This window comes from Pseudoliparis swirei, chromosome 9 (assembly GCF_029220125.1).
Source record: "Pseudoliparis swirei isolate HS2019 ecotype Mariana Trench chromosome 9, NWPU_hadal_v1, whole genome shotgun sequence".
Classification (NCBI taxonomy): domain Eukaryota; kingdom Metazoa; phylum Chordata; class Actinopteri; order Perciformes; family Liparidae; genus Pseudoliparis; species Pseudoliparis swirei.
This window is the reverse complement of record NC_079396.1, coordinates 24724613-24796701: the sequence shown is the minus strand read 5'-3', so window position 1 is coordinate 24796701 and position 72089 is coordinate 24724613. Positions and strand designations below refer to the sequence as shown.

The following is a 72089-nucleotide window of genomic DNA, read 5'->3' as shown; positions in this document are numbered from 1 at the left end:
TTATCATTTTGGTGAATGTGTGACAGACCACATCATTTTTACAAAAAAAACGTTAATAAAAAATTTAGTTTCCCTCATTTATTTAATTCAATTCAGTTTATTTGTAATTACAAATTTGTCTCGGAGTGCTTTACAATCTGTACATATAGACATCCCTGACCTTTGACCTCACATCGGATCAGGAACAACTCCCAAATAACCCTTCAGGGGAAAAGGAAGAAACCTTCAGGAGAGAACAGAGGAGGATCCCTCTCCAGGATGGACAGGTGCAATTACATGTATCTAGCATTGTATTCAGATATTTCACTGCTTTTGTGAACCTATGACCTTTGGTAAACCAATTTCAAACACCAAAACAGTTCGTCCACATGAGTAAAGGTGTGTTTTCAGAAGAGATATGAATAATTTTAAAAAATCGAACTTCAATTGTCAGCTTTAGGGTTATATTTTCTCGAGTAAAGCGCTGTCAGTCTGTTTGTGACGGGTTCATACACATGCTGACCAGATGACGCCGCACATCGCCCTCAATTTAAAGACCCTTTTCTAGTTTCTGCTGCAGGCAGGATATTTAATACAGTCTATCTCTCAGGACAATCCGTCCATTATTTTGATGGGTTTAAAACAATTAGAAATTATTGAGCTTGAGTATGTCGTTGGGTAATAATTTGTTTTGAATGTTGAAAGTGATTCCATTGATCTCTTTCCAGTAAATGTTTTTACTTTAACTTTGCACCTTAAATTGAAATGTATAAAAAACAGACGCAATCTCCAGGTTTAATAAATTACATTGCGTGTCCAAATGCTCCTGGCCTGGCCCCTCTGTCACATTTTAGAACCGATTGTGGCCCGCAGGTCAAAAAGTTTGCCCACCCCTGCACTAGACGGTCAACTCTCCCTGACGGCCAACATCGCTGCGACGACGCGTTCCTGTAGGTACATGCTGCACAACATCAGGAGAACACGTCCTCTTCTTACTCAGAAGGCGGCACAGGTTCTGGTCCAGGCTCTGGTCATTTCACGCCTCGACTACTGCAACTCCCTCCTGGCTGGTCTACCTGCTGAGGCCATCCGACCTCTGCAGCTCATCCAGAATGCAGCTGCTGGTCTTCAGTCTCCCGAAATTCACCCACACCACTCCGCTCCTCCGCTCTCTTCACTGGTTACCGGTGGAGCAGCATCCGCTTCAAAACACTGGTTCTGGCGTACCGTGCTCTGAACGGATCGGGCCCCGTCTACGGCCGGGATATGGTCACACCGTACACCCCGGCACGTTCGCTCCGCTCGGCAACAGCCAACCGACTTGTGACTCCTGCACCTCGAGCTAATCACTCTACATCCAGACTGTTTGCTGTCCAGGCTCCTGATTGGTGGAACGAGCGCCCCACTGACATCAGGACAGCAGAAAGTCTCTACAGCTTCCGCCGGAAACTAAAAACACATCTTTTCCGACTATCTGGATTAAAACACAGATTAGCACTTCAGTGGCACTTAAATAGCTCTTATTGTGGTACTTTTGAAGTTCGACTATGTTGAGGAAATGTTACTTTCTGTATTCTTGTTGTTCTTAGTTTGTACTCTAGGTTGAATGCACTTATTGTAAGTCGCTTTGGATAAAAGCGTCTGCTACATGACATGTAATGTAAAGTGGTCAAACTGACGTATTGATCTGTGTTCTGCAGCCTCTCTTCTCGTTCTTTGATTTAGCTCCAGAAGCTGTGATGAAAGGGTTGAACTGCAGGAGCTCTTCAGGGGGAAGAGGAACCAGTGTTGAGTGCAGCAATGCTGGTCCTTTGGTCTGATTCATGTTTCTGAAGGACCACAAACAACTTTCTTTAATGATGAAAAGATTAGTCTCTTCAAGGTCTGTTAATTCTCTCAATAACAAGCAAGAGCAGGAGAGACGAAACACTCCCGACTTCATTTATCTTCATTTCCGTTCACCACGTGAGGCTGGTCCTTCCTGAGTGTATTTGAGGAGTTATGGCGCCTCCATTTCCCCCAAAACATTGATCCAATGAATCACTTCCAGTGTTCAAGAGAACCCATCATCATATTCTGGGTTATTTAATAATGATGTCACAATCAGAATTTAAAAACATACAAATTATGTATGTAAATTAAACTTAAATATGACAAACGCATTACAATGGTAGAAATCAGTCCTGAACGCAGTATAAATACCACAACTGTATAAATACTCAATGCAGTTTGTTTAACAACAGAGAACTCCACTATGACAGTGATGATAACTATTTACTAGGATTAGTACAGTGATGATTACTATGTATTTACTCGTATTGGTACCCTAACCCTCATGGTATAACCCATGGTATTACTCATCATGGTATAATACCATAAGTAATACCATGATGAGTAATACTGTATTACTCATGGTATTACTCATGGTATTACTCATCATGGTGTTACTTATGTCTTTTTGTCGTTTGGCTTCTTGAAGAAATGTTACTTTCTTGATTCTCTTAGTTCTGACTTTGTCCTCGTGGTTGAATTCACTTATTGTAAGTCGCTCTGGATAAAAGCGTCTGCTAAATGACATGTGATGTAACAGTTATATATTGATAGAGCCCATTCTGCTAGATTTATATTAGTGTTTAGTTACATAGTGAATTATGTAAAAAGGGGGATTGATGATATAAAACTGAATTATTGAATATACGATTGTGTTCAAGCTCCTGCAAATTCAGAATAACATCACATAGCAGATGGAATATGTGTCTGATAATAAATATTATGACCGCCTCTCAAAGCTAGGTACTCGCCTCACACAAACGCAACACACACTTGTTATCACGTTGTTACAATGAGAGAGGGGGACGAGGGCCCCCTCCTGAGAGAAAGGGGTGTGGGGGGGTGCAGCAGATCCTTGGTCAGGATGACTTCACATGTGGGGGCATGGAGGCCCGTATGTGGAAAGGGAGGCCGAGTTGTTTTGGGTTTTCAACTAGTGCCGACCGGAGAGGACTCCGCTGTGATTGCTATCGCATCAAACTTGTATTTGACTCGTGATCAGAATAAATTCTCCCGTTGGAAAGGAGAGAACGAGAGAAGGTCGTACTTTACCACACCTCCAATTTTGATAGACGCTAACACTACACCTCAGAGGTACATGAACGTTTTACTGTACGACACCTCAGAGGTACATATTGTACTTTCAGATGATTTCACTTCCGAGTTTATTTTTTCATGTTCTCCCTCAAAACCCTGACCTCATTCATTAATAAACCTATTGAATATTAGAGTTCAATATGAGATTCTTAAGATGTATAAATGTATTTTATTATTCTCCACAGACGTCCAGTCCAGCAGTTGGTGATGAAACAAGAGGTTCCCCCTGAACAGCAGGACTGGAGCTCCAGTCTGGACCAGGAAGACCCAGAGCCTCCACACATTAAAGAGGACCAGGAGAACCCAGAACCTCCACACATTAAAGAGGACCAGGAGGACCCAGAGCCTCCACACATTAAAGAGGAGCAGGAGAACCCAGAGCCTCCACACATTAAAGAGGACCAGGAGGACCCAGAGCCTCCACACATTAAAGAGGAGCAGGAGGACCCAGAGCCTCCACACATTAAAGAGGAGCAGGAGGACCCAGAGCCTCCACACATTAAAGAGGAGCAGGATGAACTCAGGATCAGTCAGGAGGGAGAGCAGCTTCAAAAGCTGGAGGAGGCTGGAATCAAGTTCTCATTCACCCCTGTAAAGAGTCAATATGATGATGAGGAAGCTCAGCTCTCAAAGTCAATAAAAACTGACAAAAGAGAGGCAGAACATTTGAAAACAGAAGCAGACGGAGAGGAAGTCAGATCCAGATCAGATCCAGATAGTCCTTTTCAACAAACTGCTGATGAGACGTCACAATCCTCTGAATGTGAGACTGATAACAGTGACGATTGGAAGGAGACTCAGTCACGTTTAAACCCTTTGAAAACAATGAAGTCCCTGTAGGTGACATGGACTGTGGTACTGGAAACGCATCAAGTTCTCATTCACCTGCTGGCAAAACAGGAGTCAATATCTTCAGTTTGTGGTAAAACATTCAGACAACTGCAACCTCTGATACAACACTCAGCTGTTCATACAGGTGAGAAACTATTCAGTTGTTCAGTTTGTGGTAAAACATTCAGCCGAGCGGCAAATCTAAAACGACACTCAACTGTTCATACTGGAGAGAAACTATTCAGTTGTTCATTTTGTGTTCAAACATTCAGCCGGGCACGCTATCTGAAACGACACTCAACTGTCCACACAGGGGAGAAACTATTCAGTTGTTCAGTTTGTGGTAAAACATTCAGACAAGCACTTAATCTAAGACGACACTCAACTGTTCATACAGGAAAGAAACTATTCAGTTCAGTTTGTGGTAAAACATTCAGACAACTGCAACCTCTGAAACAACACTCAACTGTTCATACAGAAGAGAAACTATTCAGTTGTTCAGTTTGTGGTAAAACATTCAGCCGAGCACGCAATCTGAAACTACATTCAACTGTTCATACAGAAGAGAAACTATTCAGTTGTTCAGTTTGTGGTCAAACATTCAGCCGGGCAGGCTATCTGAAACTACACTCAACTGTTCATACAGGAGAGAAACTATTCAGTTGTTCAGTTTGTGATCAAACATTCAGCCGGGCAGGCTATCTGAAACTACACTCAACTGTTCATACAGGAGAGAAACTATTCAGTTGTTCAGTTTGTGGTAAAACATTTAGACAAGCAGGCAGTCTAAAACGACACTCAACTGTTCATACAGGAGAGAAACTATTCAGTTGTTCAGTTTGTGGTAAAACATTCAGACAAGCAGGCAGTCTAAAACGACACTCAACTGTTCATACAGGAGAGAAACTATTCAGTTGTTCAGTTTGTGGTAAAACATTCAGACAAGCAGGCCATCTGAAGCAACACTCAATTGTTCATACAAGAGAGACAGGGCTCCAGACTAACTTTTTTAACTCGGAGCACAGTGGCCCCTAACTTAAAATGTTAGCGGCGCAAGCAGAAAATTTAGGGGCGCACACAGGGTTTTTCCTGGGTCAAAATGGGTCTTGTGTGCTCCCAAAAAAGTTTTTGCCGCGCTGTGCGCGCACCATCTGTTCGTGCAGTCGAGCTGTTGAGTGAGTGATCAGCAGCTGGCCGCTCTGCCGTGATGCGCGCACACATCCGCGCACGGTGAGCACACCTCGCCCCCCCCCTTAACAACTCTTCTCGCTCTCAGCCGCGGCAGCCGGCGGGCGCGCGCCAGCCGTGATGTGCGCACACAGGTGAGCACCCCTTAGTGTTAAATTAAGCTTAGGGCACCAACATGACTAGCGGCACTAGTCCCGCCCCCCTGAAGCTCTAAACCTCGGGAAAACACTGAACTCGATGACTATTGATCAAAACAGAACGACGGTTCTTGAAACATACTATTGAGAACATATTCGCTGACATGCACGTGATGAACACAGGTTTTTTTTTTTTTCATCGCGGACTTTTTTTTGCCTTAAGCGCTCGGGAAAACGGCTTAGGCGCAAATTTTCTCTATGCAGGAAAAACCCTGCGCACACTATAAATCGACTTGCAAAGTTTTCCCATCATTTCTACTGTATTACTGATAAATAATTTGACAATATACAATCTTATGCCTGTTTGCCTACATGAACTGCAAAACATTCACAACAGAGAACTCTTCAGAAGTTACTGTATTGAGTTTAAACATATTTTAAGAGAAAACATACCTTGAGCATGTGCATGTTGCACTTCGATGTGGCCAATCAAAACATTTGTTGGTTTCTAGAGATGCACCGATCAGGTTTTTGGTGCCGATCACCGATCACTAAAATCAGTATCTGCCGATCACCGATAATACCGATCACTAAAATCAGTATCTGCCGATCACCGATAATACCGATCACTGAAATCAGTATCTGCCGATCCGATAATACCGATCACGGTATTGATTGAAGCATTCTATTTATTGTGTAGCATTATTGCTATGAGGACTATGAGGAAATACATATATAAAGCAACTCAAACATTAAAGAAATTATCGATTTCTTTAAACATTTAGGACTTTTACTTTGAAAAATGTCCTAATTGATACATTAAAATTGTTTGATTGCTATTGTAGGGGATTTCAGTTATGTATGGAACACATCTGCATCATTCATTTCCTGGAACTCTTGGGGAAATCTATATACAGGACTTTTCTTAACATACAAAAGTCTGACTATTTTTTATAAACTCTTCCTTGGTACAGTAAAAATGTTTTAATGTTAGCATAATTTAAGCTAAATTTCAGAAACGATCTCTAAAGATACAAAATCAGTTCATTGTTTACTTTTATATGTTCGTGTATGATTTGTCGACATCTTATTTTGAAAAACGGATGTTGTTTCACGTGGTTCTTTACGCTAACTTTGCAAACCCGGATGTTGTCACTTAAATCCTTCCGCTAACTTTATCAAAACCGTCGCGCGCTCCCGTTCGAATGTGTTTCCCGTGAGCATCAGTCTATAGGGGCTCAGACATGTGAGAGTCAGCTGAGTCAACCCAGGGATTCAACTCGGGGGACGGGGACGCCGCTCGGTGCCTGAGGATCCCCTCTGACCTCTCACTCTGCGGTCCTCGCCGGTCACATTGTCTCCGTTGCGGTGCGCCTCTTCCCCCCCCCCCCCGCTCTCACACACAGGCCAGCCTTCTTCTTCGGTTTTCGTCTCCTTTCTCCTTCTTCTGGAGTTAATGTCGGTTAGCAAACCAGTCATTCAGGCATTACCGCTAACTATAGTGGGCTGAAGTGTAGAACAAGTTTGTCAGCAACAAAAATATTTCATTAAAAAATAAAAAAAATCTGCTAATTTACTGGTCGCGCATGCGCGAGTTGATGAAAAATTTACTCACTGTGTCTAATTTTAGGCGCAAAATGCGACCATTTGGTCGCAGTCTGGAGCCCTGAGAGAAACTATTCAGTTGTTCAGTTTGTGGTAAAACATTCAGACATGCATGCAGTCTAAAACGACACTCAGCTGTTCATACTGGAAAAACAAATTAGCGTTCAGTTTTCTATAAAAGATTCCCTCTTCTCCGTGATTTAAAAAGAAATCACAATTGCATTGTTGAGGTCATCAGAAATCAATGAGACATTGTTGTTGATGTTGTTAGCAGAGTTGATGTTCATGATAAGGTTGAAGAAGTGTTCTTGCTTGTGTTGCTGCAAGTCTTAAACCTATATGATATATATTTATATGTATATACGTAAATCTATATTGTTTTATATATATTTCTATATATATTTATTTAAATATAAATAGAGATTTATTTAAAAACAAATTCCTTTATATATATATAGTGTATGTATTTTGTTTAGATTATTTCTTTACGTTTCTTGATTTAATTTTTTTGACTTTTATTTCTGTTAATTTTTGCTAGTTATTATTGACAATGTGAAACTGTTTAAAGACAAAATACTTGCAACGTCGATATCGCTGCTTCCACAACTTCCGGCTATGGCTCCGGTCAGCTGACCCTGAACTGGCCAATCAGAAGTGCCTCTCTGTGGTAAATCCCGGGTTGTTTTGATAGGGACGCACAGTGCTGAGCGGTTCACACCAGAGAGACCGCGGGGAGACATGACGGTGGAGACCTCCGTAAGAGGTGGTATTGTAAAAGTATTACTCCTTCATGATTTAACTATAATATTCTGATGTACCTGGCTTAATGTTTTTATTGTTTTGACTCGTCTTTATCTATTGTTATTTGTTTTTGTATTGTGTCTTTTTGTAAAGCCTCAATGTACTTTATTTACATGCTTAAAGTTAAGTTTATGATAAACACATTATTATAAACACAGTATTTTTGCTGAAGTTTTGTGATGGTCTAAAAATAATAATAAAATACTCTGCTTTAAATGGTAATTTGTGTCTCAAATGTTTATCCATGTATTAAAAAAGCCAGAATGTTTAAAAATGCAAATATTTGTTTTTCTTCAAAGACTACAAAACAAAGTGATGTCATCCGGATCACAAGATGTCTCTGAGCTCCCTGAAGTGTTTCCTCGGTGATTTGTGGTTTTCACATCATGCACATGAAGCTCAAACAATCCAAGGGATTGAACCAAAAGCAAAACCCATTTAGATGTAATTGCTCAAAGTTATCCACAATAATTTGTCTGGAAAGAAAGTGCTCACTCTGAGAAGCACAGATTATAACAGGATTACATCTATAATCCTCAATCTGTAAATGCTGCACGGCACTCGGATTATTATCAGACCAGGAAAAGATGAGAAGCTGTATGAGTTTTAATTAATTTACATGTCTCTGTAGTAGTTCAGACTTTGAGGCCATGTCTGAGTTCTAGAATTCAATTCAGTTTATTTGTTCAGCCCATTTTCACAAATTAAAAATGTGCCTCAGAGTGCTTTACAATCTGTACACAGACATCCCTGACCTTTGACCTCACATCGGATCAGGAAATACTATTCAAAAAAAATTCACATGGAAAAAAAGGGAAGAAACCTTCAGGAGAGCAACAGAGGAGGATCCCTCTCCAGGATGGACAGAACAATAGACGTCATGTGACCAGAAGGAATCATAACACACAAATTAAAACACAGTAACAACACAATCAATGAATCTGACAGAGTGTATGAATAGTTGGTAGTCGGCATGGACCACGATCCAGACCTCCACGATCCAAATGACCTGTGTTAACCATTTATTATTAATCTTTTTTTAAACACACACAGGGAGGTATGTCACACTGTAAGTAAGAAAGTAAAGTAATGACTAAATGTGAGGCTACTCGTGGTTCCTAGAGTCTTAAAAAGTAGGATGGGAGCCAGAGCCTTCAGGTATCAAGCTCCTCCTCTTTGATGGAACCAGCTCCACCTTCAGTCCTGGAGGCAGACACAGTCCCCTCATGGAGCCTGAAGTCTTTCCTCTTGATGGTCTTCTAGTTAGTGCTGAGTCAGGTTCACCTGGTCCAGACCTAGAGATGCTGCTAGAGGCTGATCGGCTCCTGGGGGACGTCTAGGATACACTGAGCACCTCTCCTCTTCTCTCTCTCCTTATGGATGAATTTACATCTCTCCATCACACATTACTAACTGCTTCCTCCCCGGAGTCTTTGTGCCTTCTCGCCTCACAGGGTCCATCGGACCTGGCTGTGTCTGGAGCCGGTTCTGGCTCCCGGCCCTTGGCCCGGACCTGGGCCTGGCCTCCTGCCTCATTGTGCATTCTTGACTTGTGTGTGTGGGGGTGTCTAAGTGTAAGTGTGTGTGTGTGTCTAGGTGTGTGTGTGTGTGTGTGTAAGTAAGTGTGTGTAGGTAAGTGTAGAGGTAAGTGTGTGTAGGTAAGTGTACGTGTGTGTATTGTTAAGAGAGACGCGTACGTGAACCGAATTCTGTCGCCTTGGGTGAGAGACGGAAAGAAAAGGCACGCCGCAGTCTGCTCGGGTAGGGGAAACCGGGGGAGGAGAGGAACGGGAACGAGAGGAGAGATGGAGAGGAGGGGGGGGAAAGGTTTGAGGTGCGAGCCGGCTCACACCGGGTACTTTATTGAGGGGAAATAATCGTGCTCTAATGACAGACGGTAGATAACTGTCGTAAAGCCCGTCGGCGGCGCAGGCGCAGCGTCGCCACCACGCTGCTAACCTGTCGCACTGGAGAGGACACGGGTCCACACGGGTCACGATGCCCGCCTCTCTTCTGACGAACGGCCCCGGTCACGGTATCCTCGCCGCACGCTCGAGGGGAGAGGAAACTCAGCGAGGGCGAAGACCGAGTTAAGGGAGAGGAGGCGGAGATCAGTAACTCCTCTATATGATTCTGCGATCGTTCGGGCCTGATGAGCGACGTGCACCTCGAAGTGGTTGCTGTTTGGCTCGTGCGACACCCCTAGATGATGTCAGATCGATCTCCGCGGAGAGAAACGCTGTGTATTCAATTATCTGGTCTCCTCCCAGCCCGCTCTGAGGGTACAAGGCTCGTGAGCGGCTGGCGACACTTATTAATATTCTTATTCTTAGGACAAACTCATGACGAGGACTCGGTGTTACGAGTCCCTCTCTTCTTCCCCGAACCAACCACGGCTCGGCGGAGAGACGGAGGTCTACCGGCTGCAGCGATATCTCTCTTTAGTACAAAATGTCAGTTACCAGTGTGTGAGGAATCAGTATGTGCCCTGAGTGACGGAGATCAGTGGGTGTAGCCGTGTAGATGTCGCTCAGACTCACCTCGGGGGCGGCGGGGGGGGGGGTCCGCTCTCGGGTCTCTGCCTTTGGTCTTCTCGGGTGGGTCGACAGGTGAAGAAATAGGACTCACAAAAAAGTAGGTCCATGAACCGAATGTAAAGTTTAAGACTGCAAGGCAGCCAAGTATTTTATTCAAAAAAAGAAGAAAGAAATAAACAAAGTACAATTATAAGTGATTTCCCTGTCGGGAGCCTGACGCAAAAGTCACAAGAACTCAAAAAACTCTTTTTCTTCAGCCCCCTCTTTCTTCTGTTCGTCACCTTTATACCCTGGGCTCCTCCCACTTTTACCGGATATCCGTCCCCTCTTTGGGGTGCTGATGGGGGGTTCATCCCCCTCTCTTCCTGAGAGGTTCTGGAGACTCTCTGTCCCACTTCAAAGAGGGACCGTTGTCTTCTCTTATCTCTCAGGCACTTAGGGTACCCTCTTTATGATCCTTTCAGACCTGGTGAGACTTCCCGATGCCAGTGACATCAAACACACTCTAACCGGGGGTCAGGATACGGAACATATTGGGAGACATATATCACATTATCATATCAATGACCATTGATCTACAGGCAGGTTAACACACATGAATCCAGGCTTGTGTTTATTCACTTAGTAACATCCTCTCTGGCCCATTTGGTCAGGATTTGGGCTCCTGAACACACAATCAACCAGGTCTTCATTTGAATATCACAAGAGGTGCCATGGTCCTGTCGTGTCGAGCCGGTTGTAAACGCCTCCGCTGACCCCTCAGGACCCGTGTTCTGTCACACCTGGCCCTCTGCTTCTCGTCCCAGCGATGGCCTCGATGCTTTCATCTGATTTTACAGCCACTCTCCCTGTCGGCCGGCATGATGGATTCCTTGTTGCTTTCCTATTGTTGTAGTCTAATGGAACTGGGGTCCCCTTTGATCTGTTTTATTACTCACATTCCGCATTCACTTTTCCCGGCCTGGTCTATTCTCGCTAATCCCAGAAAAATTCGCATTTATTTGTCCCACTTCTAACAGTATGTGTGTGTAGAGATAAGTGTACGTGTGTGTATGTGTGTGAAGATGTAAGTGTGTGTAAGTGAGTGTTGAGGTATGTGTGTGTATGTGTGTGTAGATCTAAGTGTGTGTATGTGTGTGAAGATTTAAGTGTATGTAAGTGTGTGTATGTGTGTGAAGATGTAAGTGTATGTAAGTGTGTGTAGATGTAAATGTGTATGTGTGTGTAGATATAAGTGTGCATAGGTAAGTAGAGGTAAGTGTGTGTAGAGGTAAGTGTAAGTGTGTGTATGTGTGTGAAGATGTTAGTGTGTATGTGTGTGTAGATGTGAGTGTGTGTGTGGGGGGGTGTCTAGGTGTGTGTGTGTGAGTGTGTATGTGAGAGAGAGAGAGAGAGAGAGCTCTTCCTCAACCCAGTGGGGGGGTTCTGGCGCCCCCTCCTGGATGATACTGGACAATAGATTTGAAAGTGATAACCAGAAATAAGGTGCTTTCAGCAGAGCGTCTGCTGCAGTGGCGTTAGGCCTATTTTAGGGTGGCTTCAGACAGCCAGCATTACAGCCAATGAGGTGAGTCATATAATATATCAGTCGTTGTTAACAGGTTTTACCTGCTTACATTTAGGTTTACTCGAAGCAAATCAAAGGGAAACTTAGAAACTGTCTCCATTGAGCGAGAGAGTTAATGAGCGAATTAGAAATACAATAAAAAACTATCGACATCTCTCTATTCTTTGCATCAATATATATTATTATTATATTTTTTCCATTGACTGGTACATTTGACACTGAACTAGTTTATCTTTATCTCACTGATAGAGTCCAAATGAGCATAAAATATCACCATGATCCTGAAATGCTGTCTCCTGTGTTATCATCCACTGAATGAAGCAAAGCGACAGAGCAACATCACGTTCTGATTAGCGCCCATTCTGAGTGAGCGCTGGGCAGCCACGCCCCCTTTCTGAGTGAGCACTGGGCAGCCACGCCCCCTTTCTGAGTGAGCGCTGGGCAGCCACGCCCCTTTTCTGCGTTAATTCTAAAGTTAACACAAAGGAAAAACACAGAGCTGCTGACGACATCCATACATCAGCTCCTAAACATACCAAAACAGAATGTATACTAATTACCACTAGTTATACTATGAGGGCAAACCATACGACAGGACGGCCGGAAGTGTCAAAACCCAATGGCGCCAAAGAAGCAATGAAACAAAAGATACCTGTTGCGTGTTTCTAAGATCGCCAAAAGATATATTTGAATCATCTCTTGACGATCTCAAAAACACACAACAGGCAGACACCGCGATCGCAACACAAACGGCCACACTTGCAAAAAACATAACAAAACAGTGAAAGACGAGGGAAAGACGGGGCGGGACGTTACGAGGAGGAACGGACCAGACCAGAGCAGTCGATCGCAGGAGTAGCTGGCGTGGAAGCGTGACAAACGACAGAAAGTTTGGAGGATTAGTTTCAGCGGAGTGTACATACACTGACCTGTGACTGGACTAAGGATGGGAGGCGATAGTGATGGAGAGGGTGGGAGTGAGGATATGGATCATAATAGCTGGACTGAAGTGGGGAATAAGAAACGAGCCAGGAGTCGTAGCAGTAGATCTGGTAGTAGTGGGGACGATAGAGAGAAAAGCAGGAGGATGAGGGAGAGGATTGCAGAGAAGGAGGGGTTCAAAATAATTGTGAGATTCAAGGACGGAAAGGACATTCGGAAAATAAGCCCGGTGGCGCTGACTCGCGGGTTGAAGGAGAAAGTTGGCGAGATTGTGATGGCGAAGGTGCTGGCTGATGGCGGATTGTTGATCCAGTGCAAGGACGAGGGGCAGAGAGGGAAAGCAATGAAGCTGAAAAAAGTGTGCAATATAGTGGTTGAGAGCGTGAAGAAGCTGAATGATGGGCCCTTTGTTAGAGGCGTGATATACGGTATCCCAGTGGAAGAGAACGTGGAGGAACTGAGAGCAAGTATTAAAGGGGGTAAAGTTATAGGGATTAAACGTCTGCAGGCAAGACGAGGTGGAGAAAGGGTGGACAGTTTGTCAGTGCTGCTAGATTTTGAAGAAAGGGTGTTGCCTGACTCAGTTACGGTGGGGTATCTAAGGTATAGAGTAAGAGCATACGTCCCACCACCTTTGAGGTGTTTCAAATGCCAAAAGTATGGCCATATATGCAGCGTGTAAAGGGAAGCAAAGATGTGGAAAATGTGGAGGGGAACATGACTATGGGAAATGTGAGGCTGGGACAGAGCTCAAATGTGCAAATTGTGGAGGTGCACACAGTGTGGCCTATGGTGGGTGTGAAGTGAGAAAGAAGGCAGTGGTAGTGCAGCAGCTGAAAGTGAAAATGAATATATCGTATGCAGAAGCAGCAAAGAGGGCTCAGAGGGAAAGTGGGGGGAGAGGGGGGGGGAGATGTAATAAGGAAGGAACCGGCTCAACAGCCAAGTGAGCAACTATCGACTAAGAGTCAAAGGGGAGATGAGAATATAATGGCAGTAAATAAGGAGAACTTTGTGTTTTTCATGGCAGAAGTGGTTAACTGCACATTCCAGGCAAAAGGGAGATCTGAGAAAATTGAAATAATAGTAAAAAGTGCAGCAAGATACTTAAATATTCACGGAATAACTGGGATGGCGGTACAGGAAGAGCTTAGGAAACAGGGGCAGTTAACCAAAGAATCATGCTCACAGGATTAATCATCATGTTAATTCTACAATGGAATGCTCGGAGTTTGTTGGCAAATGGACAAGAATTCAAAAAATATGTTGGGGATATGCCTCGTAAGCCAGATGTCATATGCATACAGGAAACATGGTTAAAACCAAATGTGGACTTCAGACTAGCTGGATATGCGTGTGTTAGGTGTGATAGGGAGGGTGGTCAGGGAGGAGGATGTGCCACATTTATTAGTGAAGATGTCACATTTAGAGAGGTGAAGATAGGGACCGAGCTCGAATATGTAACTGTGGAGATCTGGGCAAGGGAAGGAGAGGTCATAGTTGTACATTTTTATAATCCCTGTAAAAATTAGAGGTGAATAGATTGGCACAAATTGAAAGGATAGGTGGCAACAAGTTGGTGGTATGTGGAGATTTTAATGCACATAGTACATTATGGGGTGGAGCAAGAACAGATCTCAATGGGGAGGTAATGGAAGAATTACTAGAGGAACACAATTTGGTTTGTTTAAACGATGGCAGAGGGACTAGATGTGGACACAGGGAACATGTCGGCGCTAGACTTAACCATTGTATCGAGGAGTTTAGCAGGGATATGCGAGTGGGAGGTAGAAGAGGAAACGTCAGTGGGCAGTGATCATTTTCCAATAAAGTGTAAAATAGCATTACAAAGGAGTAAGGAACAGGGAGAGTTGATAGGTAAGTGGGTGTTTAATAGGGCAAAATGGGAACTTTTCAAATATATATGCGAGCAAGAAATGGATAAAATAGACTTAAATGAAGATGTTGACGAGGTTGATATAAAAATGACATTTACAATACTGGAAGCAGCAAAACAAGCAATAGCTAAAAGTAAAGGAAGGATGAAAAGAAAGGGGGTCCCCTGGTGGACAGAGGAATGTGGGAGAGTAGTGAAAGAAAGAAACAAAGCTCTTAAGATGTTAAAAAGAACACATAACTTCCAGAATCTGATCCAGTACAAACAAGCGCAGGCAAGAGTACGGGGAACCATTCGGAAAGCAAAAAGGGAAAGCTGGAGGAATTACTGTAGAATTGGGAGATCAACACCTGTGGGAGAGATTTGGGGGATGATCAGAAGCATGAGAGGAATCAGAAAAGTATGGCAGTATCCAGTACTGAAGAAAGGGGAGGAAACGGCAGCGACAGATGGGGAGAGGGCAGAGATGATGGCAAAAGCGTTAACAGAAATCCACAGCTCTGGCAACCTTACAGGAGAGGGTAAATTAGGGAGGGAAAGGACACGGTCGGCTCATCCTGGTGCTCTGGAAAGAAGAGACAATACTAATAGTTCAATGAATGCCCCATTTACTTTGGAAGAGGTAAAAGGGGGATAGAAAGAGCCGGATTGACATCACCAGGGAAGGATGAAATATGTTATATAATGCTGAAGCATTTAGGTAGGTTAGCAATGATGAAATTGGAATCATTTTATAATTAAATTTGGGAAATGGGGAGACTTCCTAGATCATGGAAAGAAGCTGTGATTATTCCAATCAGGAAACCGGGCAAAGATTCATCAAATCCAACAAATTATAGACCCATAGCACTAACCTCTCATGTCGGTAAAATTATGGAGAGAATGATAACCGAGAGATTAAGCTATTATATGGAGACCAGGGGAATGATAACACCTCATCAAAGTGGATTTCGGAAAGGTAGAGGAACTATGGACCCAATTATTTGTTTAGAGACAGAAATCAAAAAGCCCAGGTAAATAAGAAGTCAGTGATGGCGGTGTTTTTTGATGTGGAAAAGGCATATGACATGGTTTGGAAGGAAGGGTTGATGATTAAGTTGAATATTATGGGAATAGGGGGCAGAGTATACAATTGGATTAAAGACTTTTTACTTGACAGAGTTATCCAAGTCAGAATTGGGACAGCACTATCGAGAAGATACCCGGTGGAGAATGGTACACCTCAGGGTAGTGTAATCAGTCCAATACTGTTCTCCATCATGATAAATGAGGTGTTCCTTCGAGTTCAGAGTGATATTGGACGATCCCTATTCGCAGATGATGGAGCGTTGTGGAAGAGGGGGAAGAACATAAACCATATTAAAGGGAAGGTACAAGAGGCCGTGAATGAAGTAGAAAGATGGTCTTATGCATGGGGATTCAAGTTTTCTGTGGGGAAAACTAAAACAATCTGCTTTACTAGGAAGAGAGGAGTGGTGACTCAGCTAAAGCTATATGGGCAAATTATTGAACAAGTGAAGGTTTTGAGTTTTCTAGGGGTGTGGTTCGATGATAAGCTAACATGGAATGAGCAGATTCAGATGATAGTTAGGAAATGTAAAACTATTTTAAATGTGATGAGGTGTCTAACCGGGTCGGAATGGGGAGCCAGCAGGCCTGCAATGAAGAATATTTATATTGCGCTGATGAGATCAGTTTTTGATTATGGGTGTATCGCGTTTGGAACTGCGGCAAAAACGTCACTAAAAAAGTTGGATGTGGTGCAATCTCAGGCTCTGAGACTTTGTTGTGGGGCTTTGAGAACAAGTCCTGTGTCTGCTCTCCAGGTGGAGGTGGGTGAGATGCCGCTGCATTTGAGACGTAAACAATTAATGTTGAGCTATTGGGCCAATCTGAAGGGCATTCCGTGGACAAGCAGCCAACCACAAAGGGGCTCATGCCGTGTTGGGAAAGCTAAAGGGACAAACGGGGCTGCTTTGCATGGAGTAGTGGACAATTTGCAAGGGAGATGGGGTTGAATCAGATCAAATCCACTGCTACCGTGTCGCTATCGGTAACACCTCCTTGGTTATTTTCCTCAGTATTAGTTGATCAATTTTTCTCACTCTGAACAAAACCCAAGCACTTAAAAACATTGACAATATTGCAGGAATGGTGGAGGATAGGCTAAAGACGACATATAAATCATTTACTCCGGCATTCACGGATGGATCGAAAGATCCTCGTCCAGGTAGAACCGGTTTTGCGGTCACCATCCCATCTTTTCGTTATGAAGTAAAACGGAGATCGTCAGACCATCTGTCGGTGTATACAGTCGAGACATTGGCCATTCTAGCAGCACTACAGTGGGTGGAGGAGGTTCAGATAAGTAAGGTCATCATTTGTTCGGATTCCAGTTCAACATTAATGTCATTACAATCACTCACATCTAACAGCAGGCAGGACTTAATCAATGAAATACATGAAGCACTTTTCCGTCTTAAGCATATGGGTATTTTGGTAGCATTCATGTGGGTGCCGGCACATAGAGGGGTAAAGGGAAATGAAGCAGCAGACAAACGAGCAAAGCAAGCATTGGAATGTCAGAACAAGAAGGACATTTTATTTAGCAAATCAGAAGCTAAATCAATAATAAAGGTAAACATTATGAAGGAATGGCAACACAGTTGGGAGGCAGGAGGCACAGGAAGACATCTGTATACTATTCAGAAGGATGTTAACAAGGGGAGGACAACAATATTTAGCACTAGAGAAGAAAACATATTGAGTAGACTCAGGATTGGACATACAAAGCTAAACAAAACAATGCAATTAATTAATAAACACCCAACCGGACTGTGCGAGTCCTGCAAGACAGCAGAAACGGTGGATCATATCATGTGGCATTGCCAGAAATTTGGAAACGAGCGAGGCAGGTTGAAGAGGAGGCTGGCAGTAGGAGGGGTGCAATTGAGGGATGCATTATCCTTGGGGGCAGGAAGGGTGCTGCAGTATCTGAAGGAGACAGGGTTGAAGAGAAGAATTTAGGGCACTGAAGTTGACAGGGCTCCCTTCTTAGTTTAGTTTATTTTAATTTAACTTTTATTTTTTTTATTTTATTTTCTTTTTGAGGGGATAAAGGGCTTGCTATTTCTAGTTCACAAAGAAAGGCAGTAGGTGGCGGTAATGCACCAGTTTGGATGCCAGCCGCCTAAAACCAAGAAGAAGAAGAAGAAGAAGAAGAAGAGGTTTCTCAGCATGCAACGGGGCTTATCGTTGATAGCAGCGCGAGCTGGAAGTAGACGGACCCGAGTGGAGTCAACGGTTTTCCGTGAGTTCGTGAACATGTGAAACGTCGAAGTCCGAGGAGGAACGTTGTAGTTTAATAGAGGAGCGCGAGCGCCAACGGAAACTACTGGACGCCATTTTCAACCCAGAAGTTACAGCGAGCAGGTTGGTTCTCTTTGTTTCTTTATCACTTTAACCTGATGGAACCAGTTCTGGAGGAAGTATTCACATCATGTACTGATAGGCCGTAAGGTGAACACTGTTTTCGTTTCAACCCGCTCCACAGTCGCGCATCTACACAATCGTTAGCTCATAAAAAAGAACGAGTTGTGCTAACCTACCAAAAAAAAGTCCGTCGCTGAATTTGCCTTCGATTCTCGATGCGACTATGTTTTATGCCGAACTAGTTTCTCCAGAGCGTCATCGGATCTTGGTCGCCAGTGGTGGCACGGTTCGACACGTGATCGGTCTACACCAATGAGGTAGCTGCTTTTTGTCAACAGAATGGCAAGATGGCGGCTCCCGTGGTTGGATTCAACGTTGGCGATAAAGAGGAAAACACATGCTGAGGCCGTTGGTGAAGCAGCACGTGGACGAGGTCGTCGACGAGGCGTTTGGGCTGTTGGACACGTTGACAGCAGCGTATGAGGACATCGTTTCTCGTTTAGGAGAACATGAGCTACACACATCAGGTTGGTGCCGCTTCACGATTGTTCCCGGTGTTACGGTTCAACCTGAGACCCTGTTAACTGGCGACCTTCGATCGAATGCGTCTGTTGTTGTCGTAGTTACGGCAGATGTTGATAATAGCAAGAGAACACGCAGCTGTCCTCGCGAATGCCGCAATGTTTAATTCTACAATTCAATGAGAAACCTTCTCGTGTCGTGTCTGGTCTGAACATACCGGAGGAGACGATGTAGAAGAGAAAGCGTCCAGCGACTTGAAGCGTCGCGTGTTGTTTATGGGTTGAAACAGGAAGTTAGCAAACTGCCCTTCCTTTGAAATACATTTGGTCAAATAAATAAACACTTCATCAACATACAATTGGCAGTCTGTTTTGTGCAAACATGTATCACGTAGCATAACTCTGTAGTACAAAAACCACATCAAAAAATATATATCATGATGTTACGGGATTCGAACTCATGTCTTTGGGAGGAAAAAAGTTTAACTGACGGGGATCTTACCACTCGGCCAAGATCAACACGATATACTCTGTTCGCACAATTAAATAACCTGCACTGCGGTCACTGGTCACCACGAAAAGCAGAGAACCACCAGATCAACTTGTGACCAACACACTGCCGACCACCATGGAGCATGTTGACGTGAACGAAGGAGCTCTCTACAATAGTGATGGCTTCTCAAACTAATATTCAGCTGTTTCAATTCAAAACGTCTTTAAAGGGCTGCACATTAATGAGGAAAATGTTTGTGTTGTCATGAGGTAAACATACACAATCTGGACAATAAGGCCAGAAATGGTCATACATGTATGAATATACAAACATTACACCCATATGTGATTGTTTACCATCTGTCATATTTAAAGTAAACTAAAGAAGTGACCTGAACTGTTTGACCTCTCTGTGTTCTTGGCTGGTTGAATTCTTAATTGTGTGGCCAGCCAAGAACACAGAAGTCAAACAGTACAGGTCACTTATTTACTTTATTTAAGTGTCATAAATCACAGACACAATCAGGCAAAGTAAATATGACAAACTTAATGTGGTCAATGCCCATGGTCTATGGACAGATGGTAATCACATATGGGTGTAATGTTTGTATATTCATACATGTATGACCATTTCTGGCCTTATTGTCCAGATTGTGTATGTTTACCTCATGACAACACAAACATTTTCCTCATTAATGTGCAGCCCTTTAAAGACGTTTTGAATTGAAACAGCTGAATATTAGTTTGAGAAGCCATCACTATTTCAAAGAGCACGCAACATGGCCCATGGTTGGTGGTGTGTGTGTTTGGGTGGGTGTCTCTCTGGTGGTTCTCTCCTCTGTGTAGTGTGACCAGGTTATAATTGTTTGTGCGAACAGAGTATCGTATTTTGTATGGCTTGGGTGTAAGATCCAGTAGAGTTAAACTTTTCCTCCCAAATGAGTTTGAATCCCGAACAAACACATATACATACATATTTGTTGTTGTTTTTGTACTACAGAGTTATTGCTATGGATACATGTTTGCAAAAAACACTGCCAATTGTATGTTTGATTGAGTGTTATTTTATTTGACAAATGTATTTCAAAGGAAGGGCAGTTTGCTAACTTCCTGTTTCAACCATAAACAACAGGCGTGCTCAAGTCGCTGGACGCTTTCTCCTACATCGTCTCCTCCGGTATGTTCAGACCAGACACACACGAGAAGGTTTCTCATTGAATTGTAGAACTAAACAATGCGACATTCGAGGACAGCTGCGTGTTCTCTTCTATTATCAACATCTGCTGTAACTACGACAACAACATGCATTCAAGGTCGCCAGTTAACAGGGTCTCAGGTTGAACCGTAACACCGCTTCCTGCTAGCTTTCTGTTCCCATCTCTTATGTTAACGGGTCGGTTTTGACCCGTGTCTTAAATCAGCTGTAAAATACACTAACAACAATTATCTATCATCCAATTTGTTTCTCATCTCTTGGTTACCTTGTTAGGCTTCCTTATCCATGAACATATTGGTTTTAATATTTTTGGTGTCGGCCTCTGGGCCTTTTCTTTGTCAGTATACCGTATTTCAATTTTAAAAATGGTAAAATTAACCTCAAGAGAATCATAGGAAATAAATAAAGGGTTGTTATGTTACCTGACTATTACTGAGGGCTATTAGAACACATCTCTGAAATACATTTGTTTTATTTATTTTTTAATTTAAATATTATTAACTATAGGAACATCTTTGGTGTTAGGGTCAATTTCGACCCATATATACTTTCTTTAAGAAAAAGGCTAAAGTATTAATTTTTTTAGCAATAGAACTTTAATACAAACACAAAATGAAAAGCAGAATAAGTCATAACACAAAATATAGATTTGCAAGGTCAAACAAACAACCAATCAAGCAAATCAAACCAATAGAAATCAATTACAAGTTCCAAAACTAATGCAAAACAAAATCAGAGTAAAAGTCTCTGTGCAAGAACTTATGTGTGTGTTTAGATGCATGTGTGGCAAAAAGTGACACTTATGGTGCGTTCACACCGGACTCGTCGAAAAAATTCTCGACGCGTCTGACGCAGCAGTCTCGACGCGCATCGAAAAAAGTGTGTAGTAAAGTAAAGTACAACAAATAGCTAGAATAAAAGCAAATGCATACATTCAAAACTTACCAGGTCGTCCCACGGCTTCTCCGACCTTGTTCCACGCTTTATCTTTATAGCTCCGGTTTCGGTAAGCATAAAGAGTTGTATCGTAAAGTTCGGGGTGCCCACAGACGGCGACAATAATCTTTTCCTCCACTTTTTTTCAACCGGCAGGGCGATGACGAGCGAAGCTGCTCAACGCTGATTGGCTGACGCAACTATGACTCACGCGTTTTTGCTGCCCGAGTTGGGAAATTTCAACTCGCGCGTCGACGAGCTGCGTCTGTTCGCTCAGTTCGCCCCGCGACAAAACCTCTGTTCGTGCTGCTTCAAACGCGTCTGACGCGCTGCTCGCTGGAAAATACGCAGCTTCGACGCAGCTTTGCATTGATTTAACATGTAATCTCGACACGCGGCGAAATTTTGACGCGTCCGGTGTGAACACACCATTAGTGTGTTCTTTGCAGAGATATTTCTTGCAGTTGAAGCAATCACACGTGTGTCTTTCTGTCCTTACTGCTTGGGCAGACCTCACACCTTTCTTTGAGAATCAGGTGGCCTGAGTCATGGCTGGTAAAGAAATTGTCACAAGTGATATTGTGACCCTGCAGTCCAGTAGTCATATCGAGGACCACACGTTTTTCTCGGGGATGCCACTCGCAGCTTTGCCTGTGTAAATCTGTAGATTCTGTAGATAACAATGCAAAATGAGAATCCCCTAAAGCGCACATGATTGGGAGAGGAGCTGGCTGTCACTGTGTTGGCTGACAGTGCACTTATGATTTCAGTTTTGGTTCTAATTATTGATTTATAATCTTATTTTTATAACCGGGTCAAAATCGACCCTAACAACACAAAGGTCATAATTTCAACCAGAGCATTTTATAATTTAGTGAAACAAAATGTTTTTATTTTGTTGAAATAGAGGTTCCTGACAAAGTCAAAAAGCCTTGATGCAAATAAACAAATTTATGTGGTTCTTTTATGCATTTAAAATCTAAAACGGCAGGGCTCCAGACTGCGACCAAATGGTCGCATTTTGCGCCTAAAATTAGACACAGTGCGAGTAAATTTTTCATCAACTCATATGCGACCAGTAAAATAGCAGATTTCTTTTTTTTGTTATTAAATATTTTTGTTGCTTACAAACTTGTTCTACACTTCAGCCCACTATAGTTAGCGGTAATGCCTGAATGACTGGTTTGCTAACCGACATTAACTCCAGAAGAAGAAGAAAGGAGACGAAAACCGAAGAAGAAGGCTGGCCTGTGTGTGAGCGCGGGGGGGGGTTGGGGGGGGGGGGCTAATGTGTCAAAAGAGGCGCACCGCAACGGAGACGCAACGAGGGCGAGGGCTGCAGAGTGAGAGGTCCACGAGGGGATCCTCACCACCGCGGCGTCCCGGTCCCCCGAGTTGAATCACTGGGTCAACTCAGCCGACTCACATGTCTGAGCCCCTAGAGACTGATGCTCACGGTAAACGCATTCGATCGGGAGCGCGCGAGGGTTTTGATAAAGTTAGCGGAAGGATTTAAGTGACAACATCCGGTTTTGCAAAGTTAGCGGAAAGAACCACGTGAAACAACATCCGTTTTTCAAAATAAGATGACAAATCATACACGAACATATAAAAGTAAACAATTAACTGATTTTGGATCTTTAGAGATCGTTTCGGAGATTTAGCTTAAATTATGCTAACATTAAAACATTTTTACTGGACCAAGGAAGAGTTTATAAAAATTAGTAAGTCTTTTGTATGTTAAGAAAAGTCCTGTATATAGATTTCCCCAAGAGTTCCAGGAAATGAATGATGCAGATGTGTTCCATACATATCTGAAATCCCCTACAATAGCAATCAAACAATTTTAATGTATCAATTAGGACATTTTTCAAAGTAAAAGTCCTAAATGTTTAAAGAAATCGGTAATTTCTTTAATGTTTGAGTTGCTTTATATATGTATTTCCTCATAGTCCTAGGCAATAATGCTACACAATAAATAGAATGCTTCAATCAACACCGTGATCGGTATTATCGGATCGGCAGATACTGATTTCAGTGATCAGTGATCGGTATTATCGGTGATCGGCAGATACTGATTTCAGTGATCAGTGATCGGCACCAAAAACCTGATCGGTGCATCTCTAGAAACCAACAAATGTTTTGATTGGCCACATCGAAGTGCAACATGCACATGCTCAAGGTATGTTTTCTCTTAAAATATGTTGAAACTCAATACAGTAACTTCTGAAGAGTTCTCTGTTGTGAATGTTTTGCAGTTCATGAAGGCAAACAGGCATAAGATTGTATATTGTCAAATTATTTATCAGTAATACAGTAAAAATGATGGGAAAACTTTGCAAGTCGTTTTATAGTGTCAGGGTTTTTCCTGCAGAGAAAATGTGGGCGCGCGCCTAAGCTGTTTTCAGCGCCTATGACAAATCCCGAGCGCCTAAGGCAAAAAAGTCTGCGATGAAAAAATAAAACTGTGTTCATCAGGTGCACGCCAGCGAATATGTTCTCAATAGTATGTTTCAAGTCGGCTACAGCGAACCGTTCTGTTTTGATCAATAGTAATCGAGTAGAGTGTTTCCCCGAGGTTTACAGCTTCAGGGGGGCGGGACTAGTGCCGCTAGCCATGTTGGTGCCCTGAGCTTAATTTAACACTGAGGTGTGACGAAATTACAGAGTGGCGGGTGGAGATTTCACCCTGTTATAATGGTAGGGGAAACACTGGAGTTGATAAGCGTGTCTTCTTGTCTGATCAATACACAACTGTGAGGTGCGTGAATGGACAGAGCGGCCAGCTGCAGATCACTCACTCAACAGCTCGACCTGTATGAATAGACGGTGCGCACTGCGCGCGCAAACATTTTTTTTGGGGAGCACCGAAGACCCATTTTGACCCAGGAAAAACCCTGTGTGCGCCCCTAAATTTTCTGCTTGCGCCCCTAAAATTTTAAGTTAGGGGCCACTGCTCCTAGTAAAAAAAGTTAGTCTGGAGCCCTGAACGGGTCGGTGCCGACCCTTACACAAGAGGAAGGTTAAACTGATGGAACCAGTTCTGGAGGAAGTATTCACATCATGTACTGAGGTAGAGTTCCAGGTACTGCAGTACGTAAACACGTCCATACCTTTTTCCTCTGATACATCACAAAGGTACTCGTTACCTCAGAGGTACATATTGTACTTGTTACTGTCCTACTGCGAATATAAAACTGACTTATTGAAGGGACTGTTGTGTAGGGATGAGAATTGATAAGATTTTAACGATTCCGATGCCTTATCGATTCGATTCTTTTATCGATTCTTATTAGGCAAGGGGTGAAAAAAAGAGCACAAACGGGTTTATTTACATTAATTTTATTTTATATAATTTTCTATAATGCTGCACACACCATATACAGTATGTATACATACACATTTAAATTTTTTAAATAACCAAAAACATTTATACATATTCCTCTTGAACTTAAAATAAAACTTTCATAACTTAATTAAAATGTATTGTTTAATTTAAAGATGTTCCTTGAAATTACTATCCAAACGTGAAGTGATCAATAATGGGAGACCAATGCCGGAGCTCAAATGTCTGCTTCAAACGAAGGGACAGAAGATAACTTGATCGACTACACACAATAAAGGCAAATTGCTTCACACAGTGAGTGGTTGTGATCACTTTTGAGGAGTTTACCTTGGACCAGTGGTCCCCAAACTCCGGCCCGCCTCCACATTTGGACCGGCCCCCTGAACAATACCAGAGACGCGATCCGATTTATTATTTTTTTCACCTGGCCCACTGCCGTTGAGATTGCAGTGAGACGCGGAGAAAATGTGAAGTGGTGCTCTTCGCAATAAAACATCTTTGATGGGACGTGTCGCGTCTCGGCCAATCAGCGTTCAGATGTCGACAGCGTTTGGGAAATTAGGTTAGCTTGAATGTTAGCCTGCTACATCTGCTGCTGTCACGCTGCACGGTGTAGCGATACTAACAAAGTACCCGTACGTTAAACACGATGTGATTTAGCATATTTTTAGTATCGATACTTCAATAAAAGAGCGATCAGGGCGCACGCGCTGCTCCGCTCCGTTAAATGCTGTCTGCACGCACAGCGCAGCGCTCAGCCGTAATGCGCGCACACAGGTGAGCACTCTCACCTCACACTAGCACTTTTTATCGTGTGAAATAGAGCCAAACTTTAGAACGCCTCTGCCCAGTTGTCATGTTTGCTGCAGTCTGAAGAAGAAACTAAAAAAGTTTGCGCATGCGCAACGCCACAGAGGACCGTTAGCAGAACCGTTAAAGAATTTGGCTGACGATCCCAAACAATCGGTTCACTGGGAACCGGTTCTAAAACAGAACCGGTTCTCGATTCCCATCCCTACTGTTGTGTTCAAGCTCCTGCAAATTCACATTTATTTAACCTGATATTAATTGCTTAGACTTGTTAAATATTACCACTCTGTACTGATATTACTGTTACACGACACTTATTTAGCTTCATATTTATTGCTTATACTGTTAATGTTTCCACTCTGTTTCTGATATAAGACATTTTCCTAGCTTCTTATTCATTTCTGAGACTGTTAAATAAGTGACACACAGTTGTCTCCAGGAGAAATGCTGAGGCCGTTGGTGAAGCAGCACGTGGACGAGGTCGTCGACGAGGCGTTTGGGCTGTTGGACACGTTGACAGCAGCGTATGAGGACATCGTTTCGCTTTGGAGAACATGAGCTACACACATCAGGTTGGTGCCGCTCACGATTGTTCCCGGTCTTCGTGCTCGCTTTCACGGCTTCAAGTCACATTTGGTCCGTTTCCAGCTCGTCAGCTGCAGTGAGCGAGACTTTTGGTGGATCTGATTGGTTTCCAGCTCTCCTCTGATCTCATTCATCAGGGAGGAACTTTAAACACCTCACGGTCCTCGAGTCAAACTGGTGACGGGATCTGCACCTGGAGATCTCTTGGGACGGTCTTCAGAACGGCCAGAACAACTTCTGGAGGAGCAAACCGGCCGTAAAGTGTTCCAACTGCCGTAAAACGAAATTACTGCCATAAAGTGATCAAACTGCCATAAAACGAAATAACTACCGTAAAGTGTTCCAACTGCCGTAAAATGAAATAACTGCCGTAAAGTGATCCAACTGCCATAATGTGATCAAACTGCCGTAAAGTGTTCCAACTGCTGTAAAGTTATCAAACTGCCGTAAAGTAACTGCCGTAAAGTGATCAAACTGCCGTAAAGTGGTCAAACTGCTGTAAAGTGATCAAACTCCCATAAAGGGAATGGCGCAAATCGAATCAAGCGGAAGACATGCTCTTCTATCAATCTCTTCTCTCTTCTTTCTCTGCCTCTATCTCTGCAGCCAAAAGCTCTTTCTACCTGACCAAAATTCAGTCTTCCTTCTCTCACCCCAAAAAACTCTTCTCTATCTTTTCCAACCTCCTTGATCCCCCCTGTCCCCCTCCTCCTTCCACCCTTTTGCCGAGCCACTTTGTCTACTACTTTACAAACAAGATAGACGACATACGCTCCTCCTTTACTAATCCATCTTCTGTCACTTCACCAACACCAACTTCTTCATCCCCCTCTCTTTCCTCTTTCACCCCCTTGTCTCCCAATCAAGTTCTTAGCTTGGTGACCTCCGGTCGACCACCACGCGCCTTGACCCCGTCCGTCCTCCCATTCTCCAGGCTATTGCCCTGACCTTCTGACCTTTCTCACCCATCTTATTAACGGCTCCCTCTCAACTGGCTGTTTCAACTCTCTGAAGGAGGCGAGTCAACCCTCTCCTGAAGAAACCCACGCTCACGCCTGAAGTCAGCAACTACAGACCGGTCTCTCTTCCTTTTCTCTCCAAAACTCTGGAGCGAGCTATCTTTAACCAAGTGTCCTCCTATCTCCACAGTAACAACCTTCTTGACCCTCACCAGTCTGGATTCAAGGCCGGCCACTCGACAGAGACTGCCCTCCTTGCTGTCTCTGAGCAGCTTCACACTGCTAGAGCAGCCTCTCTCCTCTGTCCTTCTAGACCTTTCTGCAGCATTTGACACCGTGAACCACCAGATCCTTATCTCTTCTCTTCAGGACCTGGGGATCTCAGGCACTGCACTCGCTCTTTTCTCTTCCTACCTTAACGACCGCACTTACCGGGTCACTTGGAGAGGATCTGTGTCTGATCCTTGTCCTCTCACTACTGGGGTTCCTCAAGGCTCCGTCCTGGGTCCCCTCCTCTTCAATCTGTACACAAATTCTCTCGGCTCTGTCATTCGTTCGCACGGCTTCTCCTACCATAGCTATGCCGATGACACCCAACTGATCTTCCAGTTTCCACCGTCCGAAACACAGGTGGCGGCACGAATCTCTGCCTGTCTGACCGACATCTCTCAGTGGATGTCTGCTCACCACCTGAAAATCAACCCTGACAAGACCGAGCTACTATTCCTTCCAGGGAAAGGCTCCCCCACCCATGACCTGACTACCACCTTCAACAGCTCTGTGTTGGCCCCTACCCTGACTGCCAGGAACCTCGGGGTGACACTAGACAGTCAACTCTCCTGACGTCCAACATCGCTGCGACGCGTTCCTGTAGGTACATGCTGCACAACATCAGGAGAACACGTCCTCTTCTTACTCAGAAGGCGGCACAGGTTCTGGTCCAGGCTCTGGTCATTTCACGCCTCGACTACTGCAACTCCCTCCTGGCAGCTCTACCTGCTGAGGCCATCCGACCTCTGCAGCTCATCCAGAATGCAGCTGCTGGTCTTCAGTCTCCCGAAATTCACCCACACCACTCCGCTCCTCCGCTCTCTTCACTGGTTACCGGTGGAGCAGCATCCGCTTCAAAACATTGGTTCTGGCGTACCGTGCTCTGAACGGATCGGGCCCCGTCTACATCCGGGATATGGTCACACCGTACACCCCGGCACGTTGGCTCCGCTCGGCAACAGCCAACCGACTTGTGACTCCTGCACCTCGAGCTAATCACTCTACATCCAGACTGTTTGCTGTCCTGGCTCCTGATTGGTGGAACGAGCTCCCCACTGACATCAGGACAGCAGAAAGTCTCTACAGCTTCCGCCGGAAACTAAAAACACATCTTTTCCGACTATCTGGATTAAAACACAGATTAGCACTTCAGTGGCACTTAAATAGCTCTTATTGTGGTACTTTTGAAGTTCGACTATGTTGAGGAAATGTTACTTTCTGTATTCTTGTTGTTCTTAGTTTGTACTCTAGGTTGAATGCACTTATTGTAAGTCGCTTTGGATAAAAGCGTCTGCTACATGTAATGTAAAGTGGTCAAACTGACGTATTGATCTGTGTTCTGCAGCCTCTCTTCTCGTTCTTTGATTTAGCTCCAGAAGCTGTGATGAAAGGGTTGAACTGGAGGAGCTCTTCAGGGGGAAGAGGAACCAGCGTTGAGTGCAGCAATGCTGGTCCTTTGGTCTGATTCATGTTTCTGAAGGACCACAAACAACTTTCTTTAATGATGAAAAGATTAGTCTCTTCAAGGTCTGTTAATTCTCTCAATAACAAGCAAAAGCAGGAGAGACAAAACACTCCCGACTTCATTTATCTTCATTTCCGTTCACCACGTGAGGCTGGTCCTTCTTGAGTGTATTTGAGGAGTTATGGCGCCTCAATTTCCCCCAAAACATTGATCCTATGAATCACTTCGTGTTCAAGAGAACCCATCATCATATTCTGGGTTATTTAATAATGACGTCACAATCACAATTTCAAAACATACAAATTATGTATGTAAATTAAACTTAAATATGACGAACGCATTCCAATGGTAGAAAGATTACTCATGGTATTTTTGTAGTTTGGCTTCTTGAAGAAATGTTACTTTTTTGATTCTCTTAGTTCTGAGTTTGTACTCGTGGTTGGATTCACTTATTGTAAGTCTCTCTGGATAAAAGGGTCTGCTAAATGACATGTGATGTAACAGTTATGTATTGATAGAGCCCATTCTGCTAGATTTATATTAGTTTAGTTACATAATGAATTATGTAAAAGGGGGGATTGATGATATAAAACTGAATTTTTGAAGGGACGATTGTGTTCAAGCTCCTGCAAATTCAGAATAACATCACATAGCAGGTGGAATATGTGTCTGGTAATAAATATTATGACCGCCTCTCAAAGCTAGGTACTCGCCTGACACAAACGCAACACACACTTGTTATCACGGTGTTACAATGAGAGAGGGGGACGAGGCCCCCCTCCTGTGAGAAAGGGGTGTGGGGGGGTGCAGCAGATCCGAGGTCAGGATGACTTCACATGTGGGGGCATGGAGGCCCGTACGTGGAAAGGGAGGCCGAGTTGTTTTGGGTTTTCAACGAGTGCCGACCGGAGAGGACTCCGCTGTGATTGCTATCGCATCGAACTTGTATTTGACGCGTGATCAGAGAATAAATTCTCCCGTTGGAAAGGAGAGAACGAGAGAAGGTCGTACTTTACCACATCTCCAATTTTGATAGACGCTAACACTACACCTCAGAGGTACATGAACGTTTTACTGTACGACACCTCAGAGGTACATATTGTACTTTCAGATGATTTCACTTCCGAGTTTATTTTTTCATGTTCTCCCTCAAAACCCTGACCTCATTCATTCATAAACCTATTGAATATTAGAGTTCAATATGAGATTCTTAAGATGTATAAATGTATTTTATTATTCTCCACAGACGTCCAGCGGCTGTTGGTGATGAAACAAGAGGTTCCCCCTGAACAGCAGGACTGGAGCTCCAGTCTGGACCAGGAGAACCCAGAACCCCCAAACATTAAAGAGGAGCAGGAGGACCAGGAGAACCCAGAGCCCCCAAACATTAAAGAGGAGCAGGAGGACCAGGAGAACCCAGAGCCCCCAAACATTAAAGAGGAGCAGGAGGACCAGGAGAACCCAGAGCCTCCACACATTAAAGAGGAGCAGGAGGACCCAGAGCCTCCACACATTAAAGAGGAGCAGGAGGACCAGGAGAACCCAGAGCCTCCACACATTAAAGAGGAGCAGGAGAACCCAGAGCCTCCACACATTAAAGAGGAGCAGGAGAACCCAGAGCCTCCACACATTAAAGAGGAGCAGGAGGACCCAGAGCCTCCACACATTAAAGAGGAGCAGGATGAACTCAGGATCAGTCAGGAGGGAGAGCAGCTTCAAAAGCTGGAGGAGGCTGGAATCAAGTTCTCATTCACCCCTGTAAAGAGTCAATATGATGATGAGGAAGCTCAGCTCTCAAAGTCCATAAAAACTGACAAAAGAGAGGCAGAACATTTGAAAACAGAAGCAGACGGAGAGGAAGTCAGATCCACATCAGATCCAGATAGTCCTTTACAACCAACTGCTGATGAGATGTCACAATCCTCTGAATGTGAGACTGATAACAGTGACGATTGGAAGGAGACTCCGGAACCTCAGTCACGTTTAAACCCTTTGGAAAACAATGAAGTCCCTGTAGGTGACATGGACTGTGGGACTGGAAACGCATCAATTAGCTCTTCTCAATATGCTGGAAGCTTTGGCCAAAAGAGACATCCGAAGAGACACTCTGGAGCCACAACAGGAGTGACCAGTTCTTCAGTTTGTGGTAAAACATTCAGACAAGTGCAACCACTGAAACAACACTCAACTGTTCACACAGGGGAGAAACTATTCAGTTGTTCAGTTTGTGGTAAAATATTCAGCCGAGCAGGCAATCTGAAACAACACTCAACTGTTCATACAGGAGGAGAGAAAATATTCAGTTGTTCAGTTTGTGGTAAGACATTCAGCCGAGCAGGCTATCTGAAACGACACTCAACTGTTCATACAGGAGAGAAACTATTCAGTTGTTCAGTTTGTGGTAAAACATTCAGACAAGCAGGCTGTCTAAAACGACACTCAGCTGTTCATACAGGTGAGAAACTATTCAGTTGTTCAGTTTGTGGTAAAACATTCAGCCGAGCAGGCAATCTGAAACTTCACTCAACTGTTCATACAGGTGAGAAACTATTCAGTTGTTCAGTTTGTGGTCAAACATTCAGCCAAGCAGGCAATCTGAAACAACACTCAACTGTTCATACAGGTGAGAAACTATTCAGTTGTTCAGTTTGTGGTAAAACATTCAGACAAGCAAGCTATCTAAAACGACACTCAGCTGTTCATACAGGTGAGAAACTATTCAGTTGTTCAGTTTGTGGTAGAACATTCAGACAAGCAGGCAATCTGAAACGACACTCAGCTGTTCATACAGGAAAAACAAATTAGCGTTCAGTTTTCTATAAAAGATTCCCTCTTCTCTGATTTTAAAAGAAATCACAATTGCATTGTTGAGATCATCAGAAATAAATGAGACATTGTTGTTGATGTTATTAGCAGAGTTGATGTTCATGATAAGGTTGAAGAAGTGTTCTTGCTTGTGTTGCTGCAAGTCTTGAACCGATATGATTTATATGTATATACGTAAATCTATATTTTTATATATATATATAAATATAAATGGAGAGATTTATTTAAAAACAAATTCCTTTATATATACAGGACTCTCAGAAAATTAGAATATTGTGATAATGTTCTTTATTTTCTGTAATGCAATTAAAAAAACAAAAATGTCATGCATTCTGGATTCATTACAAATCAACTGAAATATTGCAAGCCTTTTATTCTTTTAATATTGCTGATTATGGCTTACAGCTTAAGAAAACTCTAAAATCCTATCTCATAAAATTTGAATATTTCCTCAGACCAAGTAAAAAAAAAGATTTATAACAGCAAAACAAAATCAAACATTTGAAAATGTCCATTCATGCACTCAGGACTTGGTTGGGAATCCTTTTGCACGGATTACTGCATCAATGCGGCGTGGCATGGAGGCAATCAGCCTGTGGCATTGCTGAGGGTTTATGGATGCCCAGGATGCTTCAATAGCGGCCTTTAGCTCATTTGCATTGTTGGGTCTGGTGTCTTTCAGCTTCTTCTTCATAATACCCCACAAATTCTCTATGGGGTTCAGGTCAGGGGAATTGGCAGGCCAATCGAGGACAGTAATGCCATGGTCAGTACACCAGTTACTGGTGGTTTTGGCACTGTGGGCAGGTGCCAGATCATGCTGGAAAATGAAATCCTCATCTCCATAGAGCTTTTCAGCAGACGGAAGCATGTAGTGCTCTAAAATCTCTTGGTACACAGCTGCATTTACTCTGGACTTGATGAAACACAGTGGACCAACACCAGCAGCTGACATGGCTCCCAAACCATCACTGACTGTGGGAACTTCACACTGGATTTCAAGCCACTTGGATTTTGCGCCTCCAGCCTTTCTCCAGACTCTGGCGCCTTGACTTCCAAATGAAATACAACACTTGCTTTCGTCTGAAAAGAGGACTTTGGACCACTCTGCAACTGTCCAGTGCTTCTTTCCATAGCCCAAGTCAGACGCTTCTTCCGTTGTCTTGAGTTCAGAAGTGGCTTGACCATGGGAATACGGCTATTGTAGCCCATTTGCGGACACGTCTGTGAACAGTGGCTTTTGATACCTGGACTCCAGCTTCAGTCCACTGTCTTTGAAGCTCCCCCAAATTCTGGAAGCGACTCTTCTTCACAATGCTGTTAAGGCTGCGGTCATCTCTCTTGGTTGTGCAGCGTTTCCTGCCACATTTCCTTCCAACAGACTTTTGTGGATGTGCTTTGAAACTGCACTCTGTGAACAGCTTGCTCTTTCTGAAACTTCTTTTTGTGTCTTACCCTCCTGATGGAGGGTGTCAATGATGGTCCTCTGGACAGCAGTCAGATCAGCAGTCTTCCCCATACTTGTGATTTAGTTTACTGAACCAAGCTGAGTGTTTGTCAAGGCTCAGGAAACCCTTGCAGGTGTTTCGAGTTAATTAGACGATTCAAGTGATTTGTTTAATACCCTACTAGTATACTTTTTCATGATATTCTAATATTTAGAGATAGGATATTTGAGTTTTCTTAAGCTGTAAGCCATAATCAGCAATATTAAAAGAATAAAAGGCTTGCAATATTTCAGTTGATTTGCAATGAATCCAGAATGCATGACATTTTTGTTTTTTTAATTGCATTACAGAAAATAAAGAACTTTATCACAATATTCTAATTTTCTGAGACAGTCCTGTATATGCGAGCAAGAAATGGATAAAATAGACTTAAATGAAGATGTTGACGAGGTTGCTATAAAAATGACATTTACAATACTGGAAGCAGCAAAACAAGCAATAGCTAAAAGTAAAGGAAGGATGAAAAGAAAGGGTCCCCTGGTGGACAGAGGAATGTGGGAGAGTAGTGAAAGAAAGAAACAAAGCTCTTAAGCTGTTAAAAAGAACACATAACTTCCAGAATCTGATCCAGTACAAGCAAGCGCAGGCAAGAGTACGGGGAACCATTCGGAAAGCAAAAAGGGAAAGCTGGAGGAATTACTGGAGTAGAATTGGGAGATCAACACCTGTGGGAGAGATTTGGGGGATGATCAGAAGCATGAGAGGAATCAGAAAAGTATGGCAGTATCCAGTACTGAAGAAAGGGGAGGAAACGGCAGCGACAGATGGGGAGAGGGCAGAGATGATGGCAAAAGCGTTAACAGAAATCCACAGCTCTGGCAACCTTACAGGAGAGGGTAAATTAGGGAGGGAAAGGACACGGTCGGCTCATCCTGGTGCTCTGGAAAGAAGAGACAATACTAATAGTTCAATGGATGCCCCATTTACTTTGGAAGAGGTTAAAAGGGTGATAGAAAGAGCCGGATTGACATCACCAGGGAAGGATGAAATATGTTATATAATGCTGAAGCATTTAGGTAGGTTAGCAATGATGAAATTGGAATCATTTTATAATAAAATTTGGGAAATGGGGAGACTTGCTAGATCATGGAAAGAAGCTGTGATTATTCCAATCAGGAAACCGGGCAAAGATTCATCAAATCCAACAAATTATAGACCCATAGCACTAACCTCTCATGTCGGTAAAATTATGGAGAGAATGATAACCGAGAGATTAAGCTATTATATGGAGACCAGGGGAATGATAACACCTCATCAAAGTGGATTTCGGAAAGGTAGAGGAACTATGGACCCAATTATTTGTTTAGAGACAGAAATCTAAAAGCCCAGGTAAATAAGGAGTCAGTGATGGCGGTGTTTTTTGATGTGGAAAAGGCATATGACATGGTTTGGAAGGAAGGGTTGATGATTGTTGAATATTATGGGAATAGGGGCAGAGTATACAATTGGATTAAAGAATTTTTACTTGACAGAGTTATCCAAGTCAGAATTGGGACAGCACTATCGAGAAGATACCCGGTGGAGAATGGTACACCTCAGGGTAATGTAATCAGTCCAATACTGTTCTCCATCATGATAAATGATGTGTTCCTTCGAGTTCAGAGTGATATTGGACGATCCCTATTCGCAGATGATGGAGCGTTGTGGAAGAGGGGGAAGAACATAAACCACATTAAAGGGAAGGTACAAGAGGCCGTGAATGAAGTAGAAAGATGGTCTTATGCATGGGGATTCAAGTTTTCTGTGGGGAAAACTAAAACAATTTGCTTTACTAGGAAGAGAGGAGTGGTTACTCAGCTAAAGCTATATGGGCAAATTATTGAACAAGTGAAGGTTTTTAGGTTTCTAGGGGTGTGGTTCGATGGTAAGCTAACATGGAATGAGCAGATTCAGATGATAGTTAGGAAATGTAAAAATATTTTAAATGTGATGAGGTGTCTAACCGGGTCGGAATGGGGAGCCAGCAGGCCTGCAATGAAGAATATTTATATTGCGCTGATGAGATCAGTTTTTGATTATGGGTGTATCGCGTTTGGAACTGCGGCAAAAACGTCACTAAAAAAGTTGGATGTGGTGCAATCTCAGGCTCTGAGACTTTGTTGTGGGGCTTTGAGAACAAGTCCTGTGTCTGCTCTCCAGGTGGAGGTGGGTGAGATGCCGCTGCATTTGAGACGTAAACAATTAATGTTGAGCTATTGGGCCAATCTGAAGGGCATTCCGTGGACAAGCAGCCAACCACAAAGGGGCTCATGCCGTGTTGGGAAAGCCAAAGGGACAAACGGGGCTGCTTTGCGTGGAGTAGTGGACAATTTGCAAGGGAGATGGGGTTGAATCAGATCAAATTCACTGCTACCGTGTCGCTATCGGTAACACCTCCGTGGTTATTTTCCTCAGTATTAGTTGATCAATTTGTTCTCACTCTGAACAAAACCCAAGCACTTAAAAACATTGACAATATTGCAGGAATGGTGGAGGATAGGCTAAAGACGACATATAAATCATTTACTCCGGCATTCACGGATGGATCGAAAGATCCTCGTACAGGTAGAACCGGTTTTGCGGTCACCATCCCATCTTTTGGTTATGAAGTAAAACGGAGATCGTCAGACCATCTGTCGGTGTATACAGTCGAGACATTGGCCATTCTAGCAGCACTACAGTGGGTGGAGGAGGTTCAGATAAGTAATGTCATCATTTGTTCGGATTCCAGTTCAACATTAATGTCATTACAATCACTCACATCTAACAGCAGGCAGGACTTAATCAATGAAATACACGAAGCACTTTTCCGTCTTAAGCATCTGGGTATTTTGGTAGCATTCATGTGGGTGCCGGCACATAGAGGGGTAAAGGGAAATGAAGCAGCAGACAAACTAGCAAAGCAAGCATTGGAATGTCAGAACAAGAAGGATATTTTATTTAGCAAATCAGAAGCTAAATCAATAATAAAGGTAAACATTATTAAGGAATGGCAGCACAGTTGGGAGGCAGGAGGCACAGGAAGACATCTGTATACTATTCAGAAGGATGTTAACAAGGGGAGGACAACAATATTTAGCACTAGAGAAGAAAACATATTGAGTAGACTCAGGATTGGACATACAAAGCTAAACAAAACAATGCAATTAATTAATAAACACCCAACCGGACTGTGCGAGTCCTGCAAGACAGCAGAAACGGTGGATCATATCATGTGGCATTGCCAGAAATTTGGAAACGAGCGAGGCAGGTTGAAGAGGAGGCTGGCAGTAGGAGGGGTGCAATTGAGGGATGCATTATCCTTGGGGGCAGGAAGGGTGCTGCAGTATCTGAAGGAGACAGGGTTGAAGAGAAGAATTTAGGGCACTGAAGTTGACAGGGCTCCCTTCTTAGTTTAGTTTTTTTTTTTTTGAGGGGATAAAGGGCTTGCTATTTCTAGTTCGCAAAGAAAGGCAGTAGGTGGCGGTAATGCACCAGTTTGGATGCCAGCCGCCTAAAAACAAAAAGAAGAAGAAGAAGAAAGACCGGGCTACGGAAGCTCGAGAGGAACAGAAGAGGTGAAACAGCAGCGCGAGCTGGAAGTGGACGGACCCGAGTGGAGTCAACGGTTTTCTGTGAGTTCGTGAAAATGTGAAACGTCGAAGTCCGAGGAGGAACGTTGCAGTTTAATAGAGGAGCGCGAGCGCCAACGGAAACTACTGGACACCATTTTCAACCCAGAAGTTACAGCGAGCAGGTTGGTTCTCTTTGTTTCTTTATCACTTTAACCTGATGGAACCAGTTCTGGAGGAAGTATTCACATCATGTACTGATAGGCCGTAAGGTGTATGGAGGACTCAAAATGACTTAAGTATAAATAAATAAATAAATAAATGCATGAATAAATACAAGAATAAATGAATAAATGCTTAAATAAATGTATAAATAAATAAATACAAGAATAAATGTATAAATACAGAAATAAATACAGCAATTAATATATATAAGTTATAACTCAACAGGACATAATTAAATAAATGTATTTCTACATTTCTGTATTTCTTCATTTATTTATATCTCTATGTGTCCACACGTATTTCTTCATTTATTTATGTGTGACATTTACGTGTCCGTATATTCAAATGAGCTGGGCGGTCCGAACCTCATTGTGAAACAGGATTGGTCAAGTCAGGGAGCAAGACAGAAGCAATCGATCCCTAGCACTTGGATCTGTAGACGAACAGCGTTTATTATGCATTCTTGTCTGAACATTCTAAATACTACTGTTGAGTCACGGAATGTAATTTAAGGATGTTTTCAGCCGAGAAGTTAGTTGTTTAAGCATCAAATCTGTGGTCGGTTTATCGAGATTCAGTCTAATAAGGTTATGCGACGGAGATTTGAGGTCCTGTCATGGGACCACTGAGCTCCGGCGCCGGCGCCAGCGCTGTGTGGCCGCCGAGAGAAGCCTGATCTCGGCAGGACTTTTGAAATGCTCCGCTGGCTCTGACGCCTCCGTAGCGGCTAAACATGAGATATAATTAGGTTTTTGAGGATCTAAAGAGCACAACGAGTTTATTATTTACTAAAAGATAACGTTACGTCAATTTGACTGAGGGTTAAGATTCATAACTTCATATTGTAGCGACCCTGGGTCAGGAAAGCTACGAGACGTTGTATATTTATTATCGCTTATTCGTAGCTCACGCCAAACAACAGTGAACACCGCAACACATTCTACTCCACTGTAAATTATTTTACAGTGAATAATTTGAGTAAATTCATGCGCAAGAACAGTTGATGTGGTGACGACACAAGACCAGAAAGACCGTCCATGCCCTCGAGTCTGGACTCCCAAAACCAGACTCCAAAGACCAGACTCAAAAGAACACGAGTCTGTACTCAGTGTTCTTGGAATTGATAAACGGCTGAAGTCAAAAAGCTGTCGAGGCTAACTTCTGCTAACGGTGAGCTGAGCGAGTCAACTTCAGCGCCATGTGCCAGGCAGAAATAGTAGAGCACAACACACCAGGTGCATCACACTCCTGTGACCAATCATGCTTTAGACAGAGGTTCGGACCGCCCAGCTCATTTGAATATACGGACACGTAAATGTCACACATAAATAAATGAAGAAATACGTGGACACATAAATAGAGATATAAATAAATGAAGAAATACAGAAATGCAGAAATATATTTATTTAATGATGTCTTGTTGATTTATAACTTATATTTATTCATTCCTGTATTTATTTATTTATTTATACATTTATTTATTTATACATTTATTTATTTATTTATACATTTATTTAAGCATTTATTTATTCATTTATACATTTATTTAAGCATTTATTTATTTATTCTTGTATTTATTCATGCATTCATTTATTTATTTATTTATACTTAAGTCATTTTAAGTCCTCCATAAAGGTGAACACTGTTTTCGTTTCAACCCGCTCCACAGTCGCGCATCTACACAATCATTAGCTCATAAAAAAGAACGAGTTGTGCTAACCTACCAAAAAAAATCCGTCGCTGAATTTGCCTTCGATTCTCGATGCGACTATGTTTTATGCCGAACTAGTTTCTCCAGAGCGTCATCGGATCTTGGTCGCCAGTGGTGGCACGGTTCGACACGTGATCGGTCTTCACCAATGAGGTAGCTGCTTTTTGTCAACAGAATGGCAAGATGGCGGCTCCCGTGATTGGATTCAACGTTGGCGATAAAGAGGAAAACACATGCTGAGGCCGTTGGTGAAGCAGCACGTGGACGAGGTCGTCGACGAGGCGTTTGGGCTGTTGGACACGTTGACAGCAGCGTATGAGGACATCGTTTCTCGTTTAGGAGAACATGAGCTACACACATCAGGTTGGTGCCGCTTCACGATTGTTCCCGGTGTTACGGTTCAACCTGAGACCCTGTTAACTGGCGACCTTCGATCGAATGCGTCTGTTGTTGTCGTAGTTACGGCAGATGTTGATAATAGCAAGAGAACACGCAGCTGTCCTCGCGAATGCCGCAATGTTTAATTCTACAATTCAATGAGAAACCTTCTCGTGTCGTGTCTGGTCTGAACATACCGGAGGAGACGATGTAGAAGAGAAAGCGTCCAGCGACTTGAAGCGTCGCGTGTTGTTTATGGGTTGAAACAGGAAGTTAGCAAACTGCCCTTCCTTTGAAATACATTTGGTCAAATAAATAAACACTTCATCAACATACAATTGGCAGTCTGTTTTGTGCAAACATGTAGCATAACTGTAGTACAAAAACCACATCAAAAAATATATATCATGATGTTACGGGATTCGAACTCATGTCTTTGGGAGGAAAAAAGTTTAACTGACGGGGATCTTACCACTCGGCCAAGATCAACATCTGGCTCTCGACGAAGGCGGTCGCACTTTTCTCCCCCTCTCCTCCCCATGACCTTCCCCTCCCTGCTTGGCTTCTCTCGTCATGTCTTGTCTGTCTCTATACTTGAGAGACTCTCTCCGCATCGCTCTTCAAACTAAAAACCATGGACGTAATCAACTGGTCCTTAAACGCAATTGACACCATCTTCTCGACGAGAAGCTCGGGTTCGGGGGAACCTGCCTGTCCTGCTGGGACGAATGTTGCTGGATACACGATGGACGCGTGGGGGAAGTGGCGGGTCTTGTGCCTAGCACCACTCTCCGTGGAGGACGAGAAGACATCTACCTATTCGGAACTTTGATTACAGGATTTCTGCTGTTTGGATTTGGCGCTGCCCTGGCTTATCGGAAAATTAAGGAAACGGAGACAGCCGTTAAAAGCCCCCTAAGGCTGCCCGACATGATTGACGTTGGGCAGAGTTGTTGGCACTCAGACTTTGGCATTAAACCGTCAGAATGACAACATCGTGGAGAAGCTGACGGCTCTGCAAATGAAATTGGATCGATTTGAAATCCTATTGGCAAACGGGAGGAAATTGGAGGAATAGTGGTGCAAAATTGAATTGCAGCTACTGGAAGACCAAACAATCCCAATCTTATCTGCTGGCTCCCTCTACCAGGACGGGCCCAAGGCCGTGACTGGAACAACAACTCCCAAGATCACTGAAGCGAGACTCTCATTCCTTCCCCTATCCACAGACACCTGTGGTTGTCTTTCTCCCAGGACCTTTCAAGGCTATCTCCATGGCAACGACCATCTTGCGGACTGAGAACTTTGTCTGTTGTGGCCTGGGAGGACATACCAGAACACGCACACGAACTTTCAATAATACTGATTGCATTCACTACCCTCCCCATCCCACGCCGCCTGCTTTTAACCCCCAGTGTGACCGGACGGGCTGTGCGGCGCTGCTGAGTTGGCGCCGGACCGGCTGGCTGCTTGTCGGTGCTGGTTACCTTCTGCCCCCAATGGATGGGCTTAGATCACCCAGTTGTTGGATTACCTCCTCCCCTTCCTACTGCAAGTTATGTCTAAATGTATGTGCTTATGTGCTAAGGTGTTTTTTTCCTGCTCCCACACTGTACCCCTCTCTCGGGGCATAGTCGGGGGGTTGGTGTTTTTTCTCGCCTTCTTCCCTCATGTTATGCTGTAATCTTTCATCCACCCTTTCTTGTAATTTCGATGCTTTTGTACCTGTACTCTGGCAAACGACAAATAAATATATCAATCAATCAATCAATCAATCAAACACGATATACTCTGTTCGCACAATTAAATAACCTGCACTGCGGTCACTGGTCACCACGAAAAGCAGAGAACCACCAGATCAACTTGTGACCAACACACTGCCGACCACCATGGAGCATGTTGACGTGAACGAAGGAGCTCTCTACAATAGTGATGGCTTCTCAAACTAATATTCAGCTGTTTCAATTCAAAACGTCTTTAAAGGGCTGCACATTAATGAGGAAAATGTTTGTGTTGTTGTCATGAGGTAAACATACACAATCTGGACAATAAGGCCAGAAATGGTCATACATGTATGAATATACAAACATTACACCCATATGTGATTGTTTACCATCTGTCATATTTAAAGTAAACTAAAGAAGTGACCTGGGGCCTCATTCATAACGGCGTGCGTAGGATTTGCGTAGGAAGGTTGCTTACGTAGTAGAAAGCAAAAAAATAGGTACAAAAAATTTACGCCATTTTCCCATTCATAAAACTCATGTAATGCGAGGGAAGTGCGCATCGCACATCCTACGCGGTTTCCTTTATAAATCACAATCAACTTGAAATGCGGAGCAGCTTTTGGTCTTCCGTCACACCCATATTTGCCCATAAATAGTCATTGATACGCCCATAATGAATATTCATCAAACTACACACAAACTACATCGAACATGGCAAACAAGGAAAAAGAGGCAAAAAGAAACTTTAACAACTGTGAAGTAGAAACCTTGTCGGAGAAATCGAGACGAGGCAACACATTTTGTTTGGTGGCCATAGCATTGGCGTAACAAATGCCAAAAGGCAAGAGAGTGGCAGCATGTGACAGATGCTGTCAACGCTGCATCAGCACAGGGTCGCACTGTTGCGGAAATCAAAAAGAAGTGGTCCGACATTAAGGTGGACGCCAAAAAACGCCTGGCATCACACAGGCAGAGTGTGTGTGCCACGGGAGGGGGAACAGGAGCACCGGAGCTCACCCCTATGGATGAAAGGCTGGCCGGTATAATCGGCGAGTCCCTGCTGAGTGGAGTGGTGACGGAGGCAGATGGGGACACTGATGTTAAGGTTGCACCGACTGAACTAGGTAACCACATTTATATACCCGTGTTTGAAATGAGAGTAAACCAAATGTATTCAAGTTGTGTGATATCTGCTGGTATGTAAATAAAACAATACGTGTATTTCGAAAAACAAATCATAACTTTATTAAGAAAAAAGAATTAACAAGATGCTGGTTCCACCAGGGTAGGAGGACCTCGCGAGGAACCTCGTGCCTCGAGCCCGCTGCCTCCACGGGCACGGCACCTCCTGCCTCCACGGGCACGGCACCTCGTGCCTCGAGCCCCGCTGCCTCCACGGGCACGGCACCTCCTGCCTCCACGGGCACGGCACTCGTGCCTCGAGCCCCGGCCCGGCGTCCACAGCACCTCCCGCAGCCCTCCAGCAGCGGCCGTGTCCTCACAGATGCAGTCCTGCAGAATCAGAGGACACACTTGCTGCAGTACACGAGGTTGCAAGAGAGCTGGGACAAATTCGTCATGTGTTGGGAGAAATATGCACTTGTTTAAAAGATATAGCCAATAAATAAGTTGTTTCAATACCTTGTTGTGTGTGTAAGTTACGCATCACATCCAGACGCTGTTGAACTCCACCTGGGTGTGGGTGTGGATGTGCATGGGGAAGGGGGTCTGGCTCGTGGCCGGTACATGCAGCCTCAGGGGGTAACGGCACATTTTTAAGGAGTGCCAAATTGTGCAGCACAGCACACGGCCTCACAATTTGGCACATCTTCAAATCAAATCAAATTTTATTTATATAGCACATTTAAAATAGATTTTCGGTCGAACCAAAGTGCTGCACATGCCTTGTCCGGTTTATAGCAAAGCTTTCCTCCTGTGGCATCGAGGCAGCGCCACCTGCCCTTTAGCAGGCCTATTGAGCGCTCTACCACAGCTCGTGCCTGGCTGTGGCGAGTGTTGTAATTTCGCTCCTCTGCGCTCTGCGGGTTGTTGAACGGGGTGAGCAGCCACCGCTTGAGGGGATATCCACTGTCACCTGTAGTGTTGATACATAGGTTATATAACGCAGCATATATACATTATTAATTATTTAGGAGTTTTAAAATCTCACCCAAAAGATACCCATCACGCACAGCTCCAGCCTCAAGTCGGCGGCCAACACTGCTGTTTCGCCAAATGAAGGAGTCGCGTGCTGACCCAGGCCACCGAGCAACCACATTGGTGAACAGCATGTTAGCATCACATATAATTTGGACATCGAATGAAAGTGCTTTCGATTAACGAATGCACTTTCATTGATACTGGGTGCCCTTACAGCAATGTGAGTGCAGTCAATGGCACCGATTACATTTGTGAAACCGGACATTGCTGCAAATTGCATTTTTTTATTTGCCTGCTCATCCACCGTGTAAGGAAACTTTATGTATGAAGGCGACAACGCAATTATACCTCCCAACACATCTGGCATAATACGGCTGAGGGTGGGCTGGGATATCCCCGACCTATCAGCCATTTCCTCTGAAACGTGCGGTTGCCAGAAATCCAAGTGTTGTCAATACTTGGATTGGAACCGCACGCTCGGTTCCTTCGGTGCTCCGCCTAACTCCGGACCCAACACAGCACACAGCTCTAGTAAAACGGCTCTTGAAGTCGGAACCGGCTCATGAGCCACTCATCATCATTGGCCAGCAAATCTTGCCGGTCTCTGAAATTACGCACCTCCGCACTCTTCCATTTGCCAAGTCCTCTAATAGTGCCAATCAGCCATTGTGCGTCATTACGCATTGTGGCACGCCTTTTATACACACCGCCACCTGATTGTATATGATAAGGTACAGGTGGTGAAATGACCCTGCTTTTATTGACTGGTCCATTTGCTAGCCATAATAAGACGGAGATTCGTCCTAATCATAAGGAATATTAATAGTTATATGGCTTCCTTTTCACTCTATATGTAAGGCACCTAAAGCTGAATCTGTGTTAACCCTTGTTTTAGCCTGCTACTGTTAGAAGTTATTATCGATAATTGATTTTAGACCATGAAGCTTTTTTAATCACAGGAACGTATATAGTTGCACACCGAGGTGTGCCCGTCACCAGACGCACATGATATATCAGTATAGACGTAATTCTGTCCTCCTGCTTACCGCATCATTTATGAGAATACATTTCATAACATTAACACAACATATTCGAGGTGGTTTTAAATAACATATCCGTATTTATTTATTTCTCCAAGTTATGTGTCTGTGTGCACTGAGGAGTCGCAACAGAAGTTTGTTTAATCATTTTAAGATTGGCTTTAATCAATGTTTGAAAAGTAGTCCTTCATATGATAAATGAGTAACATATTGATGGTATTATTTCCACATATTTCTCTCCATTCTTCCTTCTGCCAACGGTGTCGCAGTTTCTCGTCTCTCCTGTTGTTGTGCTTAGTGCGTACGCATGGGTTCGAGTTTGCGTGGAGGACCGCACCTTTTCCAGTCAAGTTAGTATTTTATAAATCGCAAACCTTGCGTAGAAACGGCGTACGCCATTTTTTCTTGCGTAAATCCCTTTATAAATGAGGCCCCAGAACTGTTTGACCTCTCTGTGTTCTTGGCTGGTTGAATTCCTAATTGTGTGGCCAGCCAAGAACACAGAAGTCAAACAGTACAGGTCACTTATTTACTTTATTTAAGTGGCATAAATCACAGACACAATCAGGCAAAGTAAATATGACAAACTTAATGTGGTCAATGCCCATGGTCTATGGACAGATGGTAATCACATATGGGTGTAATGTTTGTATATTCATACATGTATGACCATTTCTGGCCTTATTGTCCAGATTGTGTATGTTTACCTCATGACAACACAAACATTTTCCTCATTAATGTGCAGCCCTTTAAAGACGTTTTGAATTGAAACAGCTGAATATTAGTTTGAGAAGCCATCACTATTGTAGAGAGCTCCTTCGTTCACGTCAACATGCTCCATGGTGGTCGGCAGTGTGTTGGTCACAAGTTGATCTGGTGGTTCTCTGCCTCTCGTGGTGACCAGTGACCGCAGTGAAGGTTATTTAATTGTGCGAACAGAGTATATCGTGTTGATCTTGGCCGAGTGGTAAGATCCCCGTCAGTTAAACTTTTTTCCTCCCAAAGACATGAGTTCGAATCCCGTAACATCTTTATACATATTTTTGTTGTTGTTTTTGTACTACAGAGTTATGCTGCGTGATACATGTTTGCACAAAACAGATTCCCAATTGTATGTTGATTAAGTGTTTATTTATTTGACCAAATGTATTTCAAATAGGGCTGTGAAACGATTAAAAATTTTAATCGGGTTAATCACGGGTTTTTGTGGATTAATCATGATTAATCACATATTCTCGGTATATTTTGTGAGAACATAGAGATTGATGACAAAAGACAGATATATACATTTATACATTCTTCTATACAATGGTGCTGCAACTCAGCAGTTATTTAGCAGTTTTCTTCCAGATGGAACATTAATACATCTTCATCCTAAACAGAATGTTTAACCCTCCTGTTACCTTTCGGGACAATTTGACCCCATTCAATGTTTAATGTCGGTGTTCTTTGGGGTCAATTTGACCCCAGGCTGTTTTTCACTGTCAAACATATAAGAAATATCAACTTTTTTATTCATTTAAAGGGCTATTTAGGTAGTCAACAAACAAAAATAAAGTACCTCACACTTAAACTTGGGAAGCAATATTAATTCTAATAATTTTCTGGAGGTTTTAATTGCTGGGGTCAAATTGACCCCGAGGGTAAAATATGTTAGTAAATGTAAAGGTAACAGGAGGGTTAAACAGAACATTTTTCTCTTGTTTGTCAACCATTAACTCCACCATGACACAATCTAAAGGCCTCTAGTCTTCCTCTAGCAGCTGCTGAGGCAAACTGACTGTGTGGGTTTTCTTCATGAACTGGGCCGTGATGAAAGGGACGGTGGGGACACCGCTGCAAAGCTGAAACCTCAGGTGACTTTTTTTTTGCTTGGTCCCGATGCGTGCGCACGGAGCTCTGGCGGAGATCGATAAGTGTTAACGCAACGCGAAGAGACAGAGATGACATGCTGCTGTGGAGATACGATCAACAACAGACATTTAGTTTAATAAAAGAACAAAGACGTGCTCTAGAGAACATGTCAGGGGTCGGGCCAATCTTTTTAATGTCATGCGATCTACCGACACTACGCCGCGATCGACTGGCAGGTCGCGATCGACGTGTTGAGACCCTGATCTACAGGAAGTAAAAGTCGTAACAAGGTTTCCGTAGGTGAACCTGTGGAAGGATCATTACCGATGAACAGACCGTCTGCATGAGAGCGGACAGAGTTCAGATTGAAGTGGTGGATTGGAAGCTCATTTTGCAAGTGACTTTTTTTTCGTCCCGACGACCAACAACAGACGGATTGGAAGCTCATTCTGCGCATGCGTTAAATGCGTTTTTAAAAAAAACTAGTTAAACCTGAAATTGAATTAACTGAGTTAACGCGTTATTTTTCAGAGCACTAATTTCAAAGGAAGGGCAGTTTGCTAACTTCCTGTTTCAACCATAAACAACACGCGACGCTTCAAGTCGCTGGACGCTTTCTCTTCTACATCGTCTCCTCCGGTATGTTCAGACCAGACACGACACGAGAAGGTTTCTCATTGAATTGTAGAACTAAACAATGCGACATTCGCGAGGACAGCTGCGTGTTCTCTTACTATTATCAACATCTGCCGTAACTACGACAACAACAGATGCATTCGACCGAAGGTCGCCAGTTAACAGGGTCTCAGGTTGAACCGTAACACCGTCCTCCTGTGCTAGCTTTCTGTTCCCATCTCTTATGTTAACGGGTCGGTTTTGACCCGTGTCTTAAATCAGCTGTAAAATACACTAACAACAATTATCTATCATCCAATTTGTTTCTCATCTCTTGGTTACCTTGTTAGGCTTCCTTATCCATGAACATATTGGTTTTAATTAGTGCTGTGAAAAATAACGCGTTAACTCAGTTAATTAAATTACAGGTTTAACTTCGTGTTTTTTTTTAACGCATTTAACGCATGCGCAGAATGAGCTTCCAATCCGTCTGTTGTTGGTCGTCTCTCCAGCAGCATGTCATTCTGTCTCTACGTGTCACGTTAACACGACTCCGATCCCCGTCTCGCGTGCCGCAGAGCTCGGATGCCGGCGTGTGTGCGCACATCGACGAAAAAGTCACTTGCACCAATGTTTTAATGCAGGGGTGCTCAATATGTCGATCGGTTGCCGCAGAGTTCAGATGCCGGTCTTCGCGCATGAAAAGTCACTAGCACCCCTAACTGTTACTCATAAATGTAGTCAAACAAAACGGAGCAAATCACTGTGTTCATGGCCGGGCAAAGACAGCGGTCTCCTGGCTTCTACACGTTACTGTCAGGGAAGACACAGCGCACCAAAAAAAAGTTTTTTGTAAAACTTTTTACCTTTTCTGATTCCGCTAGCTCTTTGCTAACTTCCGCTAGTACTTCCGCTAATACATCTACTTAGAAAGTGTATTCTGTACGTTTTCTCCGTCGAAATGTTGCAAGACCCGACTTGCTGCATTGATCGCGACTTTAGACATTGTGTGTTAGGGCTCCTCTTGTGAAAAATTATTACGAAATAAAAGAAAATGTATATGTTCTTTGCAAAGATGAGGATATGTTGAATGCTGGGATACCAAACATGCCCATGTTTGTTGATGTGGTCTGCGTGAGCAAGCCGTTTAAAGGGAAGGGGAGGGTCTTAAGGACGCCGGCGTCCTCAGTGGAGTGGAAGAGGTATACCCTCCTGTTACCTTTACATTTACTAACATATTTTGCCCTCGGGGTCAATTTGACCCCAGCAATTAAAACCTCCAGAAAATTATTAGAATTAATATTGCTTCCCAAGTTTAAGTGTGAGGTACTTTATGTTTGTTTGTTGACTACCTAAATAGCCTTTTAAATAAATAAAAAAGTTGATATTTCTGATATGTTTGACACAGTGAAAAACAGCCTGGGGTCAAATTGACCCCAAAGAACACCGACATTAAACATTGAATGGGGTCAAATTGACCCGAAAGGTAACAGGAGGGTTAAACATTCTGTTTAGGATGAAGATGTATTAATGTTCCATATGGAAGAAAACTGCTAAATAACTGCTGAGTTGCAGCACCATTGTATAGAAGAATGTATAAATGTATAGATCCGTCTTTTGTCATAAATCTCTATGTTCTCACAAAATATACCGAGAATATCGGTAATATGTGATTAATCATGATTAATCCACAAAAACCTGTGATTAACCCGATTAAAAATTTTAATCGTTTCACAGCCCTAGTTTTAATATTTTTGGTGTCGGCCTCTGGGCCTTTTCTTTGTCAGTATACCGTATTTCAATTTAAAAAATGGTAAAATTAACCTCAAGAGAATCATAGGAAATAAATAAAGGGTTGTTATGTTACCTGACTATTACTGAGGGCTATTAGAACACATCTCTGAAATACATTTGTTTTATTTATTTTTTAATTTAAATATTATTAACTATAGGAACATCTTTGGTGTTAGGGTCAATTTCGACCCATATATACTTTCTTTAAGAAAAAGGCTAAAAAGTATTTATTTTTTTAGCAATAGAACTTTAATACAAACACAAAATGAAAAGCAGAATAAGTCATAACACAAAATATAGATTTGCAAGGTCAAACAAACAACCAATCAAGCAAATCAAACCAATAGAAATCAATTACTAGTTCCAAAACTAATGCAAAACAAAATCAGAGTAAAAGTCTCTGTGTGCAAGAACTTATGTGTGTTTAGATGCATGTGTGGCAAAAAGTGACACTTATGGTGCGTTCACACCGGACGCGTCGAAAAAATTCTCGACGCGTCTGACGCAGCAGTCTCGACGCGCATCGAAAAAAGTGTGTAGTAAAGTAAAGTACAACAAATAGCTAGAATAAAAGCAAATGCATACATTCAAAACTTACCAGGTCGTCCCACGGCTTCTCCGACCTTGTTCCACGCTTTATCTTTATAGCTCCGGTTTCGGTAAGCATAAAGAGTTGTATCGTAAAGTTCGGGGTGCCCACAGACGGCGACAATAATCTTTTCCTCCATTTTTTTCAACCGGCAGGGCGATGACGAGCGGAGCTGCTCAACGCTGATTGGCTGACGCAACTATGACTCACGCGTTTTTGCTGCCCGAGTTGGGAAATTTCAACTCGCGCGTCGACGAGCTGCGTCTGTTCGCTCAGTTCGCCCCGCGACAAACCCTCTGTTCGTGCTGCTTCAAACGCGTCTGACGCGCTGCTCGCTGGAAAATACGCAGCTACGCAGCTTCGACGCAGCTTTGCATTGATTTAACATGTAATCTCGACACGCGGCGAAATTTTGACGCGTCCGGTGTGAACACACCATTAGTGTGTTCTTTGCAGAGATATTTCTTGCAGTTGAAGCACAATACGTGTGTCTTTCTGTCCTTACTGCTTGGGCAGACCTCACACCTTTCTTTGAGAATCAGGTGGCCTGAGTCATGGCTGGTAAAGAAATTGTCACAAGTGATATTGTGACCCTGCAGTCCAGTAGTCATATCGAGGACCACACGTTTTCCTTGGTTTTTCTCGGGGATGCCACTCGCAGCTTTGCCTGTGTAAATCTGTAGATTCTGTAGATAACAATGCAAAATGAGAATCCCCTAAAGCTCACATGATTGGGAGAGGAGCTGGCTGTCACTGTGTTGGCTGACAGTGCACTTATGATTTCAGTTTTGGCTCTAATTATTGATTTATAATCTTATTTTTATAACCGGGTCGAAACCGACCCTAACAACACAAAGGTCATAATTTCAACCAGAGCATTTTATAATTTAGTGAAACAAAATGTTTTTATTTTGTTGAAATAGAGGTTCCTGACAAAGTCAAAAAGCCTTGATGCAAATAAACAAATTTATGTGGTTCTTTTATGCATTTAAAACCTAAAACGGGTCGGTGCCGACCCTTACACAAGAGGAAGGTTAAACTGATGGAACCAGTTCTGGAGGAAGTATTCACATCATGTACTGAGGTAGAGTTCCAGGTACTGCAGTACGTAAACACGTCCATACCTTTTTACTATGATACATCACAAAGGTACTCGTTACCTCAGGGGTACATATTGTACTTGTTACTGTACGACACCTCAGAGGTACATATTGTACTTGTTACTGTACGACACCTCAGAGGTACATATTGTACTTGTTACTGTACTACTGCTAATATAAAACTGAATTATTGAAGGGACTGTTGTGTAGGGATGAGAATTGATAAGATTTTAACGATTCCGATGCCTTATCGATTCGATTCTTTTATCGATTCTTATTAGGCAAGGGGTGAAAAAAAGAGCACAAACGGGTTTATTTACATTAATTTTATTTTATATAATTTTCTATAATGCTGCACACACCATATACAGTATGTATACATACACATTTAAAAAAATTTAAATAACCAAAAACATTTATACATATTCCTCTTGAACTTAAAATAAAACTTGCATAACTTAAATAAAATGTATTGTTTAATTTAAAGATGTTCCTAGAAATTACTATCCAAACGTGAAGTGATCAATAATGGGAGACCAATGCCGGAGCTCAAATGTCTGCTTCAAACGAAGGGACAGAAGATAACTTGATCGACGACACACAATAAAGGCAAATTGCTTCACACAGTGAGTGGTTGTGATCACTTTTGAGGAGTTTACCTTGGACCAGTGGTCCCCAAACTACGGCCCGCCTCCACATTTGGACCGGCCCCCTGAACAATACCAGAGACGCGATCCGATTTATTATTTTTTTCGCCTGGCCCGCTGCCGTTGAGATTGCAGTGAGACGCGGAGAAAATGTGAAGTGGTGCTCTTCGCAATAAAACATCTTTGATGGGACGTGTCGCGTCTCGGCCAATCAGCGTTCAGATGTCGACAGCGTTTGGGAAATTAGGTTAGCTTGAATGTTAGCCTGCTACATCTGCTGCTGTCACGCTGCACGGTGTAGCGATACTAACAAAGTACCCGTACGTTAAACACGATGTGATTTAGCATATTTTTAGTATCGATACTTCAATAAAAGAGCGATCAGAGCGCACGCAATGCTCCGCTCCGTTAAATGCTGTCTGCACGCGCAGCGCAGCGCTCAGCCGTAATGCGCGCACACAGGTGAGCACTCTCACCTCACACTAGCACTTTTTGTCGTGTGAAATAGAGCCAAACTTTAGAACGCCTCTGCCCAGTTGTCATGTTTGCTGCAGTCTGAAGAAGAAACTAAAAAAGTTTGCGCATGCGCAACGCCACAGAGGACCGTTAGCAGAACCGTTAAAGAATTTGGCTGACGATCCCAAACAATCGGTTCACTGGGAACCGGTTCTAAAACAGAACCGGTTCTCGATTCCCATCCCTACTGTTGTGTTCAAGCTCCTGCAAATTCACATTTATTTAGCCTGATATTAATTGCTTAGACTTGTTAAATATTCCCACTCTGTACTGATATTACTGTTACACTACACTTATTTAGCTTCATATTTATTGCTTATATTGTTAATGTTTCCACTCTGTTTCTGATATAAGAAATTTTTCTAGCTTCTTATTCATTTCTGAGACTGTTAAATAAGTGACACAGTTGTCTCCAGGAGAAATGCTGAGGCCGTTGGTGAAGCAGCACGTGGACGAGGTCGTCGACGAGGCGTTTGGGCTGTTGGACACGTTGACAGCAGCGTATGAGGACATCGTTTCTCGTTTAGGAGAACATGAGCTACACACATCAGGTTGGTGCCGCTGGTATTAGTCATGGTATTACTCATGGTATTACTCATGGTATTACTCATGGTATTACTCATGGTATTACTCATGGTATTATTTATCATGGTATTAGTCATGGTATTACTTATGGTATTACTCATGGTATTACTCATGGTATTACTCATGGTATTACTCATGGTATTACTCATCATGGTGTTATTTATGGTATTTTTGTAGTTTGGCTTCTTGAAGAAATGTTACTTTCTTGATTCTCTTAGTTCTGACTTTGTCCTCGTGGTTGAATTCACTTATTGTAAGTCGCTCTGGATAAAAGCGTCTGCTAAATGACATGTGATGTAACAGTTATGTATTGATAGAGCCCATTCTGCTAGATTTATATTAGTGTTTAGTTACATAACGAATTATGTAAAAAGGGGGATTGATGATATAAAACTGAATTATTGAAGGGACGATTGTGTTCAAGCTCCTGCAAATTCAGAATAACATCACATAGCAGATGGAATATGTGTCTGATAATAAATATTATGACTGCCTCTCAAAGCTAGGTACTCGCCTCACACAAACGCAACACACACTTGTTATCACGTTGTTACAATGAGAGAGGGGGACGAGGGCCCCCTCCTGTGAGAAAGGGGTGTGGGGGGGTGCAGCAGATCCGAGGTCAGGATGACTTCACATGTGGGGGCATGGAGGCCCGTACGTGGAAAGGGAGGCCGAGTTGTTTTGGGTTTTCAACGAGTGCCGACCGGAGAGGACTCCGCTGTGATTGCTATCGCATCGAACTTGTATTTGACTCGTGATCAGAGAATAAATTCTCCCGTTGGAAAGGAGAGAACGAGAGAAGGTCGTACTTTACCACACCTCCAATTTTGATAGACGCTAACACTACACCTCAGAGGTACATGAACGTTTTACTGTACGACACCTCAGAGGTACATATTGTACTTTCAGATGATTTCACTTCTGATTTGTTCATGTTCTCCCTCAAAACCCTGACCTCATTCATTAATAAACCTCTTGAATATTAGAGTTCAATATGAGATTCTTAAGATGTATAAATGTATTTTTTTATTCTCCACAGACGTCCAGCAGCAGTTGGTGATGAAACAAGAGGTTCCCCCTGAACAGCAGGACTGGAGCTCCAGTCTGGACCAGGAAGACCCAGAGCCTCCACACATTAAAGAGGAACAGGAGGACCAGGAGAACCCAGAACCTCCACACATTAAAGAGGAACAGGAGGACCAGGAGAACCCAGAACCTCCACATATTAAAGAGGAACAGGAGGACCCAGAGCCTCCACACATTAAAGAGGAACAGGAGGACCAGGAGAACCCAGAACCTCCACACATTAAAGAGGAACAGGAGGACCAGGAGAACCCAGAACCTCCACACATTAAAGAGGAGCAGGAGGACCCAGAGCCTCCACACATTAAAGAGGAGCAGGATGAACTCAGGATCAGTCAGGAGGGAGAGCAGCTTCAAAAGCTGGAGGAGGCTGGAATCAAGTTCTCATTCACCCCTGTAAAGAGTCAATATGATGATGAGGAAGCTCAGCTCTCAAAGTCCATAAAAACGGACAAAAGAGAGGCAGAACATTTGAAAACAGAAGCAGACGGAGAGGAAGTCAGATCCACATCAGATGCAGATAGTCCTTTACAACCAACTGCTGATGAGACGTCACAATCCTCTGAATGTGAGACTGATAACAGTGACGATTGGAAGGAGACTCAGGAACCTCAGTCACGTTTAAACCCTTTGGAAAACAATGAAGTCCCTGTAGGTGACATGGACTGTGGTACTGGAAACGCATCAATTAGCTCTTCTCAATATGCTGGAAGCTTTGGCCAAAAGAGACATCCGAAGAGACACTCTGGAGCCAAAACAGGAGTGACCAGTTCTTCAGTTTGTGGTAAAACATTCAGACAAGTGCAACCTCTGAAACAACACTCAACTGTTCACACAGGGGAGAAACTATTCAGTTGTTCAGTTTGTGGTAAAACATTCAGCCAAGCAGGCAATCTAAAACTACACTCAACTGTTCATACAGGTGAGAAACTATTCAGTTGTTCAGTTTGTGGTAAAACATTCAGCCGAGCACGCTATCTGAAACTACACTCAACTGTCCACACAGGTGAGAAACTATTCAGTTGTTCAGTTTGTGGTAAAACATTCAGCCGAGCAGGCGATCTAAAACTACACTCAACTGTTCATACAGGTGAGAAACTATTCAGTTGTTCAGTTTGTGGTAAAACATTCAGCCAAGCAGGCAATCTAAAACTACACTCAACTGTTCATACAGGTGAGAAACTATTCAGTTGTTCAGTTTGTGGTAAAACATTCAGCCGAGCAGGCTATCTAAAACGACACTCAACTGTTCATACAGGAGAGAAACTATTCAGTTGTTCAGTTTGTGGTAAAACATTCAGCCAAGCAGGCAATCTAAAACAACACTCAACTGTTCATACAGGTGAGAAACTATTCAGTTGTTCAGTTTGTGGTAAAACATTCAGCCGAGCAGGCTATCTAAAACGACACTCAACTGTTCATACAGGAGAGAAACTATTCAGTTGTTCAGTTTGTGGTAAAACATTCAGCCGAGCACGCAATCTGAAAATACACTCAGCTGTTCATTCTGGAAAAACAAATTAGCGTTCAGTTTTCTATAAAAGATTCCCTCTTCTCTGATTTAAAAAGAAATCACAATTGCATTGTTGAGGTCATCAGAAATAAATGAGACATTGTTGTTGTTGATGTTGTGAGCAGAGTTGATGTTCATGATAAGGTTGAAGTGTTCTTGCTTGTGTTGCTGCAAGTCTTAAACCTATATGATATATATTTATATGTTTATACGTCAATCTATATTTTTTTATATATAAATATATATTTCTATATATATATATAATTAAATATAAATAGAGATTTATTTAAAAACAAATTCCTTTATATATATATATATATATATAGTGTATGTATTTTGTTTAGATTATTTCTTTACGTTTCTTTATTTAATTTTTTTGGCTTTTATTTCTGTTAATTTTTGCTAGTTATTATTGACAATGTGAAACTGTTTAAAGACAAAATACTTGCAACGTCGATATCGCTGCTTTCACAATTTCCGGCTATGGCTCCGGTCAGCTGACCCTGAACTGGCCAATCAGAAGTGCCTCTGTGGTAAATCCCGGGTTGTTTTGATAGGGACGCACAGTGCTGAGCGGTTCACACCAGAGAGACCGCGGGGAGACATGACGGTGGAGACCTCCGTAAGAGGTGGTATTGTAAAAGTATTACTCCTTCATGATTTAACTATAATATTCTGATGTACCTGGCTTAATGTTTTTATTGTTTTGACTCGTCTTTATCTATTATTATCTATTTTTTTATTGTGTCTTTATGTAAAGCCTCAATGTACTTTATTTACATGCTTAAAGTTAAGTTTATGTTAATAAACACATTATTATAAACACAGTATTTTTGACACAGCTGAAGCTGAAGTTTTGTGATGGTCTAAAAATAATAATAAAATACTCTGCTTTAAATGGTAATTTGTGTCTCAAATGTTTATCCATGAATTAAAAAAGCCAGAATGTTTAAAAATGCAAATATTAATTTTTCTTCAAAGACTACAAAACAAAGTGATGTCATCCGGATCACAAGATGTCTCTGAGCTCCCTGAAGTGTTTCCTCTGTGATTTGTGGTTTTCACATCATGCACATGAAGCTCAAACAATCCAAGTGATTGAACCAAAAGCAAAACCCATTTAGAAATGGAGGGAGGCTTTAATATAATCCAGATGTTTCACTCCTAGCTGTGTATAAAAATGTTTTTAAAAATCTACAAGATTTTTGTGCATTTTTATTCCATAAATGTTCTTGCTCAAAGTTATCCACAATAATTTGTCTGGAAAGAAAGTGCTCACTCTAAGAAACACAGATTATAACAGGATTACATCTATAATCCTCAATCTGTAAATGCTGCACGGCACTCGGATTATTATCGGACCAGGAAAAGATGAGAAGCTGTATGAGTTTTAATTAATTTACACGTCTCTGTGGTAGTTTATGGAGGACTTAAAATGACAAGTATAAATAAATAAATGCATGAATAAATACAAAAATAAATGAATAAATGCTTAAATAAATAAATACAGGAATAAATAAATAAATGCTTAAATAAATGTATAAATAAATAAATGCTTAAATAAATGTATAAATAAATAAATACAGGAATGAATAAATATAAGTTATAACTCAACAGGACATCATTAAATAAATAGATTTCTACATTTCTGTATTACTTCATTTATTTATATCTCTATGTGTCCACACTGACCACACGTATTTCTTTATTTTTTTATGTGTGACATTTATGTGTCCTTGTATGCAAATGAGCTGGGGCGGTCCGAACCTCATTGTTAAACAGGATTGGTCAAGTCGGGTAGCAAGACAGAAGCAATCGATCCCTAGCACTTGGACCTGTAGATATACAGCATTTATTATGCGTTCTTGTCTGTACATTCTAAATACTACTGTTGTTGAGTCACGGAATGTAATTTAAGGAGGTTTTCAAACGAGACGTTAGTAGTTTAAGCATCAAATCTGTGGTCGGTTTATCGAGATTCAGCCTAAAAAGGATATGCGACGGAGATTTGAGGTTCTGCTCGTTCAGTGAGCTCCGCAGCGCCGGGCAGTCAGCGCGCTGTGTGGCCGCCGAGAGCAGCCTGATCTCGTCAGGACTTTTTTAAATGCTCCGCTGAGATATAATTAGGTTTTGGAGGATCTAACGAGCACAAAGAGTTTATTATTAATTAAAATATAACGTTACGTCAATTTGAATGAGGGTTAAGATTCATAACTTCATATTGTAGCGACCCTGGGTCAGAAAAGCTACGAGACGTATCGTTATTACCGTTTATTCGTAGCCTACGCCAAACAACAGTGAACACCGCAACACATTCTACTCCACTGTAAAGTATTTTACAGTGAATAATTGGAGTAAATTCATGAGCAAGAACAGTTGATGTGGTGACGTCACAAGACCAGAAAGACCGTCCTGCGTCCTCGAGAGTCTGGACTCCCAAGACCAGACTCCAAAAGAACACAAGTCTGTACTCAGTGTACTTGGAATTAAACGGCTGAAGTCAAAAAGCTGTCTCGGCTAATTTCTGCTAACGGTTAGCTGAGCGAGCCAACTTCAGCATCATGTGCCAGGCAGAAGTAGTAGAGCATAACACACCAGGTGCATTTCCCTCCTGTGACCAATCATGCTTTAGACAGAGGTTCGGACCGCCCCAGCTCATTTGCATATAAGGACACGTAAATGTCACGCATAAATAAATGAAGAAATACGTTGTGGACACATAAATAAATGAAGAAATACAGAAATGTAGAAATATATTTATTTAATGATGTCTTGTTGAGGTATAATTTATATTGATTTATTCCTGTATTTATTTATACATTTATTTAAGCATCTATTTATTTATTATTGTATTTATTTATACATTTATTTTAGCATTTATTTATTTATTCCTGTATTTATTTATACATTTATTTAAGCATTTATTTATTCCTGTATTTATTTATAAAAAAATTAAGCATTTATTTATTTATTCCTATAATTATTCATGCATTTATTTATTTATTTATACTTAAGTAATTTTAAATCCTCCATAGTAGTTCAGACTTTGAGGCCATGTCTGAGTTCTAGAATTCAATTCAATTCAGTTTATTTGTTTAGCCCATTTTCACAAATTAAAAATTTGCCTCAGAGTGCTTTACAATCTGTACACAGACATCCCTGACCTTTGACCTCACATCGGATCAGGAAATACTATTCAAAAAAAATTCACATGGAAAAAAAGGGAAGAAACCTTCAGGAGAGCAACAGAGGAGGATCCCTCTCCAGGATGGACAGAACAATAGACGTCATGTGACCAGAAGGAATCATAACACACAAATTAAAACACAGTAACAACACAACCAATGAATATGACAGAGTGTATGACTAGTTGGTAGTAGGCATGGACCACGATCCAGACCTCCATGATCCAAATGACCTGTGTTAACTATTCATTTATTATTAATCTTTTTTTAAACACACAAGGAGATATGTCACACTGTAAGTAAGAAAGTAAAGTTATGACTGAATGCGAGGCTACTCGTGGTTCCTAGTCTTAAAAAGTAGGATGGGAACCAGAGCCTTCAGGTATCAAGCTCCTCAAAACTATAGCTGTACTGAAGAGAAAAGACCTGCAGCCGGGGCTTCAAGGAGAACAATGGAGAGAAGGAAAACAATGCACGTGAGAGATTTTTGAATCTTCTTCTTTTAAATTAAGGAAACACGTGTGGTGCACCTGGATCACCACAAGGGGCGTCAAGTCAGAGCTGCTCCAACTAAAAAAAGTGCACCCATTGCCAAACATGTTTTGTGACAGAGTTGAAGCATAAGCAGCAATCCACTAGTGAGACTGTCCTCGACCTGCGTTTCCTCTGGGCAGGATTACACAGCTAGGGTAACGGACTTGTACTGGCCAAGGAAGAAGTCGAGTCCGCAGGTTTATTTTCCAGATTTTATTCCTGCTGACCACATCCATATATCAGCTCCCTCATAAATACAAAACTCTTATCTCTAACAGGACTACGTTATATATAGATTGGCAAAAAGGGCAAAACAGCGCCCCCAGTGGACACAATAAATAACTGCGTGAGTTAGTGACTCGTGGAAATTCTAAAGTTAACACAAAAGAAAAACACAGAGCTGCTGACGACATCCATACATCAGCTCCTAAACATACCAAAACAGAATTTATACCAATTACCACTAGTTATACTATACGGGCAAAACATACGACAGGACGGCCGGAAGTGTCAAACCCCAATAGCGCCAAAGAAGCAATGAAACAAAAGATACCTGTTGCGTGTTTCTAAGATCGCCAAAAGATATATTTGAATCATCTCTTGACGATCTCAAAAACACACAACAGGCAGACACCGCGATCGCAGCACAAACGGCGACACTTGCAAAAAACATAACAAAACAGTGAAAGACGAGGGAAAGAGGGGCTACGGAAGCTCGAGAGGAACAGAAGAGGCGAAACTCAGACCTCGGCAGAAAACATATTTTTTAAATAATGCTACTATATAAAATTTAATTCAAATAAAATTCACACACTCAACCGTTGAAAAACAAACAAAACGGAACACAATATATTAAAAACAAGAAATAATAAAGTGCACTTTGAACTCTGTTACACTTGCTTACATTTTCTTTATGAATAAAGATGAATTATTATATGGCAACAAAGGTACAAGCGTTCTGATTGGCTAATGGGCCACTTCGTTGCATGACATGAGACCAACAGCCAACTATCCAGCGTCAGTATTACAGCCAAACAAACGGTAAATAACAATGTTCGAAAACACGTGGTGCTTGTTGTCAAATCTAAGAGCCAATCAGCTCTCTGATGTGGCCACGGCCAGCCGTTGGTTTCCCAGCATGCAACAGGGCGCTGACAGCAGCGCGAGCTGTAAGTAGACAGACCCGAGTGGAGTCAACGGTTTTCTGCGAGTTCGTGAAACGTCGAAGTCCGAGGAGGAACGTTGTAGTTTAATAGAGGAGCGCGAGCGCCAACGGAAACGACTGGACGCCATTTTCAACCCAGAAGTTACAACGAGCAGGTTGGTTCTCTTTGTTTCTTTATCACTTTAACCTGATGGAACCAGTTCTGGAGGAAGTATTCACATCATGTACTGAGGTAGAGTTCCAGGTACTGCAGTACGTAAACACGTCCATACCTTTTCACTATGATACATCACAAAGGTACTCGTTACCTCAGAGGTACATATTGTACTTGTTACTGTACTACTGCTAATATAAAACTGACTTATTGAAGGGACTGTTGTGTTCAAGCTCCTGCAAATTCACATTTATTTAGCCTGATATTAATTGCTTAGACTTGTTAAATATTTCCACTCTGAACTGGTATTACTGTTACACTACACTTATTTAGCTTCATATTTATTGCTTACACTGTTAATGTTTCCACTCTGTTTCTGATATAAGACATTTTCCTAGCTTCTTATTCATTTCTGAGACTGTTAAATAAGTTACACAGTTGTCTCCAGGAGAAATGCTGAGGCCGTTGGTGAAGCAGCACGTGGACGAGGTCGCCGACGAGGCGTTTGGGCTGTTGGACACGCTGACAGCAGCGTATGAGGACATCGTTCTCGTTAGGAGAACATGAGCTACACACATCAGGTTGGTGCCGCTCACGATTGTTCCCGGTCTTGCTCGCTTCATGGCTTCAAGTCACATTTGGTCCGTTCCAGCTCGTCAGCTGCAGTGAGCGAGACTTTGGTGGATCTGATTGGTTTCAGCCTCTGATCTCATTCATCAGGGAGGAACTTTAAACACCTCACGGTCCTCGAGTCAAACTGGTGACGGGATCTGCACCTGGAGATCTCTTGGGACGGTCTTCAGAACGGCCAGAACAACTTCTGGAGGAGCAAACCGGCCGTAAAGTGTTCCAACTGCCGTAAAGTGATCAAACTGCTGTAAAACGAAATAACTGCCGTAAAGTGATCCAACTCCCCATAAAGTGATCAAACTGACGTAAAGTGATCAAACTGCCGTAAAACGAAAAAACTGCCGTAAAGTGATCAAACTGCCGTAACGTGATCAAACTGCCGTAAAACGAAATAACTGCCGTAAAGTGATCGAACTGCTGTAAAGTGATCAAACTGCCGTAAAGTAATCAAACTGACGTAAAGTGATCAAACTGCCGTAAAACGAAATAACTGCCGTAAAGTGATCAAACTGCTGTAAAGTGATCAAACTGCCGTAAAGTGATCAAACTGCCGTAAAGTGATCAAACTGCCGTAAAGTGATCAAACTGCTGTAAAGTGATCAAACTGCTGTAAAGTGATCAAACTGCTGTAAAGTTAAATAACTGCCGTAAAGTGATCAAATTGCTGTAAAGTGATCAAACTGCCGTAAAGTGATCAAACTACTGTAAAGTGAAATAACTGCCGTAAAGTGATCAAAATGCTGTAAAGTGATCAAACTCCCATAAAGTGATCAAAGTCCCGTAAAGTTAAATATCTGCCGTAAAGTGATCAAACTGCTGTAAAGTGATCAAACTGCCGTAAAGTGAAATAACTGCCGTAAAGTGATCAAACTGACCTAAAGTGATCAAACTGACGTATTGATCTGTGTTCTGCAGCCTCTCTTCCCGTTCTTTGAAGCTGTGATCGAAGGGTTGAACTGGAGGAGCTCTTCAGGGGGAAGAGGAACCAGCGTTGAGTGCAGCAATGCTGGTCCTTTGGTCTGATTCATGTTTCTGAAGGACCACAAACAACTTTCTTTAATGATGAAAAGATTAGTCTTACTCATGGTATTACTCATGGTGTTACTCATGGTATTACTCATGGTGTTCTTTATCGTATTTTTGTAGTTTGGCTTTTTGAAGAAATGTTACTTTCTTGATTCTTAGTTCTGACTTTGTCCTCGTGGTTGAATTCACTTATTGTAAGTCTCTCTAGATAAAAGCGTCTGCTAAATGACATGTGATGTAACAGTTATGTATTGATAGAGCCCATTCTGCTAGATTTATATTAGTGTTTAGTTACATAGTGAATTATGTAAAAAGGGGGATTGATGATATAAAACTGAATTATTGAAGGGACGATTGTGTTCAAGCTCCTGCAAATTCAGAATAACATCACATAGCAGGTGGAATATGTGTCTGATGATAAATATGATGACTCTCAAAGCTAGGTACTCGCCTCACACAAACGCAACACACACTTGTTATCACGGTGTTACAATGAGAGAGGGGGACGAGGGCCCCCTCCTGTGAGAAAGGGGTGTGGGGGGGTGCAGCAGATCCTCGGTCAGGATGACTTCACATGTGGGGGCATGGAGGCCCGTACGTGGAAAGGGAGGCCGAGTTGTTTTGGGTTTTCAACTAGTGCCGACCGGAGAGGACTCCGCTGTGATTGCTATCGCATCGAACTTGTATTTGACGCGTGATCGGAGAATAAATTCTCCCGTTGGAAAGGAGAGAACGAGAGAAGGTCGTACTTTACCACACCTCCAATTTTGATAGATGCTAACACGACACCTCAGAGGAACATGAACGTTTTACTGTACGACACCTCAGAGGTACATATTGTACTTTCAGATGATTTCACTTCTGAGTTTATTTTTTCATGTTCTCCCTCAAAACCCTGACCTCATTCATTAATAAACCTATTGAATATTAGAGTTCAATATGAGATTCTTAAGATGTATAAATGTATTTTATTATTCTCCACAGACGTCCAGCGGCAGTTGGTGATGAAACAAGAGGTTCCCCCTGAACAGCAGGACTGGAGCTCCAGTCTGGACCAGGAAGACCCAGAGCCTCCACACATTAAAGAGGAGCAGGAGGACCAGGAGAACCCAGAGCCTCCACACATTAAAGAGGAGCAGGAGAACCCAGAGCCTCCACACATTAAAGAGGAGCAGGAGAACCCAGAGCCTCCACACATTAAAGAGGAGCAGGAGGACCCAGAGCCTCCACACATTAAGGAGGAGCAGGAGAACCCAGAGCCTCCACACATTAAAGAGGAGCAGGAGAACCCAGAGCCTCCAAACATTAAAGAGGAGCAGGAGGACCCAGAGCCTCCACACATTAAAGAGGAGCAGGATGAACTCAGGATCAGTCAGGAGGGAGAGCAGCTTCAAAAGCTGGAGGAGGCTGGAATCAAGTTCTCATTCACCCCTGTAAAGAGTCAATATGATGATGAGGAAGCTCAGCTCTCAAAGTCAATAAAAACTGACAAAAGAGAGGCAGAACATTTGAAAGCAGACGGAGAGGAAGTCAGATCCACATCAGATCCAGATAGTCCTTTACAACCAACTGCTGATGAGACGTCACAATCCTCTGAATGTGAGACTGATAACAGTGACGATTGGAAGGAGACTCAGGAACCTCAGCCACGTTTAAACCCTTTGGAAAGCAATGAAGTCCCTGTAGGTGACATGGACTGTGGGACTGGAAACGCATCAATTAGCTCTTCTCAATATGCTGGAAGCGTTGGCCAAAAGAGACATCCGAAGAGACACTCTGGAGCCACAACAGGAGTGACCAGTTCTTCAGTTTGTGGTAAAACATTCAGACAAGTGCAACCTCTGAAACAACACTCAACTGTTCATATGAGAGAGAAACTATTCAGTTGTTCAGTTTGTGGCAAAACATTCAGACAAGCACGCAATCTAAAACAACACTCAGCTGTTCATACAGGAGAGAAACTATTCAGTTGTTCAGTTTGTAGTAAAACATTCAGACAAGCAGGCAATCTGAAACAACACTCAACTGTTCATACAGGAGAGAAACTATTCAGTTGTTCAGTTTGTGGCAAAACATTCAGACAAGCACGCAATCTAAAACAACACTCAGCTGTTCATACAGGAGAGAAACTATTCAGTTGTTCAGTTTGTAGTAAAACATTCAGACAAGCAGGCAATCTGAAACAACACTCAACTGTTCATACAGGAGAGAAACTATTCAGTTGTTCAGTTTGTGGTAAAACATTCAGTCATGCAAGCAATCTAAAACGACACTCAGCTGTTCATACTGGAAAAACAAATTAGCTTTCAGTTTTCTATGAAAGATTCCCTCTTCTCTGATTTAAAAATAAATCACAATTGCATTGTTGAGGTCATCAGAAATAAATGAGACATTGTTGTTGTTGATGTTGTTAGCAGAGTTGATGTTCATGATAAGGTTGAAGAAGTGTTCTTGCTTGTGTTGCTGCAAGTCTTAAACCTATATGATATACGTAAATCTATATTGTTTTATATATAAATATATATTTCTATATATATATATTTATTTAAATATAAATAGAGCGATTTATTTAAAAACAAATTCCTTTATATATATAGTGTATGTATTTTGTTTAGATTGTTTCTTTACGTTTCTTGATTTAATTTTTTTGGCTTTTATTTCTGTTAATTTTTGCTAGTTATTATTAACAATGTGAAACTGTTTAAAGACAAAATACTTGCAACGTCGATATCGCTGCTTCCACAACTTCCGGCTATGGCTCCGGTCAGCTGACCCTGAACTGGCCAATCAGAAGTGCCTCTCTGTGGTAAATCCCGGGTTGTTTTGATAGGGACGCACAGTGCTGAGCGGTACACACCAGAGAGACCGCGGGGAGACATGACGGTGGAGACCTCCATAAGAGGTGGTATTGTAAAAGTATTTCTCCTTCATGATTTAACTATAATATTCTGCTGTACCTAACTTAATGTTTTTATTGTTTTGACTCGTCTTTATCTATTATTATCTATTTTTTTATTGTGTTTTTATGTAAAGCCTCAATGTACTTTATTTACATGCTTAAAGTTAAGTTTATGTTAATAAACACATTATTATAAACACAGTATTTTTGACACAGCTGAAGTTTTGTGATGGTCTAAAAATAATAATAAAATACTCTGCTTTAAATGGTAATTTGTGTCTCAAATGTTTATCCATGAAATAAAAAAGCCAGAATGTTTAAACATGCAAATATTTATTTTTCTTCAAAGACTACAAAACAAAGTGATGTCATCCGGATCACAAGATGTCTCTGAGCTCCCTGAAGTGTTTCCTCGGTGGTTTGTGGTTTTCACATCATGCACATGAAGCTCAAACAATCCAAGTGATTGAACCAAAAGCAAAACCCATTTAGAAATGGAGGGTGGCTTTAATATAATAATAAAAATCTACATGATTTTTGTGCTTTTTTGTTCCATAAATGTTCTTGCTCAAAGTTATCCACAATAATTTGTCTGAAAAGAAAGTGCTCACTCTGAGAAACACAGATTATAACAGGATTACATCTATAATCCTCAATCTGTAAATGATGCACGGCACTCGGATTATTATCAGACCAGGAAAAGATGAGAAGCTGTATGAGTTTTAATTAATTTACACGTCTCTGTAGTAGTTCAGACTTTGAGGCCATGTCTGAGTTCTAGAATTCAATTCAATTCAGTTTATTTGTTCAGCCCATTTTCACAAATTAAAAATGTGCCTCAGAGTGCTTTACAATCTGTACACAGACATCCCTGACCTTTGACCTCACATCGGATCAGGAAATACTATTCAAAAAAATTTCACATGGAAAAAAAGGGAAGAAACCTTCAGGAGAGCAACAGAGGAGGATCCCTCTCCAGGATGGACAGAACAATAGATGTCATGTGACCAGAAGGAATCATAACACACAAATTAAAACACAGTAACAACACAATCAATGAATATGACAGAGTGTATGAATAGTTGGTAGTCGGCATGAACCACGATCCAGACCTCCACGATCCAAATGACCTGTGTTAACTATTCATTTATTATTAATCTTTTTTTAAACACACACAGGGAGATATGTCACACTGTAAGTAAGAAAGTAAAGTAATGACTAAATGCGAGGCTACTCGTGGTTCCTAGAGTCTTAAAAAGTAGGATGGGAGCCAGAGCCTTCAGGTATCAAGCTCCTCCTCTTTGATGGAACCAGCTCCACCTTCAGTCCTGGAGGCAGACACAGTCCCCTCATGGAGCCTGAAGTCTTTCCTCTTGATGGTCTTCTAGTTAGTGCTGAGTCAGGTTCACCTGGTCCAGACCTAGAGATGCTGCTAGAGGCTGATCGGCTCCTGGGGGACGTCTAGGATACACTGAGCACCTCTCTCCTCTTCTCTCTCTCCTTATGGATGAATTTACATCTCCATCACACATTACTAACTGCTTCCTCCCCGGAGTCTTTGTGCCTTCTCGCCTCACAGGGTCCATCGGACCTGGCTGTGTCTGGAGCCGGTTCTGGCTCCCGGCCCTTGGCCCGGACCTGGGCCTGGCCTCCTGCCTCATTGTGCATTATTGACTTGTGTGTGTGTGTGTGTGTGTGTGTGTCTAGGTGTGAGTGTGTGTGTGTGTGTAAGTAAGTGTGTGTAGGTAAGTGTAGAGGTAAGTGTGTATAGAGGTAAGTGTATGTGTGTGTGTGTGTGTGAAGATGTTAGTGTGTATGTGTGTGAAGATGTAAGTGTACGTGTAAGTGAGTGTAGAGGTATGTGTGTGTATGTGTGAGTTGATGTAAGTGCGTGTAGGTGTGTATAGATGTAAGTGTATGTAAGTGTGTGTATGTGTGTGAAGATGTAAGTGTATGTAAGTGTGTGTAGATGTAAATGCGTATGTGTGTATAGGTAAGTGTAGAGGTAAGTGTGTGTAGAGGTAAGTGTAAGTGTGTGTATGTGTGTGAAGATGTTAGTGTGTATGTGTGTGTGTAGATGTGAGTGTGTGTGTGGGGGGGTGTCTAGGTGTGTGTGTGTGTGTGTGTGTGTGTGTGTGTGTGTGTGTGTGTGTGTGTGTGTGAGAGAGAGAGAGATCTTCCTCAACCCAGTGGGGGGGTTCTGGCGCCCCCTCCTGGATGAAACTGGACAATAGATTTGAAAGTGATAACCAGAAATAAGGTGCTTTCAGCAGAGCGTCTGCTGCAGTGGCGTTAGGCCTATTTTAGGGGGGCTTCAGACAGCCAGCATTACAGCCAATGAGGTGAGCTCCCCCTTCAAGGTACAATCCAGCCTATCAGGATGCTGGCACTAGGACCTTGGGGAGTCTGCCACGCTGGCTTTCTCCCTGGATGACAGCCAATGAGGTGAGCTCAAAGTAAGTGATGCACGGAGTGAACAGTCAGTCCAGGTAGTTACAGAATGTGGCTCTACATACATACATACACTACCGTTCAAAAGTTTGGGATCACTTAGAAATGACTTTATTTTTCAAAGAAAAGCACTGTTTTTTCAATAAAGATAACATTAATCAAAAATACACACTATACATTGTTAATGTGGTAAATGACTATTCTAGCCTGTATTTATTTATTGATTTATACATTTATTTAAGCATTTATTTATTTATTCCTATATTTATTCATGCATTTATTTATTTATACTTAAGTAATTTTAAATCCTCCATAGTAGTTCAGACTTTGAGGCCATGTCTGAGTTCTAGAATTCAATTCAATTCAGTTTATTTGTTTTGCCCATTTTCACAAATTAAAAATTTGCCTCAGAGTGCTTTACAATCTGGACACAGACATCCCTGACCTTTGACCTCACATCAGATCAGGAAATACTATTCAAAAAAAATTCACATGGAAAAAAGGGAAGAAACCTTCAGGAGAGCAACAGAGGAGGATCCCTCTCCAGGATGGACAGAACAATAGACGTCATGTGACCAGAAGGAATCATGACACACAAATTAATACACAGTAACAACACAATCAATGAATATGACAGAGTGTATGAATAGTTGATCGTCGGCATGGACCACGATCCAGACCTCCACGATCCAAATGACCTGTGTTAACTATTGATTTTTTATTAATCTTTTCTTAAACACACACAGGGAGATATGTAACACTGTAAGTAAGAAAGTAAAGTAATGACTAAATGCGAGGCTACTCGTGGTTCCTAGAGTCTTAAAAAGTAGGATGGGAGCCAGAGCCTTCAGGTATCAAGCTCCTCAAAACTATACCTGTTTACTGAAGAAAAAAGACCTGCAGCCGGGGCTTCAAGGAGAACAATGGAGAGAAGGAAAACAATGCACGGAGAGATTTTGAATCTTCTTCTTTAAATTAAGGAAACACGTGGTGCACCTGGATCACCACAAGGGGCGTCAAGTCAGAGCTGCTCCAACTAAAAAAAGTGCACCCATTGCCAAACATGTTTTGTGACAGAGTTGAAGCATAAGCAGCAATCCACTAGTGAAGCTGTCCTCGACCTGCGTTTCCTCTGGGCAGGATTACACAGCTAGTGTAACGGACTTGTACTGGCCAAGGAAGAAGTCGAGTCCACAGGTTTATTTTCCAGGTTTTATTCCTGCTGACCACATCCATACATCAGCTCCCTCATAAATACAAAACTCTTATCTCTAACAGGACTACGTTATATATAGATTGGCAAAAAGGGCAAAACAGCGCCCCCAGTGGACAAAATAAATAACTGCGTGAGTTAGTGACTCTCTTCCCTTCATCCCTCGTCTCCCCATTTCTTCCAACATGACCTTCCTTTCTGACCTGTATTTATTGCATGTGGTGACAACATGTTGAACAGTTTCTGGTGCCTGGCAGCGCTCACAAAGTCCAGTTGGGTGTTTCCCCATCACAAATAATGTGCTGCATAAATAGCTGTGCCCAATCCTCAATCTTGCCATTGTCACTTCTTCCCTCCTATTTCCTCCCCTGACTTTTACCCCGCTCACTTTACTCTGGATTGAGTACAAGTGTCTCCCCCTCTCCTGGTCCCATTGTCGTTGCCACACCCTGTTGATATTTTCCTTGATGATGCCCTTTCCCTCTGCTTTAGATAACTTAACATCTACTTGTACTCTGTTTTCCTTTAGTGCTTGTTTGGCTAGTTTGTCCACTTTCTCATTCCCTCTGATACCTACATGAGCCGGCACCCATAAAAATACTACTTCAATGCCTTGCTCCACTGCTCTTGAGTGCATTGTCAATATTGTAAACAGTAGATCTTGTCGCGTTTTGGACAGACCCGACTTCAGACTGGCGAGTGCCGACATGGAGTCACTGCACACAAGGACTTTGCCTGGTCTTTGTTTCTCAATCCATTCTAATGCCAAGACAATTGTGTACAATTCAACTGAATACACAGCCAGAAAATCCGAAGTGCGTTTGTATATTTCAGAATTTTTGCTCGGGACTGAAACAGCAGACCCTGTACTGCCTGCAACTGGATCTTTAGATCCATCAGTGAAAACCTGCCCATGCTCTACGTATTTTCCAACTGTGTCCTCATAGAACTCACTCACTAGATCAGGATTCTTTTGCTTTACCTGAATCTGCAGCAACTCCATGTCTACCTCTGGTTCCTTCAGCAACCACACAGGAGTCATTGGCCAAATGACAGTAGGGATAAGCTCTATCTCAGAGACTCCTCGGCTTCTTGCTGCTGCTTCTCCTATCCAGCCAAAACTCGTCTTTGGCACTTTGTGCCTTTCCCAACATGCCTGCAGTACTTTTTTAGTTGGATGACTACCCTCATGACCTCTCAAATTTACCCAATAATTAACCAGCAGTTGCTTTCTGCGAAGACCCAGTGGCATTTCTCCGGTCTCTACTTGGATGGCGCACACAGGTGATGTTCTTACTGCCCCTATACAGATTCTCAAGGCCCTGGCCTGGATAACATCTAGCTGCTTAAGTGAGGTTTCTGAAGCTGACCCATAAGGTACACTACCATAATCTAATCTGGATTTAATTAGAGCTTTGTACATGTGCAGTAGAGATGCAACCTCTGCTCCCGAGTCCAACCCTACCAGACATCTCAATACATTAATGACTTTTTTACACTTATCGCTAACGTTTTTAATGTGGTCCTTCCATGTTAATCTGCTGTCAAAGTGTACTCCTAAGAAACGAAACATCTCTACTATTTCTAAATTGCTCCCATAAAGCTTCAGCTGACAGTTTCCCCTGGTTCTCCGTCTTGTAAAGTGCATTACTTTCGTTTTTTCTGCTGAAAATCTGAATCCCCATTTCTTCCCCCACCTTTCAACTTGTTTTATCCCTTCTTGCAATTTTTTAACAATATGTTCCAAGTTTCTACCTTTTTTCCATGGAGCCCCATCATCTGCAAATAGTGACCTTCCCACATCTGGTGAGACCTTTCCAAAGATGTCATTTATTGCAATGGAAAATAAAATAGGACTTACCACACTCCCTTGTGGTGTCCCATTTTCTACCTCAAATGTTCTTGACCTTTCAGTCCCTACTTTTACCTGGATAGTTCTTTTATCTAGAAATTACCTAACCCAATTAAACAGTTTCCCCCTAATTCCTATGGAATGCATTTTAATCAATAGCCCTTCTCTACACAGCATATCATACGCCTTTTCTACATCAAAAACACTGCCACAGTTTCTTTGTTCACCTGTGCCTTTTTTACGTCATCTTCTAAACATAGGATTGAATCCAAGGTTCCCCTACCTTTCCTAAATCCACTCTGGCACCCTACTAGTATCCGATGTTTCTCTACATAGTACATTAATCTCTCATTTTCCATCCGTTCCATAAGCTTGCATATATTCGACGTTAGCGCAATTGGCCTATAATTTGATGGGTTACTGGCATCTTTCCCTGGCTTCCTTATAGGGACAATCACAGCCTCCTTCCACCTTGCTGGTATGCTACCTTCCTCCCACACTTTATGATACAATGTTAACAATTTATTCAGCCCATATCCACTTAATTGTTTTACCATAATGTAACATATGTCATCATTTAGCTTATCAAAACCAACAAAACACCCCCCCCCCCCCAAAATATATGTTATATATATATAATTTTAAAAAACTACATTTCAACGATACCCTAAACTGCCCCCAAGTTTAATGCATCTGTTAGATTCAACCAAACACGGCTCCACCGAGCAAAGCAATCAGCCAGAGTGATTGAGAACAGCTGTGTGGGTGTGCAGTTACACTCAGTTTACACGCTTCAATTGAACCAAAACATATGATTGGAATTGTTTGTGCAAATCGGTTATTGCTTACACATGTGTGTTGGTACGTGCACAAACATTTTGGGGGGCAGCTGCTCAAACCAAAAAAAGTGCACCCATTGCCAACAATGTTTTGTGTGAGTTGAAGCATAAGCAGCAATACACTAGTGAAGCTGTCCTCGACCTGCGTTTCCTCTGGGCAGGTTTACACAGCTAGCTTACATTTTCTTTATGAATAAAGATGAATTATTGTATGGCAACAACAGTACAAGCATTCTGATTGGCTAATGGGCCACTTTGTTGCACTACGTGAGACCAACAGCCAACTATCCAGCGTCAGTATTACAGCCAAACAAACGGTAAATAACAATGTTCGACAACACGTGGTGTTTGTTGTCAGATCTAAGAGCCAATCAGCTCTCTGATGTGGCCACGGGAAAACACGCGGCAGACGCGTGGAAGCGTGACAAACGACAGAAAGTTTGGAGGATTAGTTTCAGCGGAGTGTACATACACTGACCTGTGACTGGACTAAGGATGGGAGGCGATAGTGATGGAGAGGGTGGGAGTGAGGATATGGATTATAATAGCTGGACTGAAGTGGGGAATAAGAAACGAGCCAGGAGTCGTAGCAGTAGATCTGGTAGTAGTGGGGACGGGAGAGAGAAAAGCAGGAGGATGAGGGGGAAGATTGCAGAGAAGGAGGGGTTCAAAATAATTGTGAGATTCAAGGACGGAAATGACATTCGGAAAATAAGCCCGGTGGCGCTGACTGGTGGTTGAAGGAGAAAGTTGGCGAGATTGTGATGGCGAAGGTGCTGGCTGATGGCGGATTGTTGATCCAGTGCAAGGACGAGGGGCAGAGAGGGAAAGCAATGAAGCTGAAAAAAGTGTGCAATATATTGGTTGAGAGCGTGAAGAAGCTGAATGATGGGCCCTTTGTTAGAGGCGTGATATACGGTATCCCAGTGGAAGAGAACGTGGAGGAACTGAGAGCAAGTATGAAAGGGGATAAAGTTATAGGGATTAAACGTCTGCAGGCAAGACGAGGTGGAGAAAGGGTGGACAGTTTGTCAGTGCTGCTAGATTTTGAAGAAAGGGTGTTGCCTGACTCAGTTACGGTGGGGTATTTAAGGTATAGAGTAAGAGCATACGTCCCACCACCTTTGAGGTGTTTCAAATGCCAAAAGTATGGCCATATTGCGGCAGCGTGTAAAGGAAGCAAAGATGTGAAAATGTGGAGGGGAACATGACTCTGGGAAATGTGAGGCTGGGACAGAGCTCAAATGTGCAAATTGCGGAGGTGCACACAGTGTGGCCTATGGTGGGTGTGAAGTGAGAAGGAAGGCAGTGGTAGTGCAGCAGCTGAAAGTGAAAATGAATATATCGTATGCAGAAGCAGCAAAGAGGGCTCAGAGGGAAAGTGGGGGGGAAAGAGGGGGGGATGGGGAAAGTGGGGGGGAGAGAGGGGGGGAAAGAGGGGGGGGAGATGTAGTAAGGAAGGAACCAGCTCAACAGCCAAGTGAACAACTATCGACTAAGATTCAAAGGGAAGATGAGAATATAATGGCAGTAAATCAGGAGAACTTTGTGTTTTTCATGGCAGAAGTGGTTAACTGCACATTCCAGGCAAAAGGGAGATCTGAGAAAATTGAAATAATAGTAAAAAGTGCAGCAAGATACTTAAATATTCACGGAATAACTGGGATGGCGGTACAGGAAGAGCTTAGGAAATAGGGGCAGTTAACCAAAGACTCATGCTCACAGGATTAATCATCATCATGTTAATTCTACAATGGAATGCTCGGAGTTTGTTGGCAAATGGATAAGAATTCAAAAAATATGTTGGGGATATGCCTCGTAAGCCAGATGTCATATGCATACAGGAAACATGGTTAAAACCAAATTTGGACTTCAGACTCGCTGGATATGCATGTGTTAGGTGTGATAGGGAGGGTGGTCAGGGAGGAGGATGTGCCACATTTATTAGTGAAGACGTCACATTTAGAGAGGTGAAGATAGGGACCGAGCTCGAATATGTAACTGTGGAGATCTGGGCAAGGGAAGGAGAGGTCATCGTTGTAAATTTTATATCCTGTAAAAATTAGAGGTGAAT

At 42.5% G+C, this 72089-nt stretch overlaps 3 protein-coding genes and 1 long non-coding RNA gene across 9 annotated transcripts; 3 read left to right on the top strand and 1 right to left on the bottom strand.

Moving 5' to 3' along the window:
• Positions 1 to 17616: 17616 nt before the first annotated feature.
• Positions 17617 to 31572, top strand: LOC130199420 (gastrula zinc finger protein XlCGF57.1-like). Of its 6 annotated transcripts, XM_056422905.1 has the most exons (4): positions 17617 to 18063; positions 18402 to 18590; positions 25824 to 25956; positions 29910 to 31572. In XM_056422905.1, the coding sequence occupies exons 3-4, from the start codon at positions 25911 to 25913 to the stop codon at positions 31466 to 31468; spliced, it is 1605 nt and encodes a 534-aa protein (XP_056278880.1). In that variant the 5' UTR covers positions 17617 to 18063; positions 18402 to 18590; positions 25824 to 25910; the 3' UTR covers positions 31469 to 31572. The 6 variants fall into 6 exon arrangements, with proteins under 6 accessions (XP_056278880.1, XP_056278881.1, XP_056278882.1 ...); XM_056422906.1 differs by lacking the exon at positions 18402 to 18590; XM_056422907.1 differs by lacking the exon at positions 18402 to 18590 and having other exon boundaries at positions 25814 to 25956.
• A 2870-nt stretch (positions 31573 to 34442) lies between these two features.
• On the top strand, positions 34443 to 54971 carry LOC130199421 (gastrula zinc finger protein XlCGF57.1-like). The gene is made up of 2 exons (XM_056422909.1): positions 34443 to 36712; positions 52511 to 54971. The coding sequence occupies exon 2, from the start codon at positions 52531 to 52533 to the stop codon at positions 54076 to 54078; it is 1548 nt and encodes a 515-aa protein (XP_056278884.1). The 5' UTR covers positions 34443 to 36712; positions 52511 to 52530; the 3' UTR covers positions 54079 to 54971.
• Positions 38164 to 68285, top strand: LOC130200140 (cardiomyopathy-associated protein 5-like). The gene is made up of 4 exons (XM_056424146.1): positions 38164 to 38826; positions 51300 to 51434; positions 61746 to 62588; positions 68272 to 68285. The coding sequence occupies exons 1-4, from the start codon at positions 38697 to 38699 to the stop codon at positions 68283 to 68285; spliced, it is 1122 nt and encodes a 373-aa protein (XP_056280121.1). The 5' UTR covers positions 38164 to 38696.
• Positions 42040 to 42815, bottom strand: LOC130199434 (uncharacterized). Its single transcript, XR_008832832.1, has 3 exons — positions 42739 to 42815; positions 42210 to 42663; positions 42040 to 42080 (listed from the first exon to the last, which is right to left on the bottom strand). It is a non-coding gene; the product is annotated as an uncharacterized LOC130199434 (long non-coding RNA).
• Positions 68286 to 72089: the final 3804 nt, after the last annotated feature.

Excerpts from the sequence above, each read along its gene's own strand:
- LOC130200140 (XM_056424146.1), top strand. The coding sequence starts at position 38,697 with ATGCTGAGGCCGTTGGTGAAGCAGCACGTGGACGAGGTCGTCGACGAG. Across the intron at positions 38,827-51,299 it reads ACATGAGCTACACACATCAG|GAGAAATGCTGAGGCCGTTG; the intron begins GTTGGTGCCGCT and ends AGTTGTCTCCAG. Across the intron at positions 51,435-61,745 it reads ACATGAGCTACACACATCAG|ACGTCCAGCGGCAGTTGGTG; the intron begins GTTGGTGCCGCT and ends TATTCTCCACAG.
- LOC130199421 (XM_056422909.1), top strand. The coding sequence starts at position 52,531 with ATGAAACAAGAGGTTCCCCCTGAACAGCAGGACTGGAGCTCCAGTCTG.
- LOC130199420 (XM_056422902.1), top strand. The coding sequence starts at position 18,461 with ATGCTGAGGCCGTTGGTGAAGCAGCACGTGGACGAGGTCGTCGACGAG. Across the intron at positions 18,591-29,909 it reads ACATGAGCTACACACATCAG|ACGTCCAGCGGCTGTTGGTG; the intron begins GTTGGTGCCGCT and ends TATTCTCCACAG.